The sequence below is a fragment of the Calonectris borealis genome, chromosome 26 (genome assembly GCF_964195595.1).
Source record: "Calonectris borealis chromosome 26, bCalBor7.hap1.2, whole genome shotgun sequence".
NCBI classification, from domain to species: Eukaryota; Metazoa; Chordata; class Aves; order Procellariiformes; family Procellariidae; genus Calonectris; species Calonectris borealis.
This window is the reverse complement of record NC_134337.1, coordinates 998,647-1,059,594: the sequence shown is the minus strand read 5'-3', so window position 1 is coordinate 1,059,594 and position 60,948 is coordinate 998,647. Positions and strand designations below refer to the sequence as shown.

Below are 60,948 nucleotides of genomic sequence, written 5' to 3'. Positions count from 1 at the left end.
CCCAGCTGGGAGAGTGAGCCAAGAAGCCCCCAGGCCTCACTCTGGCACAAAGCCTGTGCCTGCCTGCTGCCCCAGCCCAAGGTAGATCTGTCCAAGCCACTTGTCCTCCTCCCCACTGGACAGGCTTGGCTGCGAGCGGGAGGAATAGGCTCCAGCAGAGATGTAAGGATGCTGGGTCCAGCTGCTGGGATACCAGGAGACCCCAGGAAGTCGGCACCCTCAAAATGGCTGGTTGAGGCATGAGCACTTGGAGCAGGGACAGACCTCCCTCAGCATGGGGAATGGAGGCTGCCACATGAATCACTGCCAGCTCCGGTTAAATGTGGTCTCGCATTTGCAGCCCACTCCCCAGGCTGGGCTAGGCAGCGAGCAGCCGTGGGCACAGGCTGTGCAGGCAGGGTGGCAGAGGAAGGAGGGGACATGAGAATCCACGGAGTCACACAGCAGAAACACTTTAATGACCTGTACAGCTCTTGCAAGACCCTGCTGGCACAGCATTGTCCTGTCCTGCACCAGCATCCTGAAGACCCGTCCCAAAAATCCTCCTGCAGCTGGACAAAGCCCACCAGGACCCCAGGCAGAGAGGGGGAGCAGCGCGGCATTGCTCCAGTAACCCCCTGCAAGCTCCTGAAGGGACCAGCATGGGCTGCATCGGCAGGTGGCTCACAGGCGAGTGGCAGCAATGGTCTTTTGGGAGGGGGCTGCGCGGAGTCCTGGAGAGCTGGCTGGTGATGCGACTGAGGTGTCATGGGGGGCAGAGCCAGTTTTTGTGCCTTGCAGTGTTTCTCTTCCCTTTAGCAGCTCCACGGCTGCTTTCTCTACTTCATCCATCTCCAGCTGGCTGCTGGCCGCCATCTCATCCCTCGTCACTGCTACGAAGGACGGGTCACGGGCCAGAGCCGCAAGGCCCCCGGAAATCAGAGCCTGCAGCAGAGGATGGGGTCACATCCCAATATGTGCTCAGTCTGTAGGAGTGTCCCTGGCTGCAGGCAGCCCACCCTCGCCTCCTTTTCCCTGCTGCTCTCTGCGCTGGCGCATACCTGCTGCTCAACTTCGTAGCTAAGCTTTGCCCTCCAACCTCCAACTTGGCATGAGCCTGGCACCCCTGCCAGCCCCGTTCACTCCCTGGCAGCCCTGCCTTTCCCTCTGCCAGGCTGTGCCCCTGCCTTACCTCCTGAATGAGAAAGGTGATGGCTGGGGTGGAGGATGTGCTTGGGTGACCGCTTTCACTCCACTGGTACCCTGAGCTGGATGTCGTTCCCGTCACAGTGCCATCCTCTCCGGGCAGCTGGGCAAGAGGAGCAAAAGAGCTGCAGCCTGGGCTTGGGCAATGCCCATGGAAGATCCCTCCCATGTTAATGTGGGGGCTGCAGGTCCTGTCCCCAGCCTGGACATGCACCCCCATCCTGCTGGAGCTCCTGGGTCCCGGGCACCTCCCACAATGGGACCAGCAGGGCCATGTGGGCAGAGGGAGCTGGGAATCAGCCCTTATCTCCTGCCCTGGCACTTGCCAGGCAATGAGGCACTGTGGCCAGCCAAGGACAGCCAGGACAGTGGGAGCAAGCCTGACGCACCCCTTTTTTCTGCCCTGGCTCTGGAGGCAGCCAGGGAGCCAGAGAGATGCTGCTTTGAGCTGTCCCAGCTTAGATGAGCACCTCGTGCCTGCTGCAGCAGTGGGGCAGGGACCCAGCTCCTTCCCCAAGCTGATCAGAAAGGAAAGCTCCAGCAAAGCTGGGTTCATGGCGGGGAGCCCTAGAGACCGGCTCCTCCCCAGCGTGGCTGTGACAGCCTTTTCCAGAAGGGGAGGGAGGTTCACCCATGCCACCCGCATTGCTGCCTCTGGACATACATTGCCCTCTTTACCTCCTGGGGGAGAAGGTGCAGCCCTGATGATGGGTGACACCCAGAGGTGGCCCCTTGCCTCCTGCTTGGCCTCCGTTGCAGTTTCTCCATTGATAAGGGGTGATTGCGCTCTGGGAGAGGGAAAGGTGGGGACATCAGAGCAAGGACACCACTGCCACCCAGAGCTGGGAACGGGTTAACCAGACTGGGGGAACCAAAGGATTTAGGAGTTCAGGACCAACCAAAGTCCCAGCGCCTGCCCACTGCCCCGTGCTGGCTCCTCACTTGCGGCTGGGAGGGATAAGTCCCTGTTTGTGGAAATGAATACAGTCCTGTGGCCCTGCTGCCTGGGGGTGGCCAGTCCTCCCCCAGCCCAAGGCACTGGTTCCATGCTCCATCACCCCGGAAGGTGGGAAGGTGGGAGGAGGGTCTCCTGGAGCTCCCCAGACAGGTCCCGCTGTGCTCAGGGCTCTCAGCTAACCTCCAAGTTGCTGGGGTCTGTGTCTCCTCCTCCTGCCTGCCAACATCAGCCCCTTCCTCCTACCCTGGCCCTTGGGCTGGTCCAGATCCCCCAGAAGAGGAATGATGCTGAGACTCACCCCGCACTGGACACCTGGGTGCTGCTGGCACCATCTTCCTCAGCACCTCGTCCTCGTACTCCATCCTGGCAAGGGCAGGCAGGTGGGTCAGCCTGAGCAGAGACCACGTGCTGAGACCAGCTCCACCCAGGGGTGCAGCCCTCCCCACCTTCTCCACCCTGGGGAATGCAGCTGGGGGGGCGGACCAGCAGGGGCACCTGGGATGGATGAACAGGATGGAGACCCCAAGAAGTAGGATTAAGTACATCCTCTTACATTGGTAACACTTGTCCCTTGTACTCGTGCCCAGGCAGGTGCTGGTGGCCCCTACCTGGGCCTTGGCACTCAGAGATTGGTGGGGAAGGGGGAAGGGTTGTTCCTGTGATCCCTGGAGCCCTGCTGTCCACCTCACGGCACAGAGATGAAGGAGTGATAGGAAGGACAACAAGGGCACGTAGGGAGTCACACACACTGACGTGCGGAGCCACACACCAGCCCTGGAGCTACCCTGCATGTTCTGGGGACATCTCTGGCAGTGCCAATTTGAGGCCCAGGGACCAGCGAGGGGTATCTGCCCTCCCTGTCCCCTTGCCTGGGCCCTGCCTCACACCCCAAGGGCTGAATTTCTGCATAAAGCTCCTGTGTCCATGGAGCCACTTCCATGGCCAGCGCTCGATTCCTTCCCCAGTCTTCAGGGACCTCGCTGCTGCAACTCAGCCACTTCTCCAGACCTTACCTGTCCATGAAGAGCCCCTGGGCAAGACCGATGTGCAGCCAGCCGCCAGCACAGCCTCACTGGGAGCTGCCGGGCACTGCCCAGCTCTACCCCTCCTGGTCTGCCCACGGGAGGCTCACCAGCCCTTACCCCTCCAGCCGGTCGTTGCTGTTGGCATTGTTGACGTTGGTGTTGCCTTCCTGGGGGAAGTCATCAAGGAAGACGGGGGAGTCGAGGTCCTCACTGCCCACCTCTGTGAACTGCAGGGGCCTCTGGCTGGCCACGTGGTGCTGCAGGGGGCTGCTGGGCTCTAGGAAGCTGTCGACCTGGCCAAACAAGCCACCTGTCCTCTGCAACCAACAGGGAGGACATCAAGGGAGGCTTGGAGCTCTGGGCTGCTCTGGGGCCATTCCCATGGAAGGAGACATGAGGGATGCCTTGTGGGAACAATGGTCTCTATGCTCATCTCTCTGCTTGAGCCTCGCAGACCACACATTTTCAAAAGCCTCACTGCCCAGTTTCCCACGTGGGGAAACTGAGGCACTGAGGGCTGATGGTCACGCAGCAGCACTGGGATGAGAGCCAGCCCTGTACATGACAAATCCTGCCACTTCTGTGGGACAGCATGAGCCGGTGACACCTCTGGACACAGCAGGAGGTGCAACCCTGCAACACCACAGCTGCCCAGGCTCTCTCAAAGACTCCCAGGGAGTGGGAAGTGAATCTGTTCCTGCTTTGGTGATGATGACACCTGAGCTGTCCTGCCTTAGCTGGCAGAAGGTGTGAAGGGGGCCCACCAAACCTGTGGGTAAACATTCAGCACACCCCTGCCAGGCATATGAGCAGGGTCCTTTTACAGAGGAGAAACTGAGGCAGAGAACAGGTTGCCCAGAATGACTCAGCTAGGATGTCCCGATGCTCAGGGAAAGAAAAGAATTGCTGATCCATCCTTGTGGTCCACACTGTCTTTCATGGTCAGGCTCACCTCTGTGGACTGTCCTCCAGCTGCTGGCAGCCATGCTGACCCACCACCAGCACATTGAAATGGGGGCTGGGTGGGACCACCACCACCTGGGGTGCCCTGAGGGCTGCACTCACCCTGTATATCCCTTCCTCCATGGCAGCCTCCACCATTGCTCTTTCCAGCTCCTCCTCAGCAGTCAGGTCCCCAGAAATGGCCCGATGGATTTCAGGAGCGGCTTCTTCTTCAATGCTCCTCAGCCCAGCCTGGTGGGGACAAGAAGGCATGGCTGGATGTGGCCTGGCCTCACCACCCGTCTCACTTTGGGCTTTGGAGAGGGAAACATGATGAAGCATGCTTACCTGGTAAGCCATGCTGCCCTGCCAGGTCTCCTACCAGGGACAGGCCATGGGTCACCCTACAGCTGGCTGGATCTGTGCTTGGTGAAACAGCTTCTGGTCCCACAAAGGTGTATGCCAAGGGCAGCCTGATGAAGGATCGGGCTGGTGGTGCCCAAGGGGTAGCTGTGCCTTTGTCCCTGATCTGGAGATATCTGATCTGGGGTCTGGCTCTTTTCCTTGCCTTGCACCTTTGGGGCCTGGTATTTTATCTCTACAAGTGATTTCCTCCCTATAACGTCAGGAGGGGCTGGGGACATCCCAGCTGCTCTGGCCAGGCACATAAATCCTCTCCCATCCCACCGTGACAGCATCCTTCAGGGCTGCTGTGCGGGCTTCTCTGACTGCAGTGGTCCTGCTCAAGATCAGCCAGATAACCCCTCTCTACCTGATGTTGCACTAGGCAATGAGAGATGAGACAGAGAGCACCAGGCACACAGAACTATCTGCAACACTGCTAAGGTGAGGAAAGGGAGAAGGCCCTGGGAATGGAGAAGAGTAAATGGATAAGGGCCTGGATGAACAGCATTCAGCCCAGACATTGCTCTGTGGTGGGAGTTTCCAGGTCTTAAAACTGCTTGGTGAGGCATCAGAACCTGCTGAGTCCTCTCTGTGGCTGAAGTCAGCGGGGCAGAGAGTCAAAAGTCTCCTTTGCTTCTGGAGTCATCTGCACCCTGGAGACTAAGGTCACCCTCAGCGGTGGGTGCTCATGGCCAGTTCAGCACTGGTTCGCTTGGGGCCACCTCATTTCCAGAGCCTGAGGCACAGAGGTCCCTATATATCATTGCAGCTCTGTCTCTCTAAGTCACCCTGGACTTTCCTGAGCTGGGGGATGCCTCTTCCCTGATCTGCAGAGCTCCCCACCATACCCTGCCTGCCCCCAGGAAGGGTCACCCCTCCAACACCACCCACACGCTACCAACCTGGATCTCCACAGGGTTCTTCTTGGGCCGGTACCCGTAATACTCCTCTTGGCGCTTCATGAACTTCCTGAAATGCTCTTGGATGAGGAAAGTAGCATAGAATTTGCCCACCGTCACCTCATCATCTAGAAGGGAGGAAGCCAACCTGACGATACCGCCTATCACAAGGCTCTGAGTTGTCAGAGCAGCTGAGACCCCAACCAGGTGTTGCTCTGCCCCTCAGGGAAGTGCCATCAGATGACGTACCTCCAATAGGTGGGATGACCTGGTCCAAAAGCTTCATACTCGTACGCTTCCAGATTTTTTTGATAATGGCTCTGAGCTCCTCATTGGCTTGCTCAAAGTTACCTGCGAGAAAAGCGAGGCAGAGCGGTTCATTCCCAGGGGAACGTGAACATGAGTAAAGACAAAGCTGTGAAAACCTGGCCAGACTCCTCCAGGTGTGACAGCTCCTCTCCACCCTCCCTACGCAGCAAAAATGATCTTTGTAAGAATGAAGCTTTGATTTTAGCAAAAAGACTTTAACTATAGAGTGAGTCAGACCTAGCAAACAGGTGGAGCGTTAGTGCCACTGTCTCTGTTCTGGTGATCCCAGTCTGTCCCCATACATGCTCCGCGATTTCCTGTGCTCCTCCCAGAGCTGCCTGCACTGTGCTGGAGGCCACGTTCCCCTCCCCAGCTGGAGGGAAGGCACCCGTGCCACGCTGCTGGAAGATGCCAGCCCCAGTGGCCCACCACTGCCCAGCCTCATCTCCTGCTGGAGCTGGCTGCCCCAGCCCAGCCACAGAGCCGCTCGTGTGATACTGCCTAACCTACAGGCATGGAAACTAGCTGGTGTGGCATCTTCCCAAAGCAGGGCTTTGCAAACCATGCTGCTGGCATGTGTGAAAGCAACTCCTCCCCAGCACAGCTAAATTCAAAGAGGATCTACTCCCTTCCATTCCAGTCTGAGATTGTAAATGCATGGGAAAATGTAAAACTGGAGCAGGTGGTGCTATGCTGGGGGCAGGGGGACATCAGACTACACTCAACAGTGCATGAAGGGAGGCCGGTGGCTGTGCATTATGGCAAGGATGGGAACTGGGTCAGAACCGCTCCTGAGCTGTTCAGGGTGAAGTTATGCAGCTGGGGTGGCATTGGTTCACTCTTCAGGGCTGCAACACTTGTGCCTGCAACTAATAATGTCCTCCAGGCTTGGCCTGAGCAGCCCCATGCCTGCACCCATGGTCTCTGGTCCAATGAGATAATTAATGGCATGAAGCCAAGGGTTGCACCAGAGGGTCTAGGCCCCATAGGCAAGTGCCCTGAGGTCCCTGAACAGAATCGGGGAATGGTGTGTAACCAGCACCCTGCAGCACAAGGACAGGGTCCACCCATCAGGCCACAGAGGCAGACAGGAGCATCACTTACCTTCTGTCTTGATCTTGAGGGCTGTCCTCACCAGCGCAAAGAGGGTTGCATTGAAAGTGACAGTGCCATCGCTGTTCAGGGGCATGTTCATGCACACTAGACGCTGCACAGCAAACCAACAACTGTGACCCCAGGCAGAAGAGCAGGCCGGCAGCTCCCCGTAAATGGCCCTCCCTGCCCCGGAGGGCAACCATGCTGGCCAGGGAGAGGTTCTGCTCGGGGCACTGAGCTGCCAGCAAAGGAGCCTCCCAGCTCTGCCTGCTCTGCCCAGGCCCACGGGGCTCTGCACCACTGCTTGGCAGCGCACGGGTCAGGGGCAGCGACATCACTCATCCTAACCAGCCAGCTAAACCAGACCAGGCTGCGGGGAGAGCCAGGTCAGATCTGTGAAAATAACCCAATCTATGGGGCACTGGTGCTACGGGAGAAAATCATAGAATCATAGAAACATTTAGCTTGGAAAAGACTTTTAAGATCATCAAGTCCAACCGTTAAGCTAACACTGCCAAGTCCACCACTAAACCATGTCCCTAAGTGCCACATCTACACGTCTTTTAAATACCATCAAGGATGGTGACTCAACCACTTCCCTGGGCAGCCTGTTCCAATGCTTGATAACTCTTTCAGTGAAGAAATATTTCCCAATATCCAATCGAAACCTCCCCTGGGGCAACTTGAGGCTGTTTCCCCTCATCCGATCACTTGCTAATTGGGAAAAGAGACCGACACCCACCTCATTACAACCTCCTTTCAGGTAGTTGTAGGGAGTGATAAGGTCTCCCCTCAGCCTCCTTTTCTCCAGACTAAACAACCAGCCAGCAAGAGACACAGCATTGCTCCCAGGTAGATGGGAGTCATTCTGCATTGCGCTCCACCTTCCAAAAAGTGCCCCAGGCTGCTGTAAGGGATCTGGGGATCAAACCTTGTAATGAGTTTGCCCCTTAAAGTTACCCTCGTAATGAGGGTTTACACCAGTGCCTGAGCCCCTGCCCTGGATTTGTGCAGAATGAGCTAAGCCGGGAAAAGTGTACTCATGCCTAACAGAGCCGGCGTTTCCAGCTCCCTCAATGCTATCAGCCCTTGGAAACAAACTTCTGCAGCCCAGTTGATGTGGCCAGGTACTCAGGCCCAGCATTGCCCTCCTGCACCCCAGTGTGGCTTGGGAGCCCCTCTGCACTGAGGGCTCCAGGTCGGGCAGAGACTAGCCCCCCAGGGCCATCCCCCTCGGTGTGCGGGTGAGCACAGGCAAGTCCTTATCTTCAGGACCCTGAAACACATCAGCTCCATGCAGGTTAACCGTGCCTCTCCTTGCCTCCAGAATACTCCCCTCCATTAAACACCAGAGGCCAGAGCATGCATATAAAACATGAGACTGGGAAGCTGGCTGGATTGTCACCCTCAGCCTCCCTGGGGAGGATGCAGACACAGCTTGGGGAAGGTGTCCCTGTGCCCACACACCCTGCCACCCCCTTGGCTTTTACCTTACAAGCTACACGGTGTGGGCAGAACTTCCCGAAGCCCAGGGGAGGCTGGATACGTCTCAGCAGAGTCACGACATCCAAGTGTTTGATCCTGCCCCTGCGGAGGCAACAAACTGCATCAGCAGTGTGGTGGCAGACATGGGGGACAGTGGTTCAGACGGGGGCTGGGAAGGGTTCATCCTTGTGGCCCGCCCCGTGCTCCTGCGGTGGGCAAATCCCTACACTTCCCTGTGCTCCTCTTGGGGAAAGCAGCTGTTCCCTGTGGCACTAGACAGCAGATAAAGGTCTGCACCGGCATGGGAAGGGTTGGCAGCATCACCAGGGCTGGATGAAGAGGGGACTGGGAGTCTCCTGTCCCCAAACATTCTGATGGCCTGTATCAGCCCTGGAATATGCTGGCAAGTCCACATTCACCTCTGAGATGCTGGGATCTAACTCTTAGTGTCACAGCTCACACTGCCATGCGTGTCTCAGGGCAGCCCAGCCCAGCCTCCCCATGGACCATCCCTTCTGTGCCGCTCACTCCCTGGCACTCACTTGGCCTCGGGGTCATACTCAGCCCAGATCCGTTTGAACTCGTCCAGGTGATGGGGCCCAAGGATGGACCAGTCGCGTGTGAGGTAGTCAAAGTTGTCCATGATGACGGCCACAAAGAGATTAATGATCTGAGGGCAGAGGAGCGGGTGTGAAGGACGCAAGTTAGGGCAGGGCCAAGCACTCAGCAGGTCCGTGGGCAGAGGGACAGCGACAGCCCTTGCAGCTGGCAGCACAGAGCAGGGCAGTGCTGCCCGCGGGCCCCGGCCAGGGCCATGGAAAAACGCAGGCAGACGCGTTCAGGAGAAGAAGGGGCTTGGGTTCCCCTGGAGCCAGAGGAGGCTGTGGGTCACCCCATGCAGGGACGGGCCTCCCACCCAAGGAGATCATGTGAAAGGCCGCAGCAGGCACAGGGCACCTCCTCCCTCTCTACCCTTGCAAGAGCCAACACAGACACATTTGGACAGCAGCACATGGGGGCTGTGGGAAGGAACTACCGGGGGATCCTGGGCCCCAGAGGAGTGCATTGCCAGGTTTCAGCATGGCTGGGTAGATGGGCTGGGAGATGATGCCCCTGGGAAGAGAGTGCTGTGGGCTCAGCCCCACGAGATGCAAGGCGAACACCAGGGGCTGCCCAGGGCCAGGACAGGGGTGCCAAAGGGAGCCCCGTGGGAGCCGGCATACCAGGAAGGCGCAGAGCATGTAGAAGCTGATGAAATAGAAGTAGGCGAAGCCCGTGCCGCAGGTGTACTCCTCGCCCTCGGCAAAGTCTGACTCAGGGTCACACAGCTTGCCGTAGCTGCAGTCCAGCAGGATCTCCTGCCAGGCCTCGCCGGTCGCACACCTGGGGAGAGCGGATGCCTGCTGGTCCCTGTCTGTCCTGGACATAAGCTGGGCACGCAGGAAGGGCCGTGGCCAGCCCAGCACACAGGGGAACGGGGAGCCACTGTGAAAGGAGCGGTCAGGATCCTGGGCTTGCTGTGCTGCTGTGGGGAGTCTGCTATTGAAAGTTCTAAAAAGTGAAGTGTTTGGAGTCAAGGAAAGCCTTGGGCTGAGCTCTTGCTTCCCCTTGAGCTTCCTCACAATTCACAAATTAAAATCCAGTCTGGGACGGAAACATTCAGAATAGAAACCGCGAAGTGCCCCTCTCGCCTGCAGCTCAGCCACACCAGGTAAACCGACAGCCATTCCTGAAATGCTTTCACTGCTGCAAGAGATTTTTCTGTAGGGCAAAAAAGAAATCAGCTACAGAAATGCTGGTCTCCCTCACTCCAAGCTAGTGGGCTCCCATGCCGACCCTGAGCCTTGCTACGTTCTGGAGCTGCTCGCTCACCAAGACAAGACTGACCTGAAGAGCAGCAACACAGCTTGTGGAAAGGTTTGGAAGTTGTTGTTTCGGTTGATCTGGGTCCCGTCCACCATGGCGATCTTCCCAAACATCTGTAAATCACATTGTCAGGTCCCCAGCACCCTTTCTCAGGAACTGACCACCCTTCAGAGCACCCCTGTCCCTGAGCTCTTCTTCCTCTTGTTTACTTGCCTTTGGGTGTCCCCAAAAGAGACTGAGACCAGGGTGTGGCTGCTCTGGGGCTCATGAGCTCCTTGGACATTCCTGCCTATGCTGAAAATGCCCCGGTCTACGCTGCACTTCATCCGGACCAAGGAGACAAGGTCTTATGAACCAGGCACAAGTACTGGTGACTGTGTGTCTAGCTTGTGCCATTGACTCCAAAAGTGCTATTTGCTGCATGCCTCAGTTTCCCTAGCTGCAGCCTAGGGATGTTGGGGCTGTAAGCGTCCTTGGAGACCAGGGTAAAATGGTCCCATCATGTGCAAAGTCGTAGGGAGTGCCTGGCAGAGGACCTAGTCCCTCTCCATCCCAACTCCCCAGATGCTATCAGGTTCAGGGCATCTGTTCAAGACCAAATCCCACCCCTGTGCCTCTCACCTGCATCCCGATCACAGCATAGATGAAAAAAAGCATCACAATCAGCAGGGCTACGTAGGGCAGAGCCTGTGACAAAAGGACCATGGCTCGTGTGAGACACCAGCCCAGCACCAAGGCAACCCAGGGACAGAAGGTTGGGTCTGGAGCTACTGCATGAGGCCAGCATCCAGGCATCCATGTGGGGAGGGGACAGCTTACTTTCTGCCTGTTCCTCTAACCACCCTCCCACTAGCCCCACTCTCCAGTTCTCATGCCAGCCCCAAAGGGAGCACCGGATCTCTGCAGCCGGGACAAAGGCTGAGCACAACCCAGGGATGCCCAGGGCTGAGGGAGCTGCCCAGGCTCAGGGGCTGTGTGCTGAGATGCTGCAGCATGCCCTTGAGCTACTCGCTTGGTGCAGAGCCCAGCCTTGCTGGGACCAGGGCTGATGGGCCCAGGCAGGCCCTGCCTGCTTGCTCAGCCCAGCGGTGTCTCAGGCTCTGACCCACAGTGGCGTCAGCCAGGGAGACCTCCCCACATCTCCCCACCCATACAGGCAATGTTCTCCTACACAGCACAAGCCTCTGGTCCAATCTGAGGCCAGCAGACCGCCAGCACTGGAGCTTTCCTCCTCTGCCTGGTGAGGACAGGCTGGTCGCCCAGCTAGCCTGAGGATCAGAGCTTGCTGCCAGCCCAGGGCATGTCCTTGTCTGAGAGGGGAGCACTGTTCCTCACATACCTGGAAGGACTTGATGAAGGTCCACAGGAGGGTCCTGACACCTTCCCCCCGGCTCAGCAGCTTCACCAGCCGCATCACCCGGAACAGTCGGAAGAAAGTGATGGAGACGCGGGAGTTCTCATCAGAGTCCTGCAGGCAGAGCACAACACCTGGAGGGCAGCTTGGAGGTGCTGATGCCTCCAGGCAGACAAGGCGGGGAAGGGTAATGAAATTCCCCCACCAGGCACCAGTCATGGTCACTACAGCCCGTGCCTGCACGGAGGACCAGACTGCAAAGGGGATGTGCTGGCACTTTCCCTCCAGCCTTCCCAATGAGCTCATCTCCCCAGCTTCATTGTCTCACATCTATGGCCCCCCCTGCCCGGGCTGCTCCGGGACGCCTGGTTATGGGTATGAGAGCAATCCCGTTAGCTAGGGGGATGGGACACTGCAGGGGGAAAGGCATGCTGCAACACAGGCTGGGAGAGTTGTGCTGTTCACCGCACACCAGAGAGGGCCACCCAAGGACAGGCTCAGGGCCCTCCAGGCTCGCGCCCAGCACGTGCCATTTGGGAGGCTCCCATCTCAGGGCCTATTTTTAAGGTGAGCTGTAGGCCAGGCACCAGGCACACAAAGGGTTAATGATGGCTGTTTAAGCACAGAAAGGTTGGTTTGAGAATGTCCCAGCAGGGCCTGCAAGGACCAAAGGAGGGACTGAGGGCCGGGTGGCTCTGGGGGGGTGCTGCCCAGAGCCATCCCCACCTGCAGTAATGCCTACTCTCTTGGAGGGGCGAACAGCCATGTCCCAGGGCTGGGGACTCCTGGGTTCAGAGCAGAACAGGCAGGCAGGAGGGGAGCCAGCAGGCACAGCTCCTGGGCTCAAAGGGCCAGGTTTCATCTGGGAGCACCTGGGACATTGGCAGTTGGAGATGCTGGGGGCTCGGTCACCTGCTCCCTTGGTTGCTCTGGCACAGCACAGCCTCAGCCCCAGCCTCTGCCACCAGGAACCTGCCTCCGCCAGGCACTGTCGATCCCGACTCCACTGCCCCCTCGGCCTCCCAGAGCTTTAATGCTGCCACTGGATCCCCCTCACTCCCACCATCCAGCACACCCGCCCTCAGCTATTTCAGGGCAACAAAACCCAGCTGTAAACACCCCTCCCAGCAGCTCCAGCTTCCCTAGTCTGGCATTTCTGAGTTCCCAGGGCTGCATTGGAAAACACCATCTCCTCTCCCCACCCCTTTCTTTTGCCTTTCGCTCTTCTAGTACCTAGCACCTGCCCAGGGAGCACAGTGGTCAGGAACATCTCATCAGCTCCAGCGCACCATGTTCCCACCACTGGGACCTGGGCAGTGCGCGGCGAAGGCCAGCTTGCCCTCCGCAGTTCCCAGCACCAGGGCCCCGGGAGCCCTGGGAAGAGGCTCCAGCACGTGGGACCCTGCAGCCAGCCCCTCCTCATTTTCAGAGCTCCTACAGAGCTCCTAGGGGCCAACCCAGGGCACCCCACCCCACTGCACCCCCATGGTGATCTCAGCGCAGGGCTTGGCCCACTCAGGCCCCCAGCACATCAGGCCAGCAGCCACAGGCCAGCACACCCAGCTCCCTGGGGGGAGGTACGGCACAAGAGTTGCCCCTTTAACCATTTCTCCAGCTAACAGCATCAGAGGCTGCATTTGCGCAGGCAAATCCCTTCAGGCCTTACACAGACGGGGTGATGGTCAGAGGAACCAAAGCCAACTGTCCTGCCCTCAACAGCCAGGGACACCTTTGCTAGATGCTCTGTTCAAGTCAGATATCGCAGTGCTGGGGGTGGGATGGTGGAGGGCAGGGACCCAGGAGGGCTGGGGAACAGCCTGGCACATCTCAGGGTGGGAAGGGGTGTCTGTGGGGGGGTGTCTTGCCCCGCGTCCCTTTCAGCAAGGGGAGGGCTACACCCCAGAGAGAGCAGCTGGGTCTGGTGTGTCTTAATGACATGCAGGACACATGCAAACACGGGCCACAGGCACGCTAGCACGGCCATGGGCAGCGAAGGGGAGAGGGATGCACCACAAGCACATGCAGCTGATATTTACAATGCTATCACAGCCTCCGCCAAGGCAGTACAATCCGCCACTGGATGCAAGAACAGTCTGTCAAGAGAACAACAGAGTCAGCAGGAGAAGTGAGGCAGGAATGAGAGGGAGGGAGGGACTGGTGATTGCAGAAGAAGACACAGACACAGAAGAAAGAGTAAGATGGAAACTGGGGACAAGAGCAGGAGCATAGGGGAAGGACAGGCAGAGTCCCACCATCACTCAGGCTCACAGACAAAGCAACGTGACTTTTGAGGGGCAGAGGCAGCAGATGGATAGCCAGGGAAACATACTGATCGTGAGGGACTTACCCACTTCTGCGTCCCATTGCATCTCACTTGCTGTGACATACATGTCTGGGGCAGGGGTGTATGGGCCAGGAAATCTGGGCCAAAGTTCAGGACTGTGTAATTTTGCTGCCTCCCATGGACACCCCCAGGTCAGGCCCAGGGCTGTGCCAGGTGGGATCTGGAAGTAAGTTGACCAGCTCAAGCCAACCCACGGCTCCTTCCCAGCAAGCTGGGTGCTCTCAGCATGACTGCTTGGACACCGCGACGAAACCAGTGCAGGTTTGCTGGGAGCAAGCACCGAGACTGGTAGTCCCATGAGTTGGTAGAAGGCAAACCACTGCCCAGCACGGTTCACCCACTAACCGAGAGGCAGGAATTGCTGGTCTGCATGCACATCGGCGCACGCAGGGCATACGCATTCACACGCAAAGGAGTGCTCGCTCTCACACACAAACACACGTGCACACAAACCCTTGAAGCTCCTCAAAGCTACCCAGAGATGCACTCCTCTCTGCAGAGAGCCTGGGATACTCTGGGGCAGGGGGACTCCTTCCCAGTGCAGACACAATACCTGACCCTCGGTGGGGTGGCCCAGCCCCAGCACCCCCTGCACAGACGAGGGTCGTTCCTGGGGGCACAGCCAGCGATTGCAAGAAGCTTTGGGTAGGTTGGGAGGGTCGGCCCTTGCAAAGGGGCTGAGCTTCCAGGGCAGGCAGTGGCAGAAGTGACACAGCAGCATGGACACTGCCAGCCCCCTACACTTCAGAGGTTGGGGTAGCACTGCCAGAGGGGCCTCCATCCCTACTTCCCTCTTGCCCCAGACCCCTCAATACCCCCTGGGATCTTGGGGGAACTCAATAATTGAACAACCGTGAGGATCTGGCTGTGGTGGCCAGCAGAGGGCTCCTGACAGCACAACTCTCCCCACTGCCTCACCCTGACAGCCACACACAGAGACGTGAGGGAGGAGAAAAGAGGCAGAATGGAAAGAGAGAGGAGAGGACAGACTTTGCAAACCAGAGTCGAGTGCCTAGGTGCCACCAGAAATGGCTCAGCTGCTGCGAGGTGTCACCCGCCACCTAGCACCGTGGTGCAGGCTTGTTTTGTGAAGGCCACCCTCCTGAAAACACTGTAGCCCCCAAGGTCTGCCTGCACCAGCAAGGTGATCTATGATGAGTGCAGCGGTTACAAACAGCTCCTGGGGACCAGAGGTAACAGACCCACCTTGCACTGATCTCTCAGCAGGGAGGAGACTTGCCGGAAGGGGAGGTGAGGTTGCCCCCCTGCCTCCTAATCCTAATCCCCCTGCACATCACCAGATGGCTGGGAAAAGCTTGGTGATGCTGGGAGAGATGTGGGCTGGATGGAGAAGAAAGCACATGGAGGAAGGGTGGGGCAGCCATGAGAGGCTCTGCTCTCAGGAGGGGACATAGATGGTCACTGGGGCATGAGACCTGCCAGAGCAGGACTGCCTGTGACGGAGGTCCCTGAAGAGCTTGGGGGACTGGGAGGGGAGACCAGTGCTCTTAGTGCCCCAGCACCCAGACCTGGGGAGAGGACCAGGGAAGCTCAGGCCATATAGGACCATTCTTGAAATCCTGCCTGGCCTTCTGCACAGCCCTGCCAGTGCCAACGGTGTTGTGGCACACAAAGCAGTCCCTGCCAGCCCAGCCAAGGCACCACCTCTGGGTACCTGTGACCTGTGTCCCTGGGCATCCCCACAGACCCATGGCCGAGCACAGCAATACCTTGGCGCCTGTGCTAACTGACCCGGTCTCTCACTCCACAGGGGTTGAAAATCTCGGCCCAGTGCAGGGCCTTGAGCACCCTTTGAACTTCATTTCTGAGTGACAACAGGATGCGGACGGAGGTGGCACACTAGGAAATGATACCCTACAGACAATGGGAAACCAGGTCACAGGTGCAGAGAGCTGGGGGGCCAAGGATGGGGTCCTGGAGGACCTGGTAACAGATTAAAGCTGCTGGCACTGGCATGAAATCTGGGTGCTCATCAAGGCTGAGAAGCCCAGAGGCTAGAGGATGGCAGTATTAGTGTGCAGGGAGGAGCATGTTGCTGTCACAGGGGAAGAAGGTGGATGGTTTTGCTCATCCCAACTCTGTGAGGCCTGGACCACCCCCCAGAGAAGAAGGTGACCACCACCAAGGGCCCCTGAACACCCTCTCCTCCCTGGCATAGAGAACGGCTGAAGGTCACCCTGCGCAGGGGTGGCAATGGCATCAGCTCTGCCAGACACAGCCCTGCAGCGCACCAGACCTGGCAAGTCCTGCTCCTGAGAGGAGATGGCATGCGAAGTCACTAACGAGGGTTAATCTATAAACTACCTGATCCTACAGCTGCTTCTAGAGTTACCATCAGATCTGTTAAATGCAGCACACGACCTCCCAGTGCAGAGGGGCATTTTCAGTGCTAGACACGGGCTGTGGATGTCCCAGTGCTGTGAAAGGCATTGGCACACTGGCTTCCTAGCACTGCTCTGAAAATGCTCCCAGCAGAGCACTTACCATATAGCCACTGCCTGCAGCCACCCAGCCACACAGTTTATATGGTGTAGAGCTTCTGAAATAGTGTATAGAGTATACACGTGCACACATATACAGTCAGTATGTGTATATGTATGGATCACTGTATAAAGGGACACATGCAAAGCAAATGCCTTGAAATTTGATGTGTCTGATCCTCCCCTGGCATGGGACAGCAGTGTCCTGTGGGTACAGGGAGCTGTGGGAACCCTTTTTCTTCCCACCTGCACTGATCTGAGGCTGAATGTGTGGGTGACTGCCTGTCCAGGCGCGCGCAAGGCGAAGACAGGTAGGATGAGTGGGGCAGGGGCTGGCACATGTCCTGCTGCTCATGGTCCAGTTCTGAGCGAGTAGACTGTTTTCCACAGGATCCCAGTGCCTACAGATTCAGGGGAAGGGAGGGGGCAATGTGACATATTGGCTGGCTGGAGATGGTCCCCTATGTTTAAACAATGCTTTAAGGTCCACAGGGTCACGGCTGTGATCTCCACACACTCATGCCACAAGCTGATCCTGGCTTGTCCCTCATCAGAACCAAGCAGAGCAGGGAGAGAGGAGAGGACACCAACACTCTGCAGAGCTGGACACCACACCGGCATCCCTGTCTCTCCCCAGGGCAGGCGCTGCGGCACAGCCTCAGGCAGGTGCTGGCAGCGGTGCTCTGCAGGGACACCCTCGTGCCCAAGCAGCCTGACACTTACATCAATCTCGCTGAGGATGACATCAATGATGCTGCCAATCACTATGAGGAAGTCGAAGACATTCCAGGGGTCCCCGAAGTAGCCCTGCCAGGGAAGAGCCAGAGCAGAGGAGTGAACATCCAAGGGTTAAGTTGAGGAGGAGAAAGATGCTGGACCCCAAAGGAAGGAGTGCCAGAAAGATCACCAGTGACTCTGGCACCTCAGGAAGAGCCAGAAGAAGGGATGGTGGTCAGATCTTTTACCCTCTGGTCAATTGTTTGGTCCTGTCTTGCAATGCTGTGAAATGAGGAGGGTGGATCAAGGTGGCTATAGCTATGACCCCACCAGTGACAGATGACCCTGAAGATGGGAACAATGGCCAGTTGGATTGGGTTGGATTTGGCTAGCAAGGCTAGCCCTGACAAAACAGCCCTTCCAGAAACTCACAGGTCCTGCGCATGGGGGTTCCCAAGGGTCTCACAAGAAGTTCTCTCGAGTTGCAGGTCTGGGGGTGCTTGTACTCGAGAGATGCCAAATGCAGGGTAAACGGATCCCCCTGGCCTGGCCTGAGGCCCTCCCCTGCTCTCTGGACCATGCCGTCCTCTCACCTTGGCTTTAAAGGCCATGAGCTTGAGGATCATCTCCAGGGTGAAGAGGATGGTGAAGGCCACGTTGAGGATGTCTGAGATGTGGTTCATTTCTGCAGACTGGTTGTAATGCTGAGGAGAAGGCAGAAGGAGCCACGCTAGCCCACGGCAGGTCCAGCCTCTGTTGTGAGCTCAGAGGTGTGTGCTGGATGCAGACCCACCTCCCACAGACCTATGGCTCAGCAATGGTCAGCAAAAAGGAAATTTCCCCCCTGCAGCCCTTTCTCTGGGCTCCCCACATCCAACCAGTCCCATTTTCCCCCTATCCCCAGGGGTCCTGAGCACACACCACAAGCTTTGCTGTGTAGGAAAGACCTTCTATCCAGAAGGTCTCTTGGAGGTGGCAAGGTTGAGCTAGCCCATCCGCTGCCGTGGACACCCCTTCACCACCCGTGGTGGGCATTTGTGCCGCTTACCTGCATGCCCAGGCAGATGGTGTTCAGCAGGATCAGGAAGAACATGAGGTACTCAAAGTAGGAGGAGGTGACCACATACCAGATCTGGTACTGGTAGGGGTTCTTGGGGATGTAGCGCCGCAGCGGGCGAGCCTTCAGCGCATACTGCACACACTGGCGCTGGAGAGGGGAGGGCACGTGTGATCCCATAGTGGGGCACAGGGAAGTGCCAGGGGCACAGGCACAGAGTCAGCACCACCCCCAGGCAACACCGCATGTCCCCACAGACACAAGTTGGATCCCGCCCTTCTCTCTCAGCCCAGCGACATGGGCCAGGGACAGTGATGGTTCAAGTAACTGCTGTGCTTTCTGCAAATACACCCCCAGAGTATCCACATGGGACCAAATTTCCAAAGCCACCGCTTGCCTCCAAAGATTGCCATGCTGCCCTTGTACCGACCCCTCGAGTCCTGAGCCCGCCTGGTTATCATGGCACTTTCCCAGGGTCTCTCAGGACTGGCCAAGAGCAGCCTGAAGACACCAGGGGCGAAGGAGGCACTGAGTTTTCTCTCTGCACCTGAGAGGTGCTGACCAGGCTCTTCCCCTCCCAGCAGGCCAGGGCCATCTCTGTTGGCTTCATGTGCACTCACATCATCCCCGGCACCCTCAGCTCAAGGTGCCTGTGCTGCATCTGCAGGCTTGCTCAGCACATGAGCATGCCAACATGTCCTCTGGGCCAGCAGGCACCCCTGTCTAGCTGTCTTCCCCAGTGCGTGCCACGTCCTCTGCCAATGCCGGTCTCGCTTCTGCTGCTTTCAACCTTGATGTCACCAGCCAGGATCACAGCATGACAGCATCACAGAAGGGTTGACAGTGGAAGCTGCCTCTGGAGATGGTCCAGTCAAAGCTCCCTGCCCAAAGCAGGGCCAGCTAGAGCGCATGTTGCCCAGGATTGTGTCCAGCTGGGTTTTAATACCTCCAAAGATGGAGACTTCACAACCTCTCTGGGCAACCTGTTCCAGAGCTTGACCACCCTCACCATAAAAAAGGGGTTTTTTTAATGTTTAAATGGGATTTCTTGTTTTCTTCATTTTGTCCCCATTGCCTTTTGTCCTGTCACTGGGCAAAACGAAAAAAAGCCTGGCTCCATCTTCTTTACACCCTCCCATTAGGTATTTATACACATAGGTAAGATCCCTATGAGCCTTCTCTTCTCAACACCAAACAGACTCAGCTTTCAGCCTCTCTTTATATGAGAGATGCTCTAGACCCTCAGTCATCTCAGTGATGGAGATGGAGTCTTTGCTGGACTCAGTCCAGTACATTCATGTTGCTTTTGTACTGGGGAGCCCAGAACTGGGCACAATCCTCTGCTCCAGCTCAGTCTGGGCACCCTGTCTGCACCAGAAGGCCCACTCCCTAGTTCTGGTCCACTCTGCCCTTCCCTTGGAAGATTTGTGTTGTGCCAGGCATGGGTCCGGCTGACCCTGCCCCAGCAGCAAACAGACCTGGGGCAGGTTCAACTCATCTGCACCAGCAGTGCCACCACTAGGGGCTGATCCAAATCAGCCAGCCCCAGCAGTGCCAGATCCAGGGCTGGTCCACCTTGCTCTGTCCCAGCAGTCCCATTACCTGGTTCTTGTCCAGCTCACAGTTCTTGTACTCGCTCTCCCCCTGCTCCTGGAAGGTGACAATGACAAAGCCCACAAAGATATTCATCATGAAGAAGGCAATGAGGATGATGTAGATGATGAAGAACATTGCAATCTCCACCCGGTAGTTATAGATAGGGCCTGTATCCTCAGCATTAGTGTCAATGGCCATGTATAGCAGCCTACAGGAGGGAAAGTGAGGCAACAGAGATCCTAATTAGGTGGGAAAGACCGTCTCTCCTCTTGAAAGTTATGGAGAGCTCTGGGGACATCCCAAATCCAACAACAGTGGGACAGGGCTGCTGGGATGACCTTGTCAGCTCCACAGCCACTGCCAGGATGGCTAGCCCTGCCCCTCAGCCTGGGCAGCTCTTCTTTCTTTACCATGGCCTGTGGCAGTGACCTGCTCCCAGCACAGACCCGTCCCTCTGCAGGCCCTGCACAGAGCCAGACTCACTCTGGCCAGCCCTCGAAGGTGGAGACAGTGAAAAGTGACATCATGGCTGAGAAGACGTTGTCGAAGTGGAAGTTGCTGTGCAACCAGACACGCTCCTGTAGCTCAATCTGCGTGGGGTCTCCGTCCACGTAGTTGATGAAATAACCCCTGCAGCAGAAGGGATGCAGTGCTCACTGGGCAGGGCCCCCTTCAGCCCACCCGCTGTGGCGCTGGCCCAGGGCTTTTTGGTCCCTGGGAAGGGAGGACAGCCTTGTGCTTGTTTCTGGTTTACCCCAGGGTGAAGGAGAACAGCACAAGACCCCAGCCCCACTTTTTGGATGCAACATCCCCATGCAGGAACACAAGCGGCCCCTGCCACACGCCCCCCTCCCATCCCTGGCCACTGTCCTGCCAGGGCTAAGCTGAGGAGAGCTCTTACCTGCACTCTTTCTCCGTCATCTTGGATGGATCTGTGCATCTATAGAACTTGCCCTGCATTTAACAGAGATCAGAAGAGGCTATGATTTTGCTGTGACTTCAGAAGCCCTGAGGAGTTTTGACTTTTTCACAGCTGCAGTCAGTCCCCACTCTGCCTCTATGATGATTCTGGCCCCTGCCTCACACCACCGCTGGGTTTCCCACTCCGAATGCCAACGCGACCCAGTCCACAGGGTGTTTCAGGAGCCATGGCAGACCCTGGGGTCAATCCCAGACTGAGACATGCCTAGTGATGGGAACAAATCTTCCAGGGCCCTGAGCTGAGATCTAGCTAGCTTATCCTATCTGAGAGCCAACCGTTTGGAAAATAGGGAAGAAAGCAGTAACCACAGAATTAACTAAAAGTTAAGGTATGCTAACAGGTCTGCTCAGTCTGCAGGGTGTCCTGAAAGCTCTCCCCAGCTGGGAATTTAAGCTCAATCATTAGAACAAAGCTGAGGTCAGCCGAGGCCACCTCTGCCTTGGAGCAGCCAAGGCCCAGAGAGAAGGAGTAGTGCTGTGAAAAAGGAAACACTTTGCATCCAAAGTGCAGAGGAAGTCAGAAGCATTTGCCGCCTTAGAAAGGGGAAACTGAGGCACTAAGTGGGGCAAGGCAGCTGGTCACTTTACATGTGCTGTCTGGACCTAACAGTATTCTGGGTGTTTCCTGCCCTCCTCCCACTGCAGGCTCTTCTGCCAGGAGGTCTGGTGCAGGCAGGTCTTCTTGCAGAGCACAGAGTATGGCCTGTGCTGACCTCAACACTGAGAGACACCATTCCCAAGGGCTATGACTAGAAGAGCCTGTCCAGGATGTGCCTGAGCAGAACGTCTCTCCTCCCCTCTGATACACCTCTCACCTTGAAGAGCTGGACCCCGATGCAGGCAAACATGAACTGCAGCAATGTCGTGACGACCACAATGTTACCGATAGTCTTGATGGCCACGAACACGCACTGGACCACATGCTGCAGAGGTCGAGGACAGTACACACATGAGCATGCCTGCGGCAAGCCCCTGCTGCATGTCCCACACCCTCTCACTGCAGGGATGGGCCCCAGGAAGAATGGGAGCCTGCTGAGAGCTGTGGGATGGGGCAGACCCCTTCCACAGACAGGGAGTGGGAATTGGGTTCCTGGCGTTGCAAACCCCACAGGGCGTGGTGCCTGCCACATAACCTCCCGGCAGGACTCCCATGGGCTGAGGACCCCCAGACCCAGCCTCCCTCTTACCTTCAGCCCCTTTGCCCTGTTAATGGCTCGCAGGGGCCTCAGCACCCTCAGCACCCGGAGGATCTTCACCACTGAGATGGCACTGGACCTGAGGAGGAAGGCAGAGCTGAGATGGGGCGATTCCTCTGCCCAGGCCAGCCTGGCACAACCAGGCTGGGACCAGGGGTGAGGGGCAAGGGATGGCAGAGACATGCAAATGTCACTAAGCCATCACCCCACATAAGGCCAAGGGTCACTGACAGCTGGAGAAAGCAGCTCGAAATTGAATTCCTACCCAGATCTTCACCTTTGACACTCGAGGAGTTTGCCTCCCTGCCTCCCAGTTGTCCATGCCCTGTCCCCCTAAGCTTGACTTTATGGACACTAACACATGGGCTAATGCCCAGACCTTGGGCTGGCTGCCCAGCCCATCCAGCACAAAGAGCTGCAGCACCCCAGCTGCCCTGCCAGGCTAAACAGACCAGTGCCCACCCCGCGAAGCATGGAGGTGCTTACTCAATTCCCATGGAGATGAGGGAGACAGCGACCACCAGCAAGTCGAGGATATTGAAAGAGTTCCTGCAGAAGGAGCCTTTGTGCAGGAAAGCACCATAGGCTGTCATCTGGGGAGCAGAAGGAGTTAGGAGAGAGGCCAGGCAGGGCTTGGGGGCATGGTCCCTCCACAGCCCTGGGGCAGACAAGGCACAAGGGGCTTCTCACAGCTCCATGGCCTGGGGACCCTATCCTGCTCAGACCTCTACCTCTGCAGCCAGGCAGGAAGCTGACTTCAGCTGGAAATCCTCTGTACCGTATTGGCTGGAGACAAAATACTTCCCAGTCATTCAGCAAATTAAAGAGGAGCGGAGTAAAGAGACTTGGAGGGGGAGCAACATGCAGCAGCTGCTTGAATTACTGTTTTACTCCACGGATTTCTATTGCTTTCTCTTTCTCAAAGTTTTTCTGAAGGACACGTCAGAACGAAAATGCTGGTGCCATGGCCCATCTGTCCCTGTGCTACAGCACAGCTGACTTGGCTGCCTGGCCTCGCTGGAGGGGACACGTGGCCTCTGGAGCAGGTCACACACCACCTAGACTGCATGAACTCCGCGGACGTGCGGATCAGCCGGCAGCTTCTCCTCACTGGGACCTTGAGCTTGTGCCCAAAGAGCACGAATGCCCATGGCCAGAACAGTCTAGACCCATACGCTGGGTCATGCGCACAGCCAGGACCACGGGGCAGAGGGACTCACCTTCAAGACAATTTCAACTGTGAAGACAGAGGTGAAACCAATGTCAAAGTATCCGAGAATCTGGGGACAGAAGCACCAAAACTGGATGAGATTTGGGTGACACAGGAAATGCTCCAGTGTGTTCAAGCATCCTGGCATGGTGGTTTTGCCCTCCACTCTGTGGATTGGGGAGCCCATCTAGCTCAACAGAGCCTGCAAATCCAGTGCCAAGAAGACTCCTGAACTTCCCTCAGCGTTGCTGACTTTCCCCAGTGCATGATCCAACCTGCAGCCTGGGACCAAGCTCTCAGTTTCCAAGTGAGAGAGACTTGTCCTGATTCACCTGAAAGCATCTGATCCCCAAAAGCACTGAGTGCCCTGGGAAGCTGTCGCATGTCCCAGTCCCTGCCAGACACCGCACAGGTGCAGACCCATTTGTGCCTCCTTTGGCTAGACCTGTGGCTACCACTGCTCCATGCCAGCAGCATTTCAGGGTGCTGCACACACCAGTGGTCCAGTTTGCCACCTCAGAGGATGTCCCTATCTCCAATAAGCCACCACAGCATTGAAGCAAGGTAATCTCGCACACCCTGTCAGGTGGATCTCTTCACCCAGAAGTCAAACTGAGACATGTAGCAGTAAAGACTTGTCCCAGCTGTGCCCTGAATGGAAAACAGAACCAGCCTCTACTCCCAGAGCGTATTGCCCTCCCAGAGGTAGGGATGAAATCACAGCTACCTGCCCAGGCATGACATGTGGCAAGCAGGTCTCTGTTTCCTGGGGAGCTGGGGGCCTCCATGAGGTCTCCCCCACCCATCCCAACCCTCCACAGCTACATGGGCACCTGGTTACGGAAGGACTCGGCCCGGATGGGATCCTCGGCTGCCAGTGAGATGCTGCTGAGCAGAATGAAGAGCAGGATGAAGTTGGTGAACCAGGTGGCATTGACAATTCTGTGGCACAGCATCCGAAACCTGCCAGGGACAGAAACGGCATGAGATGCTGCAAGGGGCCAGAGGGACATCAGGCCATGGTAGCCTGGAAAAGGGTTATGGCCCTATGCATGAAGGGATGTCTGTGCCAGCCCTTCCACAGAGAAGACTTTTCCCAGTGAGCTGGCTCCCTTCTGAGCTGGCTGTTAAACACAAGTACGACCTCATTGGGAAGGGTCGGTGCCAGAGGTACTCGGGCCAGGCCTGGCTCCACAAGGCAGGGAGAAGGGTCAGTGCCTACTTGTTGGTTGGGCTGAAGATGAAGAAGGAGCTGGCTTCAGGCATGGGCACGGCCTTCTCTTTCAGCTGTAGCTCTGCGAGGGGACGTGGCCGAGGACTCAGGGGGATTTCGGGCTCGTCTTCCTCATCGTCACCTGCAGGGTGGCCACGAGGACAGAAAAGGAAAGAATCACCCAGAGAGGGAGAGGGAATGTGGCCTTATGGACAATCGTCTGACCCTGATCTGGCATCTGTGCCAGAAGGACCTCAGTATCCCGAGGCTGGCGGAGGGTCACCACATCCTTTGCTCCTCACAGAGACAGGGTTCTAGCACCATCCCTCTGCAGGGCCTCCCCAGCTTTCCTGCTGCCCTGCCAGGGGCAAGTCTTACCTGGGAAGTCTGCAGACGGGTAGGGGTCTTTGATCTCATTGACATTGGATTCAAATTCATCCACTTTTAACTGAAACAAGGGAGAGACAGAGAGGAGGACATGCAGCTGCATGTGCCAAATGTTGCATGTTGGCCAGACCCTATCATCTTGGAAGCCATGTGGGACAAGCAGTGTCTCTGCATTTGGCCCGTACAGCACCAAGCACATGGAGTCCTGGCCCAGGATGGAGCAGGGTGAGGGGAAACACCTCAGGAATGCTGCAGTCTGAGCAAAGAGCAATACCAAGAGGATGGGAGAGGGCAATGTGTACTGGACAAGAGCCTGAGGCCACGCATCTATACTACGGGTGGAATATGACATGGGGTGAGTTCTGGGTGAGTTCCCATGGAGCATCTCTGGAAAGTGGATAGGGAAGTAGCAGCTGGCGAGGTGCTTGCAAGAGGCAGTTCGGCACACAGTCAGCACAGCTGAACAGAGGGTTTTGCATACAGGGGATGCTGGTGTGAACATAAAGGAGGTCTGGGATGCTGCTGACCTGCTCTGCTCCCCTTCACACTGGTGTGCACCAGCCCATCTCAACCACTGACAACTGGCTGTGGCCAAGGAAATGAATCAGAGGAAAAGGATACCCAGCAATGGACCTGTTCCACCAGGCAACATGTCCTGCCTGGGCCCAGAGAGCCCCCATCACCAGAGGATGCTAAGGCAAGGAGCGATTCGGGCCCAGAAAAGTCCAGACCCAGGCTGGCTCCAAGCCTTTGTCAGTCCTGGCTGGTGGGAGGAAGAGCCTGGTCCCTCACCAGGAGCTCCCGAAGACCCAGCCCCACCAGCACTGACCTTGGCTGTTGTGGGAATCCCTTCTCCCTTCGCTTTCTGCTCAAGCTTCTTTGCCAGCATCTGCTTCTCATCTTCAGACTTCTCTGGGTAACCTCTGTGGGGAAAGGAGGGGAGAGCAGGAACTGAACTCTGGACAGGCATGAGCAATGCCGTTCTGTCCCCTCACACCAAAGAACCTGATTTGGGAGCTCCCACTGCTAGGGACTGCAGCACTCACCTGGACATCTTCCGCCGCTTGCGTTCCTCTGCTTTGGCCTTCTGGGCTAAGGTCAGACTCTCAGCCTCGGCCAGGTTATCAACTGCAATGGCCAGGAAGACATTGAGGAGGATATCTGGAGGGACAGCGCTAAGGACATCATTAACTTGGTTCAAATCTGGAGGATGTGGCCAGAGCTGCCCACGGTCTCCAGGGTGCCCTGAGAAATCTTCCTGGAGTTGAGCCCTTGAGACAACCCTGGCTGGTGATCCCTAACCTTGCACCCATCCTTGCGAGTACTGAGCTCTGGGCTGGCTGCCGTCTCTCTGCCTTAGCTCAGTCTGTCCAGCTCAGTCTTGTTACTGCATTGACTGATGGCTGAATCTATACCTGCTGGTCATCCAAACCTGCCCCATGGGGTGCTCTCCTCCAGACCTCAGCCACCACCAATGCAAGTCCTGAAGTCTGTGTTTTGTTCCCCTGCTGTTCAGAACTGAAAAGCTTAAGGCAAGCACTGAAAAGCTTAAGGAGGTCCCCCCTTCCCTGCCTTCACAGTCCTGTGTAGCTGATGCTATGGGGCTGGGTACAGGGAGCCTGGGCCTGGCTTCACAGGCAGAGGATACAGTTCCCACAAACGAAGAGGATGATGAAGTAGATGCAGACCAGCATGCCGGGAAAGGACGGGCCCCCATAGGCCATGATCCCATCGTACATGATTGAATTCCAGTCCTCTCCAGTCAGGATCTGGGAGCAGAGCAGAAATAAGGAGTCAAGAGCCCCCGCAGCAGAGCATGGCAGAACCCCACAGCTCGATCCTGCCCTCCCGGCTCCAGTGCCGAACCCTCACAGCCTCTAAAGCCCCACAGCCAAACCCCACCTCCCTGCTCCAGCCCTGAACCTGCACTACTGCTCATGACCCCAATTGCATTTCCCTGCTCCTGCCTCAAAGCCACATCACCTCCCACAAACCCACATCTCTCTAAGCCCCAGCTCTTGCCAGGAGACCCACGGCCCAGGCAAGATTCCCAGCACCCTGTCCTCCAGCTCCCTGCTGCACTTCCCAGAGCCCCATACCTGGAAGACACTGATGAGGGCCTGGGGGAAGTTGTCGAATGTGCTGCGCCGCACTTCCATGTCCTCAAAGTCAAACTTGCCCCCAAAGAGCTGCATGCCCAGCAGTGCAAAAACAATGATGAAGAGGAAGAGGAGGAGGAGCAGAGAGGCAATGGAGCGGACCGAGTTGAGCAGGGAGGCCACCAGGTTGCTCAGGGATGTCCAGTACCTGGGGAGAGGAGAGAGAGGAGTGTGCGGGAGGTGAAGGAGTGGGAAGGCCATGGGCAGGACCAGGTGGGTGCAGGGAACAGACCGCCTGGCCCAGGGGGATGTGCCAGCAATCCAGCAAGGCGGGCTCTGAACCAGCACCACTCAGGATGGGCACTGGGATTGCTCTGGCTAGGTCCCAGGAGGTGGAAATGAAACTCCAGGCATGGTGTGACAGGCAAGACACCTTGCTGCCTGCACAGGGCACCAGCAGGCAGGATGGGGAAGGGGGATGAACACACAGTGGGTTGGTGCCAGAAAGAGAAGCCAGGAGTCCTGGCCCACAGCACACCCATCTACAGCACCCCAGAACTTAGAGCAAGAGAGGGACCCCAGGATACTTCCAGCATGTCCTGCTCTGTCTTCCTTGCCACTTCCAGACCATGTTCTGGACACAAACCCCCAGCTTGGCCTTGTTCCTCCAACCAGGAGCTACCAGCTCTGCTCATGCTGCAGCCCTCCCCAGGGACAAGCCCAGTGATGCCTGGGGACCGCGAACCCCCAGCACCCAACCTGGTGATCTTGAAGATGCGGAGGAGCCGGATGCAACGCAGCACAGAGATACCCAGGGGTGACAAGGTGCCAAGCTCCACCAGGATGGTCTCCAAGATCCCCGCACACACCACGAAGCAGTCGAAGCGGTTGAAGAGTGACATGAAGTACTGGCGCAAGCCCAACGCGTACATCTTCAGCAGCATCTCAGCCACAAAGAGTGCTAGCAGCACCCTGTTGGCATTGTCTGGGATGGGAGATCCAGCCCATCAGAGTGTGGACCTCTTCATCTCAGCGTGGCACAGCAGGAAGGGAAGGAGGGCAGTGCTGCTCACCTCCCTTCTCAGCCCACCACTGAGCCCTGAGCTGCAGCAAATGCCATTTTTCAGGGAGCACACAGGAGAGGAAGATGAGGAAAAGGGCACAACTGTGTGCTTGTACGTGTGAGAGTGCAGCTGTACTGTGCATGTGAGTCCATGCAGTCCGTGCATATGTACTGGGCTATGCGTGTGTGTGTGTACGTGTGGCTGAGCTGTGTACACATATGCATAGCTGTACTCTGTGTGTCTGTGTTTGCATGTGGGAGGGTGCAGGTAGTGTGACTGCATGCATAAATGTGTGGCTGTACTGCATGAGTGCATGCAATGTGTGTTTGTGTGTACTGTGCATGTACAGGTGTAAATGTATACACTCTATGTGTGTTCATCATGCAAACCCATGTCCCTAAGAATATATATGCTGTGCATGTATAACTGTATGCACCACACATGTTCAATGTGCAGATTTGTGATAGTGCAGTGGGGATGGTGTACACACACTTGTGTGCAGGCTGTGTTTGTGTGCATGTGTCTAACGGCTCCTATGCCATGCCAGTGTGGCTATGCATGCACAGTAAGGGTGCACGCATATCTCTGGGGCAGCAGGGTGTCCAAGGCTGCTCTCAGCCTCAGGCTCTTCGCTCACCTTGCACGAGTGTTAGCCATTCTGGCTGGAAGTGGTGCTCAGAGGCAATGGAGAGGGTGTTCAGTGCCACCAGCAGGATGACAAGCCAGTAGAAGAACTTGGACTTCACCACATCCCTGCACTTCCTACGAAACATTCGGTTCCAACGCCTCCACTGACGGCTGGAGAGATGGCCAAAGGGTCAGCAGGGCCGGCTAGCAGGTCCTGCCCAGCCCATGGCTGTGCCTGCAGACTGTAGAGCAAAGCCATCCCTGCTCCCTTGTCCAGGGGCCTTCCCTGAAAAGGGCTGAGGAACATAACCCTCCCCTGGCACTTGGTGCATTCGCTCAGGCATTGCAGTTCATTCACACAAACACCTCCCGGGTCCTTTTTGGCCTACAGTCACCTCTGGTTGGCTGCTACAGGCCCAGCTCCTAAATCACAAGACATGCTGCATGGGCCATGAAAGGATGCTCGGAGCCTGGTCCCAAAGTGAAGAGGTTGTTCACCTTGAAGGGCTGTTTTGCCAGTACCAGAGCAAAATTCCGTTTGCTGTCTGCAGTATTTGCATCTCCTCCTGAGCACACAGCCCCTGGCTCCCCCCCAGAAACCGGTGGCTGACAAGAAAGCCTGGCCCAGCCAGCACAGCAAGCGAGAGACTGTGCAAGCCCACATGCAGAGCAGCAGATGGTTCAACCAGTGCATACTTACAAGTAGAGAATCCACTTGTTCATGCCCTCAATTTCATACAAGCTCTCTGTCTCTGACCCTCCTTCATCCGACGGCATCATACCTATGGAGGGAAAGACATCCCAGGCTTTCCATGGAGCCCTTGGGAAGAACACGTGGGAGGGAACCTCTCCCAGGAGCACATCAGGAAGAGCGTCCCCATCAGAAGTGAAGTCAAGAAATGCCATCCCAAGGAGACAGCAGTGAGAGTTTGGGCAGAAGGTTTTGAGTGTCAGGTGCGAACCAAGTAGGAGGCACCAGAAACACCCGCCCTGCAGCAAGAGCAGCAGCAACCCAGAGAGGCAGCCTAAACAGACAGCAGTGTGTATGTAGGCTCCGCCAATGCAAGACACTCCCAGCACAGAGAAAACTGGGGTCAGTTGTGACCTGAGCAAATGCTGAACTACAAGAGGTTTGTAAGAGCACTGGCCACAGATGTCGAAAAGGCATTTTGTCTTTCGCACTGTTTCCCAAGGCTCTTTGCACACATGTACCATCTCAGCTCGAGGCATCAAAAGTTATTTCACTAGGCAGGATGGCATAGCAGATACAGTGGCTCAGTGGCAGAGCTCCCCCGGCCTTGCTGAGCCTTTGGCTAGATGCATGTATATTCACCTCCTTCCCTGAGCCACTTCTAATCCCTCAAAATTGGCAAGCAATGGCAAGAAATTCATGCATCTGTTAGTGTGTGAGCTAGTAACCCTGCACTCTGCCCCTGCACACTGAAGTGGACATGCTCCTCACGGCTGCTCATGGCCATTTCAAGTGCATTTTGCCAAAGGAGACCTAGGCCTTGCTAGTAGTCTGCAAATATTAAAAACAGTGGTTCAAGTGGAGATTTAGCACGAGGGCCAAGTTATCACTAGTTTGGGTCAGATTCAATAAAATGATTCAGGAAAGAAAAAAAAAAGAGGAAGGAAACTGTTCTGCCGAAGTCAAAGCACTTTGTTTCATAGGTTTTCAAGCAAAACAAGTCTTTGTGACTTCTCCAAAGGTCTCTACTCTGCCTCTCGAGGATGCTCAGTGTTAGGAAGCCAACCCTCATGCTAAGGGTCTTCGATCAAGCAGAGGTGGTACCTTCTCCCCTGGCCCGGTCACTGTCCATGACCTCCGCGTGGGTGATCCAGTCCATGTAGCCCTTCAGATCCTCCTCCAGCTGCTGCTTCTCCCGCAGCTTCTGAAATGTGCCCCGTGACTTGGCCTTCTCACGCTCTTTGGTGAACTCACTGGGACAAGGCAAGCAGCAGAGTGAGACTCAGGAGGGGCATGGCGTGGAGGTCAGGTACCACAGCCCTGTGCCAGGCCAGTCGTTGCAGAAAGAAAAAAGCCTGAAATACCCTACCACCTAGTGCTACCACTAGATTGCTCTAGTGACTTTCCTCTTTCTTGGCCCTGTTCCATGATGCAAGATCATGGGGGATCATCACCTGGTGCCTGATGGCAGGCAGGGTATCTTCCCTGCCACTGGCTGCTCTTTGGGAGCTCATTGCTGCAGGACGCTGTGGCTGGACAGGCCAACTAACACTATAAGGCTGTGGGAGTTCTCTAGCCCTGCTAAGGATTAGAGCAAGTGGGGTCTCATTCATCTGCAGGGCAGAAAGCTGCCCCAAGCTCTCCATGTGGGGAAGGTGAGCTCATCACATGGTAAGTAAACAGGACACTCTTTTCATGGTAACATGGAAAAGACAGGTCTGCCAGTGCAGGGGGTCCCACTCTTCTCATTCTTTTTTAATTAATTTATTTTCTCTCCTGGTATCTGGCAGGACTGTAGATCTGCTGCCCAGCCAGTCTGGTGTTGCCATGTGTTAGTAATAGGGCTCAGACATTATAACAATAATTAGACATACTAAGCCTCAGGACTTGTCAGGCCTTGTCTGGATTTTCCTGATCTCAAGCATATTTTAGCTATATTTGCAAAAATTTTTCAGAAACTTTTGCAGTGCCTCCAACTTACTCTAGGATCAGATGACTATTGTCCAGCTCCTCCTGCTGTTACAGCCAACTTCATGCAAGGGTCAGGTGCCTGTGGTCTGTCTTGTGGTTTTGAGCTTGTTTTAGTTATATAATACCCAATTTGTTTTAACCTTGTGCAGTTGTATGGTTCTTGCCATAGAAGAGAACTAACAAATCCAAGTAATTAGGGTACAACTAACCCTATGAACTAATAGAGATGATGAGTGTGATCCACTTGCACACACAGGATTGAAATGTATAGAAAAGACCCTGAGCCTACACAGAACTGAGGAGAAAAGCCCCCCTCACTCCCCAGGACAATAAACACTTCCCAGCAACAAAATCGGGATGCTGACACCTCACCACAGCAATGCATAGTAGGTTGAGCGTTGCACCAGAGCTATTTTGTGCATAGCAGCTTTAACTGTACTACTAAGGGAATTAGCACTAATTGAGTCATTTGGCACAGAAGCGTTATGATCATTGTAACCAGACTGATGATAGCTCTTTGTTGTATTTGGATGAGACTGTTGAAGCATTAATTAGACTAACAATAATTCTCTTGGATCCCTTGCATTCATATCAAAGGTGTTTTCCTTAGGTTGGCCATAAGGAAATTGTGTGTGCTCACAACAGGATGGCAGCGCTGTGGGTACCAGTGAGAATGAGTCTCGACCCACACCCATGGGGTAAGAACTGCTGCTTTGAGCTCGCTGCTCAGCTTCTTTTGCTGTGAGTGCTGGCAGACCACACTACAAACACCTAATATTGTGCTCCAAGGCTGTGTTTGCTGACAGCTGCTTGTGCTACAGGGAAAAGATTTCTGTGTTAAGTGTTGAGCTAAAGTCTCAGACAGTCATGGACACCACACAAAAAGTAATTCAAAGTTCAGGGTTTCTAAGCATGCAAAAAAAGGGGAGAGGAATAGGAGAGGAAAAGGAACAGAAACTTTTCCAGGCTTTCTTCTTGCATAGTTAAAACCAGCCAATGTCCACACTCTGATCACGCTCACTAATCTGCTGGCAAAGAGAAAGGACAGGGTGGCACTTACCCACTGAGCACCCCCAGCACCAGGTTAAGAACAAAGAAGGAGCCAAGCAAGATAAGGCTGACGAAGTAGATCCAGGGCCATTCATTCCCAATGGCATCATTTACCTGGCAAGGAGAGAGGCAGATGAAGCATTCTGAACACACTGTCTGCTGTCTGTCTCCCCTTAGGGTCCCCTCAACAGCCTCTGGGAGCTTTGCTCCCTCTAAAGTGAGGGCTTGGGATGGTAGCAGATAAACCTGACTCTGAGCCCTCCCTCCTTATGACTGTGAATCTGGTTTTAGCGGAGGTAAGGCATTTTGGGAGCAGATTTAAACATCAGCCCCATGCCTAAGCCTCAGCAAGACAGTCTCCCAGGGACTGCAAAACACAGGGTTTTGCTGGAGAAGCATCCACCAGCCAGCCATTGCTGTGCCTGGTCTGTACCCCTTCGCAAAGGTGGGAGCTGGAGCACCCTCCTGTCTATCTGGAGAGTAAGGACAGCTTGAGCAGTGCCTGCAGAGATGCAGAAGATATGCCTGGTGCGCTATGGGATGTGCATCACAGTATGAAGCTTGGTGGGGGCAGGATGTCTTTCACTGGCGGAGAGACCCTATGGGGTCCTGTGTCCTGGAGGGAATTCCCTGCTCTGAGGCAGGACCAGCAGTGACAGCTGCCAAACTGGGCACCAAGCCCAAGCTGCTGGAGCCTACCCAGTAGAGGACTTCGGTCCAGCCCTCCATGGTGATGCACTGATAGACAGTCAGCATGGCAAAGCCAAAGTTATCGAAGTGAGTGATGCCATCGTTGGGCCCCGGCCAGCCACTTCGGCACTCAGTGCCATTGATGGTGCAGTGTCGCCCGTGGCCAGAGCTGGTGCATGGGGCTGGCTTCTCTGATGCCACCGTGGCAATCACATCTGAGGGGGAAAGCCATGGTGTGAGCAGCAGGTCAGGCCAAGTACAGCAGGTCCCAGCACCTCCCAGCCTCCTGCAGAAGCTTTCCAAAAGGGGTCCCTTTCACCACCTCCTCACACCACGTACCATCACCAAGCTGTGTGCTGTACCAAACATCCTTCAGTCCTGCCACACTCCCAGGCCTGATGCTGGTAAGTCCAGACTTTCTGCTACCCACAGAACCTCTGTGGTCCCCACAGCAGCCACACAGAGACATCTCTGCCATATCACCCCCCTGCCACAGCCCCACCTGTCCCAAGATAATAGCAGGTCTTGTGCATCTTGCCCTTGAAGAGTTCTTGCCCGACAATGGCATAGATGATGATCATGAAGAGGACCAGCAGGGCGATGTGGAGGAGGGGCACCATGGCCTTGATGATGGAGTTCAGGACGACCTGAAGGCCTGCACCAAGGAGAAGGGAGAGGAGGTCAACCACTTCCTAAACAGCTTTGGGTGCACCTTGCATTCCTGTCAGCCCCTCTGACAAGCAGCCTCTGAAATGCCTCGTGCCAAGAAAAGAGGGGCACAGGTGGGTTGGGACTGAAATCTCTGAAGCAAGAAATCCTTTCTCCACCCACTATGCAAGCATGCGGAAGACCCCAGCAGAGCCAGGCACCAGGCAGTGCTGGAGGCTGGTTCATGCCCCTCCATTTGTTCTGTTGCTCTCATCCTGGCTGTTTTCACGTGAGTTATGGGAGAAGGAGATCCCTGCCCTGAGAAACTAGAGTGAGGTCCTGGCCCCTTTCACGCTGGCCACCCACAGGTGCTGACACTGAGCCATGGAGGGAGGTCTATATATGCCAACCTGCAGATCCCCAGTGTTGACAACTGCAAACTGTAGGGATGAGCAAGAACCTGTGGCTCCTCCACACCCACCTTGTGGCTGGGCATGATCCAGCAGCAACAAGAAACCTGCCCCATGGCCCCCCACCCTAGCCAGGCAGCGGTTCAATCCACCCGCCAGTCCTTCACGCTGGCAGGGCGCCCAGCACCCACTCGGCACTCCGGACACCAGGCGCAGGGGTCTCAGCACACGAAACGCTCGCAGGGCCTTCACGTCGAAGCCGCCTTTTCCCCCTGAAGTCCCCCCCTGCTTCGCATTGACCTGCTCCAGCGTCATGGTGATAAGCCTGAAAGAGCCGGGGCAGAGAGCAGGAAAGAAAGGAGGAGAAGCAGAAGGAAGGACAGAGAGAAAGAGAAGGGCATGACGATGAACACCAAGAAATCTGTGCTAAGGATTCAGAGCTCTGCAGGCAAGAAAGCAAGGGACAGGACTGTACTAACCACGCGCTCAGCCTGACCCAGGAAACAGCTCTTGGGAACACTCGTGGTTGGGCACCCCTCCACTGGGTGCCACCTTCGCTGCTGAGCAGCCGGCAGCCCTCCCACCTCCTGGTGCCCAGTGGACCCTCTCCCTGTGTGCCAAAGCCCGGAGGACCCCATGCCACTCCCATTTTCCAGGGCAAGGAGTCCTGAGAGGCGTTAAGGAGTCAGACAGGAAGAAACAGGAGTTAGGGAGGATCCCAGGGGATGTCAGGGCATGAAAAAGGGGCCAATGCGAGAAGGCCATGAACTGAGTCTACAAGTTGCCCCCAAACCACCGCAGTCACTAGAAAAATCAATGTAGCTGATGGGCTATGGACCAGGCCTGGCACAAGCTGAGCACCAGCAGCTTCCCCTCCTTGCATTACCCTAGGGACACGATGGAGAAGTCAAGCACGTTCCAGCCGTTTCGGAGATAGGCATCCGTATGGAAAAGAAACCCGTAGGCAATTATCTTGAGCATCGCCTCAATGGCAAAGAAGATCAGGAAGGCGTATTCCATCTTCTCCTGGAGATTGGAAAGGCAAGCAGGAGAGGATGCTCCGTTAGAGCAGACTGTCACCTCCCTTGGCATCACCACCATGCACAGGCTGCCCCCCACATGTCTCTGGATCAGCCCTGCTGCCAACCCACCTGTGATCTCCCACACACACCAGGCAGCACTGTGGCTACCCTGGGCAGGAAGGGTAGTATGCTGAGCCACCACATGCTACTCTCTGGCCTGCAGCATGATCCCCTGCATCCCCTCAACGGCACGCTGCCAGGACATGGTCCTTACAAACTATGCCAGCAAAGCCACCGCTTCCCAACACAGCACCCAAAGGTGCCTGGCCCAGGGCACTGCACATCTCTGGTTCTCCTCCCTGTTGCCTCACCCTCCCATTCTCCCATAGCCTTCCTCCTGCAGGCAGCACTGACACCTTCTCCTCATCCTCTCCAGCTGAGGTCTTGCTGGGTATCTCCTGGAGACACCACACAGTCACCACGGGACAAGCCAGCTGCACTGTGGCTTCCCTTGTGCCCTGGGCTCCCAGGGAGGTGAGGCCTTGGGCTCAAGACCTCCTGCCTAATGCCGGATGTCTGCCTGGCAGAGTGAGCTGCTAGAAACTGGCCTGGGGGCTCTGCTGGGCAGAGGTGTTGCGCCCACTCCCAGGCGGGACCTGGCACTCCACTGCAGGGGCTCAGCACAGCCCTGCAGCCGCAGGGCTCAGAATAGCTTGTCTTTCCCCGCAGTGTGGCCAAGAGCTGCCTGTGCCCACCTGGTTCTGCCTGTCACTGCAATCACCGCCCTTGCTGCTGATGGCCCTTTCCAGACTGAGATTAAAATCCTTCCGAAGCAGCCAGATGGATGGGGGTATTTATATTTCTGGTTTCCCATGGCCTCTCTCCTCCACCTGCACCCCACGAAGGGCAAGGAGCATCCCTGCTTGGGCTCTGCAGGGGATTGCACCCAGAAAGGCAGAAATGTCTCTCTCAGGCCAAATTGGTAGCAGGGAAGGCTGCAAACACACCTTCCTCCCAGCGTCACTGTGGCTTGCCAAATGGAAAATGCTGTCCATTTAAGCAACCAGGGCCAGGGCTCAGACAGAAGCATCGCTTGCTCAATTACCATGTCCAAAAGCAGTGGCCATGCCAAGTGTCCCTGTACGACTGTCACCCATACAAGTGCCAATTCCTTGTTGGATCTGAGGGCAGCAATGGTAAGAGCAGAGACCTAAGCATTGAGATTATTGGTGTTACCAGGGCTGTCTTCAAGGTTTTAGCTAAGGCAACTCAATGCTGCTCGCCTCCCCCCCTTATCAGTGACAGATGCCCCCTGTCTCCAAAAGCTTGTCCTTGCAATCCCAGACATGTAAACACAATTATCATGAGGATCATTTCAGGTACAGAGGGACTGCAGAGCTGCAGCCAGTGGTGTGGTGGGGTATCTCCCCTGCTGTAAATGGAGGAGAAATAGGAGAACCCACTGCAAGCTACAGCAGCCCTGCAGCTGCCAAGGCCCAGGCTGGTGAGTGTCAGGATCCAACCTGGAGCCCCAGCATTGCAAAAGCTAATTCCTTGCCCTGCTTCATCCAGGGCATCCAGAATCAGGCGCCAGGGTCTCTGACTAGCAGGGATCTCCCTCTAAAAACCCCTTGCCCAGAATCAAAAAGTGACTCGCTGTTCCTTGGAGGTCCCTTTGAGAAGCCCAAACCAGATGAATGGTGCTTTGGCCAGCTCCAACAGTATTTGCTCACCATGTACAATCAGTGAGCAGCAAGTTTCAGATCTGGGCCGAGGGAGAGCCAGCAAGCAGCCCTCTGCCACCTGGCTACATTCCGCCCATCCTGGCAGAGGCAGTAACTGCAAATTTCCTTACAGTACCAGCTCACTTACAGTACCACCTTTGCAGACCCAGCCACATACACAGAGCTGGATCATTCTGATCTGTCCTGGTGGTGTAACCCCTCTAGTACAAGGAAAAGTCTTGGCACGGCCAGTATGAAGGTTCTATGCAGTGATCCATCAGTGCTGGCTGGAGGAATCCCCCATCACCTGTCCTACAGCTGTGGATCCACTTCCCCTGGCTTATCTGGCTGTAAACTGTGGGCAAATGCTGATGTTAGCAGAGCAAGAGAAGCCTGGCCCCTGACTATGACGACATCTCACAAGCATCTTGTGGGTTGAGGTAGGGTAGCATTTCAGTGGTGCAGGTATGGCAAACTTGCTCTGGATTCTCCAAGTGGTAGGTGTATCTGCAGGACACATACTGGCAATGAAACTCATATGGCCACAAAGCAATGTCCTGAGCCAGGGCAAACTTACTGCCGCCTTCGGATACCAGCAGAAAGAAGCTAAGAGATATTCTGTTCTGGCAGACTTTATACCAGCTCAAGCACCGCATGTCCTGCACCTGGTGCAGACCCCACTTCATGTGCCCAGGCTGATTTGAGAAGAAATCAGTCTTGCACTTCCCCCAGCTCTGGTGCTGCCCACGTTGCAGGTCAGCACAGAGACTGTGCACTCACGACCCAAGTGGCCACCCTGTGCCTGTGCCGTAAGGGAGACATGGCAGACCCTGCAAGCCAGGCACACACCGTGTACAGGCACAACTCCGCTGACTTCACTGAAGCCCTGGCCAGTTTCTAGCAGCTGAGGACCCGCCCTGTGCCACCACCACCCACCATCCCCTCATCACCCCCAGAATTCAGAGCTGGCCACCCAGGGTGGGAGGCTGCTTGGGGAAGGGCAGCAGGGCTGTCTGGCAGAGCTGGGATTGCGTGTATGAAGAGCCCAGCCTTCAAAAAGCCACTATAAAAAGATGCAGGTCTTTATAACACACCAGGCTGCTACAAACACACATGCTTCAACCGTGTTAGAGGACACAGAGTAACCTGACCTGTGGCTGGTGAATGAGCCGCAGAGCAGCAGAAATAACAGTGTGCACCATGCCAATGCAATGCAACATGACACAGCTCCAGCCTGCTCAGCAATGATGTCGGCTCCCAGCCCCTACAGCCATGCAGGGCTCTCCAGAATGAGCCCCAGCTCCATGTCCCTGGTGCCTCCTCCCAGGCAACAGGGGGAGCAGGGCTTGGATAAAGCCTCCCTGGCTGGCCAAAGTGGGGGATGGATGGTGAGGGGACAGTGTGACTGTAACACAGCCGGGTAGTTACCCCTGCTTCCCAGCAGAAGACATCCGCATGCAGTGGGATTCACAGCACTCGCACTCCTCCCTGACCCCTCCGAACTGTCCCCAGCCTCCTGCCTTCCTCCATGCCCTCTGTTCCCGGTCCTGCTCCTGCAGCATCAGCCCCTGCACCTCCCCTAGAGCCTCTTGGTCCCACTCAGGCCCTGCTCCCCTTTCCCCCTGCAGCTCCAGCCCGCACCACTTCCACTGTCTCACACCACCCTTTACTGGTAGGCTGAGGGATGGCCCTTGCCATGGCTGAGGCAGTTGTCACAGACCACAGGAGGTTTGAGGCTGGCAGGGATCTCTGGAGATCACCTAGTCCAAGCCCTTGCTGCTCAAAGCAGGGCCAGCTTACAGTGGGTTGCTCAGAAATTTGTCCATGCAGGTTTTTAATGTCTCCAAAGACTCCTCAACCCCCGTGGGCAACCTGTGCCAGTGTTTGGCTACCCTTACCAATAAAAATGCTTTTTGTATGTGCACCAATAGGTTGACCAGGATGCATGCATGGACTGCCTGTGCCAGGACACGCAGGACAGGTAGCTGTGCTGCTAAGTCTTTCATAAGGGCTTTTTAAACATAAAACACTTATAAGGGTGTTCTCCAGGGGCTTGTAGCAACCATACTTTGCAAAACGGAGTAGCTCTGTGTCTTTCTCCCCTCCCCTGAGACAAGCCCTGCAGATGTGAGAGGGAGAAGGGGACAGGATAGCTAATGAATGTATGGGAATGGAGTTACAGCCATCTCATAGGCTCCCCTTCCTTTGGAAATCAAGATAAAAATGAGGGCTGGAGCAGAGGAAGGCTCCTTTGAGTACGTGGTGGGAAACCCTGGTACTGGCACGGGAAGGGCCCAGTAGAGGGCAGGAAGGCCCCTTGGGGCTGCTGCGAACCATGTCCGGGAAGAGACGCTGAGAGAAACATTTCTGCTTCTCACAGCGGCCTCTGTCAGAGCACGGGGAGCACTTGGATGGGGAGATGTGAGATGTGCAGGAAAGAATTTGGGAGAGTTTTTGAATTATTTGCACAAATTTTTTAGAGCAGGGGGTTAGACTAGATGATCTCCAGAGGTCCCTCCACCCTCAGCTGCTCTGTGATGCTGTGATTTTCCTGCCACATCCCCCAGCCACAGCTCCTCCTTTCCCATAAACAAGTGACAGACCTGGGCTTGACAAACCCCATGGCTGCAACGACAGGAACCAAAAAAGCAATAAATCTCTCCAGCAGCTATGCAAGCGTGGAGGGGCCAGGCCCTACAATGAGTTGTTCCCCATTGCATCTCCCTCACTCGCTGTCCAGAGCTTCTCATTGCTCCATGTCCCCTCCCTATCACACCAGCTACCCACATCTGGTCAGGTGTCTGTGAGACATCTTGGTAGCATTCCTGAGGGTTGTCCCTGGACTAGATGCCCTAGGTCTGCTTGGTTTGAAAAGGCTTTGTTGGGTGCTGCCACCTCAGCCAGCAAAACCATGGACAGGAAAATAATTGGGACACAGTATGGACAAGGGCTCAGCTGACCCCTGTCAGACTCGGGCTACGGAGAGCCTAACCAGAGGAAGAGAAATCCAGGGGAGCTGCAGCTAATCTGCCCTTCTCCAGGGCTGGGAGCAGACGGTCAGCAGGGTCCGTTCAGAGGAAGCCGTGCTGCGGAGCTGGGGATCATGGGGCACCCTGCTTGATGGAGCAGGCTTTGGAAGCTACTGTATTTTTACTGGCATACAGGACAAGTGGTCAGCTCTGCTGCCCAAACTGGAGAGTGAGAGCTGTGCACCAGCAATGGGCAGCAAAAGTCACAGCTGGGATCTGTGCAAAGGGGAGGTGAAATCCTCTTGCCAGCTCTGTCCATGGGGGAAGGAGCTTGAAAGAAGGCAACCTTGCGATGGCAGGGCTGTATATGAAAAAGCTCCCGGGGTGGCCAAGCACCGGTGAGTCGGGCCAGGAAGGGACAGCAACAGGGAGATCAGAGGGGCCTGGCTCAGCTGCCTACCCAAAACCCCAGGTTGAGCCACGGAGGCTGCCAGGCTTGCCAAGCCACAAGCTGGGCAGGGTGCTGGCCCTTGACAGCAGCCCCAGATCCCAGGGCGAAGGGGAGGATTGAGGCAGGGAAAGCTCATACAGCTGCATCTTACGTCAAGATGCTGGGTAAAAGAGCAACAGTAGTTTCTGAAGTCCCACGCACAGAGTCTGTGCATGGAGATGTGCACGCGTGTAGTCTATTCTCACAGCTATTAGAGGACCCCAGGAGACCACGGGTGACCCCAGGCTCTAGGAAAGCCACATGTAATCAGGACTTCCCTGCAGTGAGTGACCCATGCCAGCCTCAAGGGACAGACGCCCGACAGCAGGTAATCGCTCTTCAAAACCAGCACTGGGCCAGCAATCTCTGCTCAAGGACTGCTAGACACAGGTCAGCTGCCCAAATGTCGCTGTTTTCAGTGCTACTGGAGATGCCCTGGGCTACATGAGACAGTCCTGGGGTGGCAGATGTTACACAGGACCCACAGGCAAGTCAAACCCCTCCAGAGCAGCAGACGGAGGCCTAGGACACCCGCAGCAGCAACATCAGATGCCCATATTCCTGTAACTGAATTGTGCCTGGGGCTGTGCTCAGGCTTTAAAACACAGGGGTCCTCTGACCCCTATGGCTGAGACACAACCCAATGCAACCCAAAATGGTGGGATTTTTGGACGCATATTCCTTTATATTAAACATCCATTCTACCTAAACATAAAGCCATTATCTGTGATACTAACAGAGTGCCTACACATAGGCCATTACCTGCGTTATTGAGTGTCTTCTGTACATCTTGAGCTCCAGCTCTGTCCCCCACTCACCAGGCCCCATGCCCTCCTGATATGTTTACAAAGCACATGGGACTCAGCCCAGCTGCTTTTGGATGCTCTGAAAGGGCGGCATCCCTCTGAGAGGTCACCCTTGGGTCCATTAGTGGGGAAAAATAGGTACTTTATGCAGCTTGTCAAACACCACGCATCAGAACCACAGGAGACCAATTGCCCTAGGAGACAAACCCTACTCTAAATTTGCTTTTATTTCTCAGTTGACCATAAATGGAGTCCAGGCAGCCAGCTCACATGCAGACATCTGTATTTTCTTGGGTAAATCCCCTCGAGTAACCTGCCTTGCTAAACACATTTCTGAACTTATGTGCTCCTGGAGCAAGGCTTCTAGTGAAAGACGGACAGAGTGATTTGGAGCTCACTGACAATTTTGGAAACTCAAGTCAAAGTGAAAATAAAAAACCTGAATTTTTGATTGAGTTGAAAAGTCAAAATCATTTCATGAGGGTTGAAGAAAATATTTTGATTTCATTAGATTTAGACAAAATTAGACAAAAACAGCATTACAAAAAAATCTGGATGAGAAGAAATCTAATCTAAAAAGAATAATAATGAAATATGTTGAAATTAAACAACTGTATTTCTTCCAGGATAAAGCGAAATGGATTCATAGAAGATTTACGGGTTATAAAATACACTTTTTTCATGCCACAAAATGAGTTCTGGTTAACAAAACTTTCATGAGACTAATTCTAAATCTAGTGTAAACTCTGTGTGCAAATTTTCCTCAGGTGGTCCTGGAAAGGCAGAGTCACAAGTGTGGCTGCTCTCCAGGTTTTCCAAACTTGTGGGAGGAAAGTGGCAGCAGAGATCTCCCAGGAGATCCTCCCTTCCCGAGACTCTCCTTGCTGGAGACCCCCAGCTTTAGAGCAGAGTGGCTTTCGCTGCATTAAGTGCCTGGGTTGTAGGATGCTTCTCTGAAGGAAGCTTGGGCTGGACAGGCTCCTGCACACCCGTTAGCAGTGAGCTCTGATGAGAGTCAGCCTCGATCCTGCCTCCACAAATAATGTGGGGCAACGTCCTCACTGCTCTGACTCTGTTTCCCCTCATACATTTTGCCTCCTCAACAATTTCAAGGTCTTTAGATAAAGATCAATCCTCTCCAGAGAGGCCTGGGCAATGAAAGAGGCAATTAAAAAAGTGACAGGGAGAGATTAAATGCATTGCAGCATCTCTCTGCTGCAGGAAGAAACACCTCCAACAAACTTTTGCTGCACCACCTGCGGGCCCCGTGCAGAGCACAGCCCGATACCCAAGGTGATGGGGGTATGGCTCAGCTCTTAACTGGGATTGCTCCTACAAAGCCACCAGAAGATGACTGACAAAGGGACATGCAGAGCAGGGGTGAAAGAACAGAGGCCTGGGGCTGCCACGCTCCTGATACAGAGGGCTCTTGGCACGGCTACAGGCTGAAAAATCCCCAAATAGGATATAGCATAAGCAATCTAACATACAATAAATAAAAATAGATTAAGTTTCATTTATAGATGACATTACTCGCTACATGACTGCCTGCCCCCCATTAATGAGAAAGGCTGTTGGTCTTTCTTGGGCAGCATCAGTCCCTGCCGGGAGCACTGCGAGGCGGGTTGCTGCCAGGTTGTCCTCCCTGTCATGCCACACTGCCACATGCTGCTGGGCTTTCTCCAGCTCTGCCCTCGCAGGCGTCCTGGTCTCATCCAAATCCCAAAACCCATGCCAGCGGGAAGCCCCCATCCCCACTGTCCCCACCTCCTGCTTTCCATGCTCAACCTGCCCCATTTTTGCTTTGCCTCTTTAATCACTCAGCTGAGATAACTGCACTTTTCAAATCCTGTTACGCCCCCTTGGCCAGGGAAGAAACCAAAACCAGTGTCTTGAGCTTAACTCTGCCCCGAGCTCACACGTGTGAGAGAAGCTGGTCAGACAGCGCACCGGGAGGCTGAATGAACACCCCAGGAATTAACTCTCCATAGGTATTTTTAATTCCCCTCCTCTGTGGACCTATCTTGGTTTTGTTTTTAAAAGACGTAATAACACATTGCCAATAGTGACCTCTTTTCTTCTTTTTCCAAGGAAATGAGAAGAAAACACTATCTTCAGTGCCACTAAAAGCCTCTTGAGAGGGAAAGAGACAAAAGCAGTTCAAAGAACTAAAAATTGCACAAGTAAAAGCTTACTTTGTATTTTGTACCTCAGATTTTTTGACTGCTTTAATATTTCTCCCTGCAGAGTCTCTAAGGAACAGGCAAAAACCAGAGAGGTGCTTTTTTAAGTCACAAGATGCCAGCAATATCTGCATACAACACACCCCACCCCAACACTGAGGAGTCCTGAAATTCGCAGAAGAGAACATTTCATTAAAAAAGGGTGTATTTAGGTGCTTTGAATCAGTCACCAAACTCAGAGTCTCAATGGAAATCAATGTGGATTGAACCACAATGGGGATCTGAAGAGGGGAAAGGGGTGACAAACTAAAAATAGTGCCAACTATTGATTTGGATGACATCAAAACATCTTATTCCAGGCAAAATGGAGTGACTGGGAAAAAACAAATGGAATAACTGATTGGAAAGGAGCAACCTCTCTGCTTAACAGAGATTTTTTTTTTTCCCCTCTTAAATAAAAAGTACCAAAATTAAAATACAGTTTTGAAATTAAAGGTCAGAAAATTTTATTCCAAAAATGCTGAAACAAAACATTTCAGTCTTTTTGGAACAGGATGTTTCCTTTTGGAAGTGTCATGATAAAAATCTGAGGGAATTTGTTCTTTATTTGGCATCAATTCTTCCCTCCTGTGTGCTTCACACACCAATCTGCTGCCTTTGATCTCAACCTAGGGGTGGTTTCAGCCCCTCTGGAAACCCATTTTGCAGCAGTTTCTCCACCACTCTGCCTCCTTCTGACTTTGCATCACCTCTTGCTGGACCAGCGACCCTGACTGCACCCTGCAGGGCAGCAGCAGATGCCTCCATTACAGGGACTACCATCTCGCACCCATGCCACGCTGAGGGACCGGCTCCGCAGAGCCCTCAACGCCGAGCACCTGGCTGTCCAGCGAGGAGGTCAGCAGGACAGCGGGAAGGTCTGCGCCTTACCAGGCTGGAGTTGGCAACGTTGCTGTCATCCTCAGGCATCGGCAGGTAGATGGCCAGTGCAACACAGTTGGCAAAGATGGTCAGGAGGATGATGATCTCGAAGGGTCTGAGAGGAAGCGTCAAGGAGCGGAGACAGGAACGAAGAAGCAGGTACAGCCCTACTGTACACCCGTCTGGGTATGTGTGGGGAAACCTCGCTGGCTATGGGGAAACGATCTCCCACTGGGGCAGAGAACCAGAGAGAGCAGTCAGACTTCACCCTCTGCACATCCTCAGTTGCTGCCCATTTCTTGGGGCCCCGGGGAGGGAGGGATGGGCCAGGATGAGACGCAAGGCCTGGACACTCAGGGCATGGCTGCTGGAGAGGGGCAGCTTTGGCACAGGACATACGGGGAGGGGGCACAAATTAAAAGGCTGCAGTAGAGGAATAATGAGGGGATGGGGTAGCTGGTAGTTTCCCCCTCATCATCCTTTAGTGAACCATCCTGAAGGGTCAGGACCCTCTTGCATAATGTAGGCACTTAACCAAAGCATCGGAGTGTGCCAGCCCTGGCTCCCTCTGTACTCAGCGTCCGTGAGGAAGACACTGCTGAGCAGCAGATCTTGGGTGGGCTGTGTCTCCCTGACTAGAAGGTATCTAGGGGCAAGACAGCTTAGCCAGGGTCTCCTCTAGCAGAACATCCATCTGCTAACATCCCCTGGTCTCCTACAGCCTCAGTGCCCCAGTGCAGGCAGGGCTCCTGTGACTGTCCCCAGGAGCGCCACGGGCTGGGAGTAACTGGAGTGCTCAGCCTGAGCTCCATCCCACTCCCTAGAAGGTGGAATTGTGCTGTTTGGGCCCTATGGCATCTCTGAACAAATGGGGTTTGCTATTTCCCCCTGAAGGCCCTAGGACAGGCACTTGGTCACTCCCAGGCTCCTGCTGCTGTTGCTGCTCTGCTGGGCCACTGAAACCTCATGGTCAAGCTTCAGCTATCATGTTCCTGAAGCCCCAAAAGAGCTCAAACTCTGGCTCCAGGACCTTGTCCATGGCCAGGCTCTCGCCCCAGGGACCCCACTCTCTGTTCCTCCCAGCGTGGGCCAAACCTGCCACCCTGTGGTACCCTGGGAGTGCAGTAGACATCTGGTCAGAAGAAGACAGCCATCATCTTTCGCTGCCCCTATGCTGGTCACATCCAGGCCCTGCTGCAGCTCTGAAGCGCTTGTGCCTAGCCACTGCATCATGCAGCTATGCACATACCTAAAAGCAATGGGGTCTTTCCCACTCATCTAGTGGCCTCGTGCTGTCAGAAGACAGCTGGGTGCAGCATGACGCAAAAACCTACAAGAAACATTTTCGGTCACAATGCTAATCTCAAAGTTTCCTGGCCAATAATGTTTCTTGACAAGTACATCTCAGTTGTCCCTGCTCCACTTGCCTTGCCTGTACCCCTGGAAGCCATTGAAACTAAAAGCAGGTAGAGGAAATGTAAACATTGGTCCAGCTGTCCACTGGGCCAGACCCACCTACAGTGTAAGTCAACAGTGACGTAAATCACCACATTCTCCTCCAGCCCCTTCTCCTCTCCATTGTCCTACCAGCCAACATCCACACTTATGACCACAGCCAGTGTCTACCCCCATAAACTGTTTTGAGATCTGCCTTGAAGTCCTTCTGGCTGCAAAAGGATCCTGGGGTGACACCACAAAGCTAGACATATCCCAACAACCATCAACTTGCTGGGCTGGCTGTCAAGCACACAATACCCAGCTGCACACAATACCAATTTGCAGAGTACCCAGATTTCCTTGTGCTAACAAACGTGTTTTCTGAGATGTGAGCAACTTCAGCATAAAACCCCCTCCGCCTCAAGCCAGCCTGACTTTCACCCACCCTAGGCTGAGTGTGGTGATACTCCCCACTCTCCAACTGCCTGGAAGAGACCCTGTCCCACTCCTGTGGCTCAGCTTTGTGCTCTGACAGCAGACGCTATACAGCAGAGATGGGCCCAAGGAACAGGAATGTGTACTGCCATATTGAACCCAGATGCCAGGTATCCCCACAGAAAATGGTCACAGCTAATCTCCCCTTGGCTGCTGCCTGGCCCTGAAGCCCCTAACAACCCGTAGGAACTGGAACGAGCCTGGCATGCCTTGCAAACCCCGATCCCTGAACGAGGGCAGCCAGGTGCATTTGGGTATAAATACAGCCAGGCGCAAGGGAGGGGCTGGAGAAACGCGATGCCGTGGATCATTTGTCCCGCACAGGTCAAACCACCTGCACCTGCAACCTTCCTGGTGGGACACCCACCCCTCCCCTCCACACTCCCCCTCCAGGGCACCAATGTGGGAAAGACTCCCCACTGTGCTACGCACCCTCTCTGGCATGCATTGGCCCAGGAGGAGGAATGTGTTTGAGCATGTTGGAAGATGTAAGTCCTATTTCCAGCTCTTCCCCTGCCACTAGGGTGTATGCACAAGTTTCAGTGCCTATTTAAGACACAGACACAGTTCCCTTCCATGTGCTCGTAGAAAAACCCAGTCCTCATGCCAGAGAAGCAGAATTCCCCAGTTTTGGCTCTGCTCACTCTCCTCAAAGGACAGGGAGCCCCTTTGCAGTGAAGGAACAAGAGCTCAAAATCCATGGCCAGCGCAGCACCACCAGAGGTGTGAGCATGCCCTGAGTGCCTCCAAACGGGCACCCTGGGCTTTGAACAAGATGGCATCTCTGGCAATGCAGGGGCATGGTTTTGGTGTCCCCACAGCACTACGTGTACAGCAACACAGCCAGTCTTTCCTAAGGGCAGGGCCTGGCCCCGCAGCCCTTAGGTGACCAAGCCACCTCCAAGAGGAGCAAAGCCTGGTCACGCTGGGATGATCCTGCTAAGGCCAGGAACATGCAGATAGGTTCAGCAACTGAAATGAGAAAAGTTGGAGTAGAAGAACTGGATTTGCTGGAAACATTCCCAAATTCCATCCCTTTTGCTTGAGCCCAAACGTTTTACTGAAGCCAAAGTGAAATGTTTCATCTCCCATCCTCTTCCCTTCCATAAAATTCATGTGAACAAGGTGATATCCAAATAGATGGCCTAAAACAGTTCCTGGATAGGTGGCAGAAACATGACATCTTGGTATTTCCGAGCTATAAGCCCCAGTGAAAAGATGGCCAATCAAAAAGCAACCACCTAAACCCCATCCCTAAATTAAGCCAGAGGCACAGAGAGATACTGTCCCTCTGAACACTATCACTCACAAAAGCCTTCACCTGTGACAGCAGTGCCAGGGAGGGATGGGAAAGGTGCGCTGAGAAGACAATAGTGTCAGCAAGGATTTGGGGGATGCTGGCCAGCCTCCACCACCAGGGCAGGGAGCAGCTGCGGGATCAGGCGAGTGGTGACACACACGAAGAGCCATCCCAAGCAGCTCGCCATGGTCTCGCTACCCACCCCCAAACCTCTCCCCTGGGGCAGCCTGTTGTCCCCAGCTCCATCCTCAGCTCCCACTCCCCCAGCCTGGCCCTCCTCCTCTGCCTGGCCCCATCCCCACCCTGGGATGGGCACTGTGTCCCCTCCTCACACACCAAACCCTCTCCCCTCCTGGCAGGCTGTCCCCTGTTTCTCCCCAGCACAGCTCCTGCCAGCACAACGTGTTCATTCCCACAAGTCTCTTGTCACCTGGCCTGTCCCTGCCTGTCCCCGCACCACCCTACCAAAGGTCCCCCATGGCCTGACCCGCTTCTCAGCCCCAGCTTCCCCCACAAGCCTATTCATGCCCCCAGTTTGCACAGCCATTGCCTTTGCCAACGAATTCTACTGGGGCTCCCCAAGCACCTCGTTGTCTTTTACAGACCCAGTGAGACAGCCAGCACAGGCCTGAAGTGGGCTGACAGCTCTCCTGCCTGCAGCCCACGCGGTCCTGCTCCCCAGCACCCCTCCCCAGCACCCCTGCTCACAGGCACACACACGGGTGCTCCCAAGCCCACGCAGCCAGAAGGATACTTCCACTCCACGATGCTGATACATGCCTTCCGCAGCGGGTTTTGCAGGGTTAAGCAGAACAGAGCCCTGGCTGGCCGGGGGGCTGCTGGCGGCACTGGCTTCTTGGACTTCTCCTTTTGTTGCCTCTTCTTCACGTCATCCTGGGGAGAAGCAGGCTCCATGGTGTTTCTCCCCTAGCCGTTTCTCCCCCTGGTGTCCCACACCCGAGCCCCCCTTTCCCAGGTCCCAGCCAGCTGGAGCTCCTCTGGATCTCCCTTCTTGCGGAGTCTGTCTCCTCTGCGCACTGGGGGAGGTGGGGGGGGAGTCAGGGCTGGAGCCCGCACTCGCTTGTACAAACACACATAGTATGAGTTTAAATTTAGATACCGGCTTGGCTCCCGGGTGCTGTCACAGCTCCTGAGGCAGCAAAAGGGCCCCTGCAGCTGTTGCTTCTTTACCCGGAGCATCAGGAGGCGGGCGAGTGCTTTGCATGCCACTGACCAGGGCTGGGGGTGGGAACAGGCTGCCGGGCGCTGGGCATACTGTGTCTGAAAGAAAGTGCCTTTGTCCCAGGTCAGCTCTTTCACCAGCTCCCCAGGCCTCCCTTGCCCAAACTGGCGAGCCAGGCTGCCTGGAGCAATGCATGCAGCCCCATTTGCTGAATCACATTATTCAGGGTGAGATGGAGAACCTGACTCTGGCCGGTTCCCAAAGGTTACCCCACAAACTGAACAGTCCCTTCTCTCTGCAGGATTTCACCTTCATTCAGTGCAAACTTCTCAGTTGAGCCCTAGACCCTGTGATCCTGAGGCTGTAGGACCTCTGGGGCTGGGTCCATCTAATGACAGGGACTTTGACCCCAATCTCAGAGCTCCAGGGAATCGTGGCGAGTCCAAAAAGTGCTCTTCTGGAACAAGCTGGCTTGCTTTCTGGAGGGGTAGAGGAAATCCTTGGCTGGCACCAGCCACTCAAACAACCCCTTGCTCAGCCTCACCCCCTCAGTCCTGCTTGCAGGGCATGGAGGATGCCTGGGGATGCAGGAACCCAACAAGCCTACGCTGTATTGTGTCCTGGCCAGTGCAGCTGGGCTTGGGAAAGCCCAGCTGGATGAATGGTATGAACAGTTGAGCTGGTAGGCAGGCAGGGAGACAGGCAGGTTATCATAACCCCTTTACAGCATAGGAAACTGAGGCACCAGAAAGGGTTGCTCTTGGGGTTTTCCTATGGTTTCCTGGACTGAGTCAGGAAAATAATTGCAGCGATCTTATTACTTATAGTTATGTGCCACTGCAAATGGTATCCCTGTCCTACAGGGATGTTACAATCTAATGTGACTGACCAGCTGTGCCCCAGTCAACCCCATGCATCCCAGGGAGCTGCTCTACCCACTGCACCGTACTGCCTTGCTCAAAGCTTTCTCCCCTTTGATTCGCAGGGTCATTCCACTGTGGAGGGAAATGACTTTGCAGCTGTGCAGCAGGCTGTGTCGAGGACCAGGAGGGCCACAGAGCCGAGGGAACTGATCACTCCCTGCCCATGGCACGGAGGCAGCATGGGAGAGCAACTCCTGCAGCTACTCCAGCCAGTGTTGATGAACTTTGGAAGAGAGTGCCCTCTATTGTAAAGGGGTTAAATTAGTAACCTGTCCCCTCCTATACCACTCTGCTGCATTTTGTGCAAATCAGAGTCAAATCACTCCTGCTGAGGGCTCCAGCCCTGTCTCCATGGGAGGCAGGTCCATTTCTCATTTAGTCCTCGTTCTTCCCCCTAAACCCTGGTGAAAACCAGAAGCCATATTTCTGCTGCTGCCCGTGCAGAAGAACCTGTCCCACGGACAGCAAGGATGTGGACCCATCTAGCGGGGAGTCTGAGAAGAAACATCTGCCCTTTGACTCACCCTGGAAAAGTCTCAGAGGAAGAGGGCAGGGTGTGTGAGTAGGGCTGCGCAGCCTGCACCGGGGGGCAGGGGCCTGTGGAGAGGATACTCAAGGCCTCTCTGATCTCCTCTACACCTCTTTGCTCACACATCCTGTGTGCAGCTGCTGGCAACCACTCGTCACTTTGCTGTGCTCTGTATTTTGCATGGGGCTGTGCTGGCAACCACCAACCTGACATGGCTTTAACAAAACATACTGCAGCGCTCTGCTCGACAGAGATGTTCCTACCTGCCCAGCAGGGAGAGACTCCTTCCTCGTGAAACCTCTTCACATCCATCCTCATCTTCCCTGCACACTTCGTGGGCCTTCATGTTCACCTCCTGCTCCATCACTGCACGAAGACACGGTCTTACGAAGGGCCCCAAACACAGTGAGCCCATCATGGGAGGCCTCCACACAGGTGGGCTTCTCCTGCCACTGTGAAGAGCAGGGACGGAAACGCTGCCTGCGCTGCCCATTCTCCAACAGCGACCACACCAACGAATACCTCGCACCTCCTGGCACGCGCAGACGTGTGTTCACGCACCTCCTGAAAGCTTCCCCTTTCCCCAGCCCGGGCACCTCCCTGCTTCGCTGCTCGGCTCCCGCAGGACCTTGCCCGAGCCGGACAGACAGACGGCAGCAGGCAGCCTGTCCTGCTCCGGGCCCACCTCGGTCTCTCGCTCCCGCACGCGCCAGCCCAAGGCCGCGCCAGCCCACGGGAACATTCAGCCGGAGCTGGGGCCCCGCCAGCGGCTCCTCCCGGGGCGGGGCGAGGCAGCCTGGGGCAGCCGGCCGGCGTTGCGGGAGTGAGAAGGAGCCGAAGCAGGCACCCGCCCCGGGGCGGCCGGACCGGAGCTGCCCCTGGCCTGGGCTCTCCCCCCAGCGGCCCCGCCGAGCCGAGCCGAGCCGAGCCCAGCCCAGCCGAGCCGAGCCGAGCCCAGCCCAGCCGAGCGGCGTTGCCTGCAGCCGGACGGCAGCTTCCCGCTGGGGCGGGGCGTCCCGAGCTCGGCCCCACTCCCGCCCCTCGGCCGGTGCCGCTCCCGCCCCGCCCCCGCCCGCTCCCGGACCCGCTCCCGGCATCGCGGCCCCGCCAGGAGCTGCTGCGGCGCCGGGCGAACACACCCCTGGAAAGCCCCCGGCCCACCCCGGGAGCGGGAGCAGCGCTCCGGGCCACCTTTGTGATGGGGGGTGGGCGCCCCCCGACGCCACGGGCGCAGGTGGCTGCTGGAGGGACCACGGGAGTTCGCGAGGTGGCGTGGGGACAGCCGCGACCCGTGCGGGCACACGCGCGCGTGTGTGTGAGTGTGCGTGTGTGTGATTGAGGGGGTATCTGCCAGCATGGGGTGGGATGCCGCCTCGGGGGCAGGTGTGTCCACGTACCAGCAAGAGAGAGAGAGAGGGGAGACTGGGTGGGATCCAGGGGCAGCTACCAGGCAGGCAGACAGACGGTCTGACCCAGCTGCTGGACGGAGCTGCATTGCCTGCCTCTGTGTGTGTGTGTACGTATCTATACATGTGTGTTTGTGTATATATATTTTTCCCACTCAAGGACTAAAGGACCTTCATTCTGATCAGCCAGAGAGGGGAACAGGATGAGGCTACTGGTGCTGTTTGTGTTTTTGTGAATGCTGAGTGTGTATGTCTTAATCTGTGCAGCCAATCATATATCTACATATATACATATGTAGATGTGTATATAGATGTGTTGGCATCTCTGTGTGTGGGAGTCTGTGTATGTGTGTGCCTACTGGGAACCCATGCTCTGCCTCGTTCCTGGTTGGACCTGGGGTTATGGAACAGCGGCAGGATTCAGCAGCCCCTAGCAGGGACATGTTTCATTTGCAAAGAGTTTACTTCCACAGCCCCTGATCTTCTCTTGTTGAGTATGTCCCTTGGAGATGCACGCATGGTCTTAATTTTTAGGTAAACAGAAAGCATCCCTTTACCAGGGTTGAACCCACAAGGCAAAACCCCAGATAAGGTTTGTTTAAATCCCCAAATAGGTGGAAAGTACCTGCACTGAACACAATGACAAGGTAAGGCTTTGACTCAAGTTTTTTTGAGTTTTGTCAAAAACCACATGGATGCCAGCAGGTAAAATAGCTCTGCCTTGAGTTACTTAATGAGAGAATGAAGTTTCCTGGGTCATGGGAGGGGAAAGAGCCACTGTCTGTCCCATAGCTGGGAAGAGGGTCTTCTGGCAAGGCTACTTTGAGCTTTTTTTTTTTCTTTTTTTTAGATTCAGCCGTCTAAACAAACATGCCTTTCATAGTTGGTTTATACATTCACATGAGACAAGAGTTAAAGCATCCCTTTATTGCATAAACATAAAAGCAGTCACTGCTCACCAAGCAGCAGAACAAAGCATATGAAGAAGCAAACATGGTTTCAGTATTGTCACCTTCCATTTGTGCACTGTTTCTGGATTCAGCCTTCATTTGGAAAAAGGACTCATGACCTAAATGGCAAAACATTTCCCTTTCCGAATTGGCTTTCCAACCCATTATTTCCTCACAGAGATGCTGCCTGCATCTTTCCTAGACTGTGTTTGATCTGATACCTCAAAGGATGATAGGAAAAGCCATATTCAGCCAGGCCAGATGTCCATACATTTCAGTGCCCTATCTCTCACACCAGCCAGGAGCAGATGCTCAGATAATTTTAAGGAGCAAGGTCATGTTTCAATATAGTTGTGTCTCTCTGTCAGCCAACTGTACTACCCACCTCACTAAGCAACTGTGTCCTAGTTATAAGGCAACTGCAATTATGCAGGTCTTATAACTAATATAGCATTCACTAGTTTTCATAGTTTCTACACTTGGATAAGAAAGAACAAAAGAATAAAAGAAAGTAAGGGAGGGAGGGAAGGAGGATGGGAGTAAGGGAGGGATGAAGGAGAAGAGAGAAAGGGACAAAAAGAGAGAGAAATCCTAAACGTTGGTAAGCCCTGTTAGTCAGGACAACAAAATCTTGAGACAGGATTACGCAAGTAAATAGCTGAAATTTCACCTGCAATGCACTTCTACTAAGCTTTGTTTCTACTAAGCCATCAGCCTTTAAGTTCTCTGCTTACATCGCAGTAGCACAAAGTCCTCATAGTGTTAACAATAGCCAGCACCCTTTCTACCTTTAATAATACGCTGCTTTTAATTCTCCACACCCATCCATTTTCCCTAGCCTCTGCTCCATACATCCTCACTCTTCACCATTGGTGATCCTGAGAAAATAGTTGCTGCTTGTGCAGTGATTTAGCAATCCTTAACATCCAGGTTTTTGCCCTTGCAATTGTCTCTCCAGCCATACCTGGAAAAGAAATAAAGGCTGTAATTTTAGGAGTTAGATAATGTTTGAATTGGTTATAAAACCAAACTTGGTTAGTCTCTGAGAATCTTGGGTGAAGAAAGCAGAACGTGAAAGATACGAATCAATGAAAATTCTGATGAGCTCAATCTAGGGAGCTGGGGGAAGGGGAAGGAAACAAAAGGGAGAGGTCTGGGAAGGGAGGGAAATTTAGGGAGTTAGAGCAGGTGCTGGGAGCCAGGACTCCTCAGTTCTCCTTTCAGCTCTAGGAGAAGGACTGTGCTAAACTTCACCAAATACAGCTCCTCACGCATTGCCCCCCCGCAGTCAATAGCAGGATAATTGCTCTCACAGTGACTGCCCTCTGCTGGCCAATCAGGTTGCTGCAACAAGAGTGACATCACAATACCCCGGTCCTGTCTGTCTTTACTTGCCGGTGCCTCTGCCCTCCCCCTGAACTGTCATCTCTACTGCAGGGTCTTTGTGATTCACACTTGGTGACCTCAAAAATTTACCTGGCCAGGGTGCTACAAATGAAGTGACTTCACAATCAACATCCCAGACATTGTCTTGCACTTTTAATAGCAAATCTGCAGCTTGAAGAGAGGAAATAGGGAATCACTCAAGTTTTGTGAAACACCCACCCTGTGTGATGGGAAAAGACTGCTTGTACAAACTGGAGTCAGTCAGTGGAGGGTGGGTGACACAGCCAGAAGTTTCTTCCTACTAGAGATATCAGTTCAGATAATGCAGACAAATAACTAGGGCCTGGCTTGAAGTTTAGCTGACTAAAAAGAACATGATAAATTACTAGACTGCTGGAGGTCATTGGTTCAGCCTTTCACCCAAAATAGGATTAATTTAGACCAGATTGCTCAGGGCCTTGGTCTAGCCAAGATTTGACTAGCTCCAGCGATGGAGATTTCACAGCCACTCTGGGCCTGTTCCACTCTTGGAACACCCTCGAGTTAAAAACATTTTGCTTATACCTGATGTGAATTTCTCCTACTCCAGCTTGTGTCCGTTGCCTTTTCTCCTACCACTGTACACCTCCAAGAATCTGACTTGATCTTGTCTATACCCTCCTAGTGAGCAGCTGTAGGTAGCAATAAAATCTCTAGAGCCTTCTCTAGGCTTGAATGAAGCCATTTCTCTCAATCTCTCCTAGTATATCATGCACTCCCAGCCCTAATCATTTTGGACTTGCTCCAGCATGTCCCTATCTTATATTGGGGAGAACAAAAGCCAAACACAATGCTCCAGATGCAGTCTCATAGGGGCCCTTAGACAGACCTCCTTATTTTAACTGCAATATTAGGTTAAATTAAAGATTCCACATTTGTCTGGCACATAGTTTTCACGGTTTAACCCCAGCCAGCAACTGAACACCACGCAGCCGCTCGCTCACCCCCGCCCTCCGGTAGGATGGGGGAGAGAATCAGGAGGGCACAAGTAGGAAAACTCGCGGGTTGAGATGAAAACAGTTTAATAATGGAAATAAAACAAAGTAGAACAGTAATAATAACGAGAACAACAACAATAACAATATACAAAGCAGGCGATGCACAATGCAACTGCTCACCAACTACTGACCTCATGTCGCAAATGGGGGGAGGGACTGGGAGGGACCCCCACCTCCACCCCTATTTTTTATACTGAACATGACGTCACGTTGTATAAAATACCCAGCTATGGCCCTGGCTATGCTCCCCCCCAGCTTCCCCTGCACTTGGCAGGGTATGGGAGACCGAAAACCCAGCAACAACCAAAGCATCAATGGGCCATCAACCCTCCTCTCATACCAAACCCAAAACACAGCACCTGCCCCCAGCTACTGGGAAGAAAGTTAACTCTGTCCCAGACAGAACCAGGACAGTATCTACCCCTTATTCTATACCATCTACGTCATGCCCAGGTCTCACATGTTCCAATACATTCCGATTAATCACCACCACTTTTCCTGCCTTTTGATACATACACACAGCTATCATTCCCTTAGTCTATGGGCCATCCCTCTAAAATGTCCATTGAGTTCATTTAGTCCATGACTTCAGGTTCCATCTGTCATAACAGTCTTTCAGGGCAGGAGAGATGGTGTGTAGTGTTGGACTGTTGCATGCTGAGGTCCGTTCTGGTTCCATTATCACTGCGCTCATCTGGTTCTATCATCGTTGCACTTTGTTCGGTTTCATTGGAGTTCATTCTTCATTACTCTGGCTGATTCTTACTGCAATACCATTGATATGACATATAGCAACCATAGAAGTGATGACATACAGTATTATATAGCAATCAACATCATACAATTCAGTTCATTGGCTATTTTCACCCAAAATTAAATCTCCTTGAGATATATACCGGACATCCCCATCCTTTTGAAGTACCCACTAAGTGCACCCAGGTCCTTGAGCAAAAGCAATTCCACTGATGGGGTTTCCCTTGCCAGAGGCAGGAGTAACCCAGACCGTCTTCCCCAGCATATTTCTTATGTGCACGACAGGGACTTTATCCCCCTCTACAGTACGAAAGCGTTTTGATTGGGCAGGGCCAGCTCGAGTGACAGATCCCCTAGTGTTGACTAACCAGGTGGCTTTTGCTAAATGTGTACCTCAATGCTTGAATGTCCCACCACCCATTGCTCTCAGTGTAGTCATTAGCAGACCATTGTAGCATTCGATTTTCCCAGAGGCTGGTGCATGGTAGGGGATGTGATAGACCCACTCAATGCCATGCTCTTTGGCCCAGGTGTCTATGAGGGTGTTTCGGAAATGAGTCCCGTTGTCTGACTCAATTCTTTCTGGGGTGCCATGTCGCCATAGGACTTGCTTTTCAAGGCCCAGGATGGTGTTCCGGGCAGTGGCATGGGGCACAGGGTATGTTTCCAGGCATCCTGTGGTTGCTACCACCATGGTGAGCACATAGTGCTTGCCTTGTTGGGTTTGTGGGAGCGTGATATAATCAATCTGCCAAGCTTCCCCATATTTATACTTCAACCATTGTCCTCCATACCAAAGAGGCTTTACTCGCTTGGTTTGCTTGATTGCAGCGCACGTTTCACATTCATGGATAACCTGTGCAATAGTGTCCATGGCCAAGTCCACCCCTCGATCACGAGCCCATCTATATATTGTGTCTCCTCCTTGATGGCCTGAGGTGTCATGGGCTCACCGAGCTATAAATAATTCACCCTTATGTTGCCAGTCCAGATCTACCTGAGCCCCTTCAATCTTAGCAGCCTGGTCCACCTGCTGGTTGTTTTGGTGTTCTTCAGTGGCCCGACTCTTGGGTACGTGAGCATCTACGTGACGTACTTTTACAGCCAGGTTCTCTACCCAGGCAGCAATATCTTGCCACAATGCGGCGGCCCAGATGGGTTTACCTCTGCGCTGCCAGTTGTTCTGCTTCCACTGCTGCAACCACCCCCACAGGGCATTCGCCACCATCCATGAGTCAGTATAGAGATAAAGTACTGGCCATTTTTCCCGTTCAGCAATGTCCAAGGCCAGCTGGATGGCTTTCACCTCTGCAAACTGGCTCGATTCACCTTCTCCTTCAGCAGTTTCTGCAACTTGGCGTATAGGACTCCATACAGCAGCTTTCCACCTCCGATGCTTCCCCACAAGACGACAGGACCCATCAGTGAACAGGGCATATTGCTTCTCGTTTTCTGGTAGTTTGTTATACAGTGGGGCCTCTTCAGCACGCATCACCTCCTCCTCTGGGGATATTCCAAAATCTTTGCCTTCTGGCCAGTTCGTGATCACCTCCAAGATTCCTGGGCGACTGGGATTTCCTATTCGGGCCCGTTGTGTGATCGGTGCGACCCACTTACTCCACGTAGCATCGGTTGCATGATGTGTAGAGGGAACTCTCCCTTTGAAGATCCAGCCCAGCACCGGCAGTCGGGGTGCCAGGAGGAGCTGTGCTTCAGTACCAACCACTTCCGAAGCAGCTCGAACCCCTTCATATGCTGCCAACATCTCCTTCTCAGTTGGAGTGTAGCGGGCCTTGGATCCTCTGTATCCCTGACTCCAGAACCCTAAGGGTCGACCTCGAGTCTCCCCTGGTGCTTTCTGCCAGAGGCTCCAGGTAGGACCATTCTCCCCGGCTGCGGTGTAGAGCACATTCTTCACATCTTGTCCTGCCCGGACTGGCCCAAGGGCTACTGCCTGAACTATCTCCTGTTTAATTTGTTCAAAGGCTTGTTGTTGCTCAGGGCCCCATTTGAAGTCGTTCTTCTTCCTGGTCACTTGATAGAGGGGGCTTACAATCAGGCTGTAATCTGGAATATGCATTCTCCAAAAGCCCACAACGCCTAAGAAAGCTTGTGTTTCCTTTTTGCTAGTTGGTGGGGACATGGCTGTTATTTTGTTGATCACATCCATTGGGATCTGGTGACATCCATCTTGCCATTTTATTCCTAAAAACTGGATCTCCTGTGCAGGTCCCTTGACCTTACTTCGTTTTATTGCAAAGCCGGCCTTCAGAAGGATTTGGACTATTCTCTCCCCTTTCTCAAAAACTTCTTCTGCTGTGTTGCCCCACACAATGATGTCATCAATGTATTGCAGGTGTTCTGGAGCCTCACCCTGTTCCAGTGCGGTGTGGATCAGTCCATGGCAAATGGTAGGGCTGTGTTTCCACCCCTGGGGCAGTCGGTTCCAGGTGTACTGGACGCCCCTCCAAGTGAAAGCAAACTGTGGCCTGCACTCTGCCGCCAAAGGGATGGAGAAGAACGCATTAGCGATATCAATTGTGGCGTACCACCTGGCTGCCTTTGACTCCAGTTCATATTGGAGTTCTAGCATGTCCGGCACGGCAGCACTCAGTGGCGGCGTGACTTCGTTCAGGCCACGGTAGTCTACTGTTAGTCTCCACTCTCCATTGGACTTTCGCACTGGCCATATGGGACTGTTAAAGGGTGAGCGAGTCTTGCTGATCACTCCTTGGCTCTCCAGTCGACGAATCAGCTCATGGATGGGGATCAGGCAGTCTCAGTTGGTGTGGTATTGCCACCAGTGCACTCTTGCCACCGGTGCACTGTTGTGGTAGCGATTGGTACCTGTTGTTCTTTGACCTTCAGCAACCCCAGAATAGAAGGATCCTCTGAGAGACCAGGCAAGATGGACAGCTGTTTAGTTTCCTCCGTCTCCAGGGCAGCTATAACAAAAGTGCACCGGTACCCTTTTGGGTCCTTGAAATACCCTCTCCTGAGGTAGTCTATGCCAAGGATGCACGGAGCCTCTGGGCCAGTCACAATGGGGTGCTTCTGCCACTCATTCCCAGTTAGGCTCACTTCAGCCTCCAATACAGTTAACTCTTGGGATCCCCCTGTCACTCCAGAAATACAGATGGGTTCTGCCCCTTTATAATTTGATGGCATCAGGGTACACTGCGCACCGGTGTCTACGAGAGCCTTATACTCCTGTGGCTCTGATGTGCCAGGCCATCGAATCCACACAGTCCAGTAAACCCGGTTGTCCCTTTCCTCCACCTGGCTGGAGGCAGGGCCCCTCTAGTCCTGGTCATCATATTCGCTATCCATTTCTTGTAAGTATGAATCAGAAGTCCCTTTATTAAGGTCGGAAGTGGAATCAGCCCTTCTGCTCTGTCTGGGGAACTCACTGGAGACTGGAGCACCAGTTTTCCTGGAAGAACTCCCTTTTGTGGTTGTTTTTCCTTGCAACTCACGTACCCGTGCCTGGAGGGCTGAGGTAGGTTTTCCATCCCACTTCCTCATGTCCTCTCCGTGGTCACGCAGGTAAAACCACAGGGTGCCCCGGGGTGCGTACCCACGATATCTCCTCTCTTGAGCAGAGGGACGTTTGCACCTAATGGCTGAGACGCTGGCCCGTGCAGGGGGGGAGCAGGACATATCCTCTTTGAGTTGCTGGACCTCCTGAGACAGTTTCTCCACAGCAGAGACACAGGCCCGTAGGGAGGAAGAGAGACTTTCTTCATATTGCCGGAGTAGGCCAGCCAGTTCATCCACTGTTTGTTCCTCTCCAACTCTCCAGGTCATTATTGCCAATGAGTTTGCATGTGACGCTGGTGCGCTCCGTACAAACTTCCGCCACATGGGTCGGGTGCATTTGACTTCATCTGGGTCTTTGGATAACTGCTCGTTGTTCAGGTCATCATAAATCACCTCCAGCACGGCTAAATCCCTCAGGTACTGGATACCTCTCTCCATGGTGGTCCACTTGCCTGGGTGGCATATAACATCTTCCTTGAAGGGATACTTTTCCTTCACACCCAACAGGACTCTCCTCCAGAGGCTGAGGACTTGTGCCCCTTGTCCAATCGCTTTGTCAACGCCCCCTTCCCTAGCAAGGGATCCCAGCTGCTCGGCTTCCCTACCCTCTAATTCCAGGCTACTGGCCCCGTTATTCCAGCATCGGAGCAGCCAGGTGACGATGTGATCGCCTGGACGACGGCTGAAGTCTTTTCGCATATCTCGCAGCTCACCCAGGGATAGGGATCGAGTGGTCACCATCTCATTTACGGGTTCTGCCTCCTCCTCCTCCTGTTCTCGTGATGGCCCTGGTTCATTTTCATCCCTTACTAGACGAGCTGATTTTCTTGTGCATTTTCTTTTTTGTATAGGGGCGACTGATACCGGTGTGGGTTGGTTCTCTGTCGCAGGGGGCGGAGTAGCTGCCGTGCCTGCCCTGGGGGGTGGGGTAGCCGCTGTGCTTGCCGTGGGGGGTGGGGTAGCCGCAGGGCCTGTTGCTTTGTCATCAGTTGCAGAGACGTTTCCCTCCCCTTGGGGGTTCTGAGTGGTGTTAAACAGGGCTCGGTAGGCGTGGGCCAGGCCCCAGCACATTGTAGTAATTTGCGTCTCCCTAGAATGGCCAGGGTGACAGCATACTTTTTCCAAATATTCTACTAATTTTTCAGGATTCTCCCTTGTTCAGGGATGAAGTTCCAGATCACTGGTGGTACCCGCCATCCTAGGCATTTGCCCATGCTATCCCACTCGCCCTGCCACTCATAACTATCCAGCCTTGGGGCAGATCTCTGGATGACATTCTTAAATTGCTTACTAACCTTGGATAAAACTGCAACAATAATCCCAGGGAGCACCAATAGGTGTATCTTAACTACCCAGGGATGTTCAAGGTACTGACAAGTTATTTTAACGAAGGAGATGACATCATAGAGGAAGGTAGCAAGGGTGCCATTCTCTATTTCCTCCATAAAAAATCTCTTGGAGGAAAAGGTATAATTGCTAACGGTCTCCATGAGGTGGTACCTGAAATACAGTAACGGTTTCATTACAAATCCCAAATCCCAAATAACCCCCAATGCCAGCGTTTTAGTAACAAATCTCCCAGGCAAAACATCATTAATCACTGCAGAGCACAGCAGACTACAAAACCCAACTCCAATCTTTAACAGTAAAAACAAGAGCATAGTGCAGAACAAATTAATATATTAACAGATATAAATTCCTTAATATGCTCTAATTAATCTGTTGTTATCTCAACCCTTTCAAACCCCACGTTGGGCGCCAAAAAGACTGTCCTGGTTTAAACCTAGCCAAGTAAATAAACCCCACGCAGCTGCTCGCTCACCCCGCCCTCCGGTAGGATGGGGGAGAGAATTGGGAGGGCACAAGCAGGAAAACTCCTGGGTTGAGATAAAAACAGTTTAATGATTGAAATAAAACGA

At 54.4% G+C, this 60,948-nt stretch overlaps 1 protein-coding gene across 3 annotated transcripts; it reads right to left on the bottom strand.

The window, feature by feature from the left end:
* Positions 1-436: 436 nt before the first annotated feature.
* On the bottom strand, positions 437-48,237 carry CACNA1S (calcium voltage-gated channel subunit alpha1 S). 3 transcript variants are annotated; one of them, XM_075173952.1, is made up of 44 exons: positions 48,077-48,237; positions 44,100-44,205; positions 34,862-35,001; positions 34,167-34,300; positions 33,420-33,572; positions 32,927-33,132; positions 32,238-32,341; positions 30,311-30,459; positions 29,216-29,297; positions 28,526-28,686; positions 27,584-27,809; positions 26,825-27,032; positions 26,374-26,494; positions 25,772-25,886; positions 25,555-25,648; positions 24,717-24,786; positions 24,348-24,480; positions 23,959-24,088; positions 23,136-23,195; positions 22,402-22,508; positions 21,907-21,994; positions 21,535-21,642; positions 20,640-20,692; positions 20,222-20,368; positions 19,745-19,946; positions 18,134-18,292; positions 17,679-17,789; positions 17,092-17,175; positions 13,560-13,616; positions 11,509-11,637; positions 10,791-10,856; positions 10,191-10,282; positions 9,527-9,686; positions 8,846-8,973; positions 8,309-8,405; positions 6,828-6,930; positions 5,664-5,765; positions 5,418-5,542; positions 4,234-4,362; positions 3,286-3,485; positions 2,442-2,506; positions 1,864-1,973; positions 1,172-1,288; positions 437-924 (listed from the first exon to the last, which is right to left on the bottom strand). In XM_075173952.1, the coding sequence occupies exons 1-44, from the start codon at positions 48,235-48,237 to the stop codon at positions 664-666; spliced, it is 5,553 nt and encodes a 1,850-aa protein (XP_075030053.1). In that variant the 3' UTR covers positions 437-663. The 3 variants fall into 3 exon arrangements, with proteins under 3 accessions (XP_075030053.1, XP_075030054.1, XP_075030055.1); XM_075173953.1 differs by having other exon boundaries at positions 1,172-1,276; XM_075173954.1 differs by lacking the exon at positions 13,560-13,616 and having other exon boundaries at positions 1,172-1,276.
* Between the last annotated feature and the right edge of the window lie 12,711 nt (positions 48,238-60,948).

Coding starts and splice junctions, on each gene's coding strand:
- CACNA1S (XM_075173952.1), bottom strand. CDS start 48,237: ATGGAGCCTGCTTCTCCCCAGGATGACGTGAAGAAGAGGCAACAAAAG. Junction 24,089..24,347: donor ATCTTCAGCCCAACCAACAA/GTAGGCACTGAC, acceptor TGTCCCTGGCAG/GTTTCGGATGCTGTGCCACA. Junction 8,974..9,526: donor ACATGCTCTGCGCCTTCCTG/GTATGCCGGCTC, acceptor CTCTGCCCTCAG/ATCATTAATCTCTTTGTGGC.